Source organism: Hakea prostrata, chromosome 1, assembly GCF_041222555.1.
Source record: "Hakea prostrata isolate BN-2017 chromosome 1, UWA_Hpros_2, whole genome shotgun sequence".
Taxonomy (NCBI): Eukaryota; Viridiplantae; Streptophyta; class Magnoliopsida; order Proteales; family Proteaceae; genus Hakea; species Hakea prostrata.
The window spans coordinates 37,969,479-38,041,567 of NC_142600.1; the positions used below are offsets into that span (position 1 = coordinate 37,969,479).

Below are 72,089 nucleotides of genomic sequence, written 5' to 3' on the forward strand. Positions count from 1 at the left end.
TATGGTATATTATTCGGAAATGTTCTGTTATGCTTCATAGGTTAAGTTTCTAGTCCAAGTGTTCTATTATTCACTTCTAAGAGTAGAGGAGTCATTTCAGATCAATGACTCAGGAATGTTCAGTTATTGTCTTTTGTGGTTAGGATTTCCTCGAACCTTGGGCTCTGATACCAATCTGTCACATCCTCCCAGCCGGTACCCTATCTGAAATACCCGAGAGTGTGATCCACAGCCCGAAGATCAGGTATCAAGTAATCAACCTCCCACATAAACAATAACATAATCATGAACAATAAATAATAAAAGTGCGGAAGATAAACCATAGATCCAAATAAGAAAAAGATGAATCATATATAAATCAGAGTACTAGATATAATCAGAGTGTCTAAATCAGATAAGTAAAGTGAGGCGAAATCCCACTCTACAACCAGCGGAAAAGTAGTTCTAAAAGAAAATAAGCAAGATAGAATCTAATCCCAATAGCAGGTACAATAGGTAACTAAATTGTTCTCAATCTTATAGACAACATCCCTATAAGTATAAATCTCATAAACAGCACAAGGGCGCTTCCACTCTATGGTCGGACTAAGCATCGTACGGAGCATAACCACTCGCGGGATCTTCAGTGTAATTGTTGTAACCGCAATCACCTTCCTGGAGATATGCCTCTTCTCCTTGCGCTTCTTCATACGGGCCGTCATGATATTCGAGAACTCGTAGAATAGTCTAACAAACATTGTACAATAAAGGAATGAGTTTCAAAGAAACTCAGTAAGGCAGTTAAATCCATAATAACATAAATGGCAGGATTTCAGAACAAACATAAATGCAATATGGTATGAAACAAATAATGAATGTATGAATCTAACTCTACATATGCTGGTCTCTATTGGCAGACATGCTTTAAGTCATAGCACCGTACTTCTTTAGGAAGGTCTCAATCTCTCATAATTAGTTGGTAATGGGTCCAGCATCCCTCGGGACATTCCATGGCTGGGGGTATAGGTCACCACTCTCTCACATCACCATTGGTCTAAGTACCGGCGCATGTCAGGGTAAAGCCTAGCCAAATGCAAGTCTTCTACTTAGTTACATCAAGTCAGATCCAGATACGTCCATTCCTCGTCCCTGACGATCCTTTCCGGTATCCTTCACACTAGAGTCCTCATAGTCCCTAACTACGGACTCATCAACCCTATTGGTCATCCACATATGGTAAACGGGAAGCTCTCACGTCCTCTCACGGGTTGGTTACCGGTCTTAAGCGCCCGTGAGCCCAAGTCTATCCATATGCAACCCTACCAATAAATGGCCCCCACAATGTGATTCCTGTCCTCTCACGGGTTGGTTACCGGTCTTGAGCGCCCATGAATCCCCATTGCTACCACGGGTCGTTCGGTCTCAATACCCCTCCGAATAGGGTCTGACATAACGGGACATCCTAGCCAAACACTACTAGACAGTCCTAAATATGTCATCCAACAGTTTAGGAAGGTGTCCAGAGGGCATCTCTGGAAACATCCCATAATATTCCCGTAGTAGTCCAAGGACAGAAGTGTCAAAAGGACACCTCTCCTTTCCAAACCATACTTAAGCATACACAAGCATCAATTCATAACATCACATATATGGTAACTTCATATATGGAAAGAAATCAATAATTACAATCAATTTGTATATAACTGGTAAGTAAATCATACATGAGTCAATTCAATATAAATAAGTAATGTTACTGATATCAAGACAGTACCACAGTAGTATAACATTATAAGAATCTAATTAAAGAACTAACTTAACAAGATTCAAATATAGAAACTAAGATATGCAATTTATGTTGTTAAAGAAGTAACCATCCTTACCTTTTATAACTTGCAAAGGAATCCTAAGAAATCAAGTAAGATCTTGACAAACTTGAGAAGAAGGTCCTAAACAAGTGTATACAACATATTAGGAAAGATCCCTAACAGAAAAGATATCAAAACATCCAAAACAGACCAATTCTGGAGTTGCTGTACTCATTGGTCGAGTGGATTGGTCGACTGGTCCAGTCGACCAATCAGTCAACCAATGCAGACAGTAGCCTATAAAATCAGAGTTTTAAGATATAAAATCCGAATTTGGTGGTTCAAAAGGGTACTAATCAAGGGGTAAACTACATTAGTAGTATCCTAACATATAGGGGATCTCAAAACACTAATCAAATCAAGTCATCAAGATACAAATTAGGAAACAAAAAGTTACCATAATTAGATCAATCATGGTTCTTGAAGATTCGAGATAGAAATCAAAGACAAGAACAATAGGAGAATGAATCATTGATTCAGGTAAAGGTATCATGAAAGGTGTAAAACCCAGCCCTAACCTTGACCCGGAAACCTTGTTATTTGTAGGTCCAGTGACCCGAAGTAAAGTAAGAAGTCAGCTTTGGGCCATCCCAGTGGAGGACTTGGTGTCTGGCTTTGAATCCATTAGAGTTGATGATGAAGTTCTATTTATGGAAACTGAATCTTGATGAAGATCGGATTAGTTGATGGACTTGGAGTGCTCTCTATCATGGTTTGAAGGCATTTCTACCTATTAGGTAAGTCACTTGATATGTGTGTAAAACCCCTTTAGGATTGGATTTGATATGTGTCTTCAATTCCCTGTTTTGGAATTGCTATCTGCATTGGTCGACTGATTGGTCGATTGGACCAGTCGACCAATCCACTCGACCAATGAGTGCTGTCTTTGGCAATTAGGTCTTGCTTGCTCTATTTAAGTCCAATCTCGAGTCTACTTCGTATTTTCTGCCTCCAAACTCTTTGGAACGAACCAAAGACCTCTGCAAGTCATCTCCCTTGCATCCTTGGTGATTTTCTTGACGGATCTTCGTCAAAACTCTTCCTTTTGCATCAAAGGTATGTCTACACTCTCTTCTTCTCCTCCATCTCTGTTTTTCTTTCCTTTTTGAGTTGAGACAGTAGAGGAGATGCTGCATTCTCTGTTGCAAACATCTCTGGACTTGTCTCTCATGATCTTCCTAAGGATTAATGGCTAATGCAATGATCTTAACCATGATCATTGCAAGCTTTTGAAGGAATCATGATCAAATCATGATCTTGTCTTTGTTTATCTTTTGATTTGAATTCTGATCTCCTTAGATCTACTATATTGATCATGTTAGTAGTCAATTGCTGTGTTTTCTTTTCATGATCCATGATCTATCAATCTCTAGTTGTTTCTCTTCTACCATACCATGTTTTCTTTATGAATCATGATAATTACATATATGGTAGGTTTTGTTTCCTTATTTAGATTTATGCTCTTAGGTCTATTTTCTTGAAGATCTAAGTATGCTTTTCATGATACCTTTACCTGAAGCAATGATTCATTCTCCTATTGTTCTTGCCTTTGATTTCTATCTTGAATTCTACAAGAACATGATTGATCTAATTATGGTAACTTTTTGTTTCCTAATTTGTATCTTGATGACTTGATTTGATTAGTGTTTTGAGATCCCCTATATGTTAGGATACTACTAATGTAGTTTACCCCTTGATTAGTACCCTTTTGAACCACCAAATTCGGATTTTATATCTCAAAACTCTGATTTTATAGGCTATCGTCTCGCATTGGTCGATTGATTGGTCGATGGACCAGTCGACCAATCCACTCGACCAATGAGTACAAACAACTCGGAATTGGTCTGTTTTGGATGTTTTGGTATCTTTTCTGTTAGGGATCTTTCCTAATATGTTGTATACACTTGTTTAGGACCTTCTTCTCAAGTTTGTCAAGATCTTACTTGATTTCTTAGGATTCCTTTGCGAGTTATAAAAGGTAAGGATGGTTACTTCTTTAACAACATGAATTGTAAATCTTAGTTTCTATATTTGAATCTTGTTAAGTTATTTCTTTAATTAGATTCTTATAATGTTATACTACTGTGGTACTGTCTTGATATCAGTAGCATTACTTATTTATATTGAATTGACTCATGTATGATTTACTTACCAGTTATATACAAATTGATTGTAGTTATTGATTTCTTTCCATATATGAAGTTACCATATATGTGATGATATGAATTGATGCATGTGTATGCTTAAGTATGGTTTGGAAAGGAGAGGTGTCCTTTTGACACTTCTGTCCTTGGACTACTATGGGAATATTATGGGATGTTTTCGAAGATGCCCTCTGGACACCTTCCTAAACTGTTGGATGACATATCTAGGATTGTCTAGTAGTGTTTGGCTAGGATGTCCCGTTATGTCAGACCCTAATCGGAGGGGTATTGAGACCGAACGACCCGTGGTAGCAATGGGGATTCATGGGCGCTCAAGACTGGTAACCAACCCGTGAGAGGACAGGAATCACATTGTGGGGGCCATTTATTGGTAGGGTTGCATATGGATAGACTTGGGCTCACGGGCGCTCAAGACCGGTAACCAACCCGTGAGGGGACGTGAGAGCTTCCCGTTTACCATATGTGGATGACCAGTAGGGTTGATGAGTCCGTAGTCAGGGACTATGAGGACTCTAGTGTGAAGGATACCGGAAAGGATCGTTAGGGACGAGGAATGGACGTATCTGGATCTGACTTGATGTAACTAAGTAGAAGACTTGCATTTGGCTAGGCTTTACCCTGACATGCGCCGGTACTTAGACCAATGGTGATGTGAGAGAGTGGTGACCTATACCCCCAGCCATGGAATGTCCCGAGGGATGCCGGACCCATTACCAACTGATGATGAGTGATTGAGACCTTCCTAAAGAAGTACGGTGCTATGACTTAAAGCATGTCTGCCAATAGAGACCAGCATATGTAGAGTTAAATTCATACATTCATTGTTTGTCTCATACCATATTGCATTTATGTTTGTTCTGAAATCCTACCATTTATGTTATTATGGATTTAACTGCCTTACTGAGTTTCTTTGAAACTCATTCCTTTATTGTACAATGTTTGTTAGACTATTCTACAGTCTTGAATATCATGACGGCCCCTATGAAGAAGCGCAAGGAGAAGAGGCATATCTCCAGGAAGGTGATTGCGGTTACAACAATTACACTGAAGATCCCGCGAGTGGTTATGCTCCGTATGATGCTTAGTCCGACCATAGAGTGGAAGCGCCCTTGTGCTGTTTATGAGATCTATACTTATAGGGATGTTGTCTATAAAGTTGAGAACAATTTAGTTACCTATTGTACCCTGCTATTGGGATTAGATTCTGTCTTGCTTATTCTCTTTAAGAACTACTTTTCCGCTGGTTGTAGAGTGGGATTTCGCCTCACTTTACTTATCTGATTTAGACACTCTGATTTTATCTAGTACTCTGATTTATATATGATTCATTCTTTCCTTATTTGGATCTATGGTTTATCTTCCGCACTTTTATTATTATTGTTCATGATTATGTTATTGTTTATGTGGGAGGTTGATTACTCGATACCTGATCTTCGGGCTGTGGATCACACTCTCGGGTATGCCAGATAGGGTACCGGCTGGGAGGATGTGACAAAAGGCATACTTAGATCTTCAAGAAAATAGACCTAAGAACATAAATCTAAATATGGAAACAAAACCTAGCATATATGTAACTATCATGATTCATGAAGAAAACATGGTATGGTAGAAGAGAAACAACTAGAGATTGATAGATCATGGATCATGAAAAGAAAACACAGCAATTGACTACTAACATGATCAATATAGTAGATCTAAGGAGATCATAATTTAAATCAAAAGATAAACAAAGACTAGATCATGGTTTGATCATGATTCCTTCAAAAGCTTGCAATGATAATGGTTAAGATCATTGCATTAGCCATTAATCCTTAGGAAGATCATGAGAGACAAGTCCAGAGATGTTTGCAACAGAGAATGCAGCATCTCCTCTACTGTCTCAACTCAAAAAGGAAAGAAAAACAGAGGTGGAGAAGAAGAAGAGAGTGTAGACATACCTTTGATGCAAAAGGAAGAGTTTTGACGAAGATCCGTCAAGAAAAACACCAAGGATGCAAGGGAGATGACTTGCAGAGGTCTTTGGTTCGTTCCAAAGAGTTTGGAGGCAGAAAATACGAAGTAGACTCGAGATTGGACTTAAATAGAGCAAGCAAGACCTAATTGCCAAAGACAGCACCCATTGGTCGAGTGGATTGGTCGACTGGTCCAGTCGACCAATCAGTCGACCAATCAGTTCAGCAACTCCTAAACAGGGAATTGAAGACCCAGATCAAATCCAATCCTAAATGGGTTTTGCACACATATCAAGTGACTTACCTAATAGGTAGAAATGCCTTCAAACCATGATAGAGAGCACTCCAAGTCCATCAACTAATCCGATCTTCATCAAGATTCAGTTTCCATAAATAGAACCTCATCATCAACTCTCATGGATTCAAAGCCAGACACCAAGTCCTCCACTGGGATGGCCCAAAGCTGACTTCTTACTTTACTTCGGGTCACTGGACCTACAAATAACAAGGTTTCCGAGTCAAGGTTAGGGCTGGGTTTTACACCCCTTACTTGGATACACTGTTAGTGAGAAACTGCACCTAGAAGGGGGGAACCGTAGTTGAAGTATGTGATGCACTTCTGATCTCATTCTGAAGGTATTTATCTAATCTAGACTTGTTGATTTACTTGTAGGAGAAAACCCAACTCAATTTGGATCAGTCTTGCCTTCCAATTCCCTGTCTGAAGTTGCTGTTTAGGCTTGGTCGACCAGTCAGTCGATCAGCAGATTAATAAATCAGAAAATCACAAATTTCTTGATTTTTTTAAGCCTACTTTTTGGGACCTCGTGAATAGAACCCTATTCTAATCATTGGGACTCTAGAGAACGAGGAGTGAGCTTCCCTAGGGCATTCCTTGAAGTTGGTGAAGGATCTTGGTCTCAATTATTGCCTTCCATCTCCATTGTTTCCTCAAGGTATGATTTCTCTCTCTCATTCTCTATTCTACTCATTCCTCTACTCTTTCTTGCTATTGAGACCATGGCTAAAGTGCTACAACCTTGCAAACACTTGGTCATGTGTTTCCCCTTTCATTTCCATTGTTTTTCTTTCATTCTTGCTATGCTATGCTTCCAATACAATCAATAGCATTGCATTTCTATGATTCTTGTCATTCCAACTTGTCTTATTGATCTAAACTGATGTGTAGATGTATGCTAGGTCTGATTTACTATTGGTTTATGATTCTCATTTAGTTCTTATCACTTCCTTAGCTGATTTCCCATCATTCCTTGCCATTGCAACAAATTCCATTTTAATTCTTGATGTTTAGCATATAGAACATAGCGTTTCAATTTGGGTATTCCTAATTGGACCATTGGATCATGATAATATTCATTGTATAGTTTTCTTATACTGCTATAATCAATCCCTCCAAGTTTCGGATTGATCCGAGCCCCGGAAGATCGGTTTCGGGCCAAATTCACATTTCAGCCCGTTGCTGTTCATCTTGGTTGACTGCTTGGTCGACTAAGTCAGTTGACCAGTCAGTTGACCAAATGAAGACAGCAACTCAACACTTGCTCGTTTCACTCTGTTTGATCTCCGATTTGATTGTTTCCTTCTCTAATGTTGCATATATGTTGTCTGGGGTTCAAGCACTAAGTTGGGGACTGTTCTAAGTGGTACTTGCTATATTTCCCGATTCGATTAAGGTAAGGACGGTTATACCCATATGACATGAACTATGTGTTTATTTCAATGATGATTCACAACTTGATATGCTTAGCTTATCAATTGTATTTGGACATCATATGACTACTGTAGTTGTCTTTTAACAGTAGTAACATGTTTAATTACTCTTGTATATCATGCCTATTTAATTATTGTTATTTACGTATACACTTGAATCAAGCGATGTTATGATATGACTTTCAATATGATGATGTATCATGTATGTGTGATATGATGAACTGAGAATGTGATTTGATAAGTATAATTTGGGATTGAGGAATGTCCTACTGACATTTCTCTCCTTGGACATCGGAGGGAATAGTATGGGATGTTCTCCGAAGGTGTCCATCGATGCTTTCCCGAATTATTGGATGACATACATAGGACTTGTCTAGATGTATGGCTAGGATGTCTTTGTCATATCAGACCCGAATCGGAAGGGTATTGAGACTGAATGACCTGTGGTAGTAGTATGGTTTGATGGGCACTCAAGATCAGTAACCAACCCATGAGAGGACATAGATCATATTACAGATACTTGAAAGGGGCCATTGTTGTTAGGGTTGCAAATAGTCAGACTTGGGTTCACGGGCGCTTGAAGATCGGTGAGTCATATTCGTGAGAGGACATGAGAGCTTCTCATCTACTATTTGTGGATGACCAATGGGGTTGAGGAGTCTGGTGAGTAATATCCGTGACTCTAGTGTGAAGGATACCGGAAAGGATCGCCCAGGGCGAGGAATGGACGTATCTGGATCTGACATGATATGACTAAGTAGATGAATTGCATTGGGCTAGGCTTTACTGTGACATGCACCAATACTTATACCAATGGTGATGTGAGAGAGTGGTGACCGAAACCCCAGCCATGGATTTGTCCGAGAGGGATGCAGGACCCAAGTCCCACCGGCAAGGTTTAAAGTATCAATATCGAGTATCATATCGGTTAGGTGATTTTAAGAGACGTATGGTCCTGTATTGAGTATTGTATCGTTTTAGCTAATGTATCTTATTGTAATTTAATGGAGAGACGTATCGAGATGCATTGTATCGGTTGGGTCAAATATGGATACGTATCGGCTAGTATCGTATGGTATCGAGGGATACTTTAAACCTTGCCCATCAGAGAACCCAAGGTACCTGGATGGTTGAGGGAAGAGTGATTTGAGACCTACCCAAGGAAGTATGGTGCTATGACTTAAAGCATGTCTACCATAGAGACTAGCATATGTAGAGTTAGAATCATATATGCATCATCTGTCTCATATCATTCGCATCATGTTATGACTTGTATCATATGGTTTATGTATTATGGATTAACTGCCTTGCTGAGTTCCTTTGAACTCATTCATTTTTGTGCAATTATTTTGTTAGACTATCCTACAGGTTTTGAAGTGACCAATGGCACGTCCTTTGAAGCACCCTATGATGAGTCATACTACCCTCAGGGTAGTGGCTACTATGAAGATCATTGTGAGGGTACCGAAGAGGACTATGCTATGCACCAGGATTAGCTCGACATTGGTGCTGGAGCAGCTGTGCTGGACTTCAGATTTCTATAGTTATGAGGACGTACTTTATGTGACTGAGGAAACATTTATTTAACGTTATATTTTGAATTCTTCTTTTAGACCGGATCTGTAACTTAACTTTCTTTGATATACTCCTTAGATGTTGATTTTGTAACTTAACTTGAATTATCTACTTTTCGTTGCCATGTGAGGAAGTGACTTCTGATCACTCGCTCTCCCTTTTGAATTATATCTATACACTTGGTATCATCTTTATTCTGCACTCTGATTATCTGTTTTATCTTATTCATGATTCTTTATTATATGCTTTTACCTTGATTATTATTGTTCATGATTGTGTTATCGCGTATGTGGGAGGCATGGTTGCTCGATACTTGATCTTCGGGAGTGTGGATCACATACCTGGGTATGCCCGATGGGGTACCGGTTGGGTGGATGTGACACATACTACTACCCTTTCGGTAGGGGAATTGAAGCCGGATGACCCGTGACGACGGTGATGTGACTCTTTTTCATCCTACAGCGGTAACCAGTCCGTGCGGAGACTCAATGGTCCACTGTTGGTCATAAAATGGTAGGGTTGCATATGTTAGGGTTGGGCTCATGGACGTCCAAGGAATGGACCGGGTGTCGTGAGGAGTCATGAGAGCATTCCACCCCAACAATATGTGGATGACCATAGGGTTATGGAATGGAGTCCAATAGCAGTAGCCAGTCCGTGAGGGTTCTCATTCCTAGGTTGTAAAGGATACTGAACCGAGTTGATTGGTGCCATAGGGGATGTATCTGGACTTCATGTAGTATGTTACCATTATGACCTGCATTGGATTAGAAACCCCGACATGCGCCAGTACTCATGCCAATGGTCGTGGTGAGAGAGTGTTGACTTAACCCTAGCCATGGTCTGAGAGCCAGATGTGGACCTACCCTTTTACCCAGGATCCCTAGGTAGCCAGTCCTTGCCGGATCAGAGTGACTAGATCTACCAAGAGGAGGGCTGGTGTATATCTTAAAGCATATCAACTGTTAGAGACTTGCATAGTTAGATCTTAGCAGTATTCATACTTTGCACTTCATACATATCATATATTCATTTATGATGGTTTGACATATGGATGAGAATTATTGTTGTTCTTACTGAGTTTGTCAGAATTCATTCCTTTATTCTTCTATGTTATATTAGCCCTGTATAGATGGAGGATATGCGTTGGAAGATGGATTGGTTTCCCATGAAGGAGCCTTCTTGTATGAAGAGGATGTGGCACCGACAATGAGAAATGGAGATAGCCTGTGCGGGAGCTTCTGCGAGTGCATGGAGTGCGCTTATAGAACCCATTGATGGGTGGAGGAGACAGGTTGCCAGGCAGTTTGCCCATCGTATGGAGAAGAATTGGAGAACCCCTCACCTTGATAAACTTGAGTCTAAGTTTTTAGCTTTTTAGAAAGAAACCGGAAAGAAACTTATTTAAACATTTTGAATTGCTTCCGCTGAACTCATATTCTTTTTGATCATTAATCCTTTCCTTGATTATTTTATTGAAGTATTTGGACTCCTATAATTCTTTTACTTAATTATTGAACTTATTCTTGCTCATGTTTATCTTTACTTGCAGTTATTATTATTGATGGGTAAGACCATGGATCCTGTGACGGATCACTCCCACGAGTTGTCGGGCAGGTAACCTAGACCAGGGGGTGGGGTGTGACAGAGGTGGTATCAGAGCCATGGTTTTACAAAGTCAATAATAGTTAATACAAGTGTTAGATGGGCAATCTGAGTCATAGATCCAGAAGTGACTCAAAAGAACTAGAGCGAATAATAGGAAAATCTTTCGTTAGAAACAAACTAAGAAAGTAAGTGAATTTTCTTTTGCATAATTTACTATAAGCCAAGTGAAACATATTCTCACATTATAATTATCAAGGAAGTGCATAAGAAACAATAATAAAAATGCAACAAGCATAACTGTACTTCATTAATAAGAAAAAGCTTTACAAAATTCGGAGCGTGGTCTACGCTTTACAAAAAGATAGGGAATGAACATGTGCTGAATAAAAAACTACAATAAACACGTCTAAACCCCAAAGTCAGTCTGCACTGAATAAAAAAGGATAAAAAAAACCTAGGTGGTGGTGGTGGTGCTAGCCTCATTTGGCGAAGAATGTCAAAGCACTCTGCTATCTGGCCCCTCATCTCTGCTTGACCCTGCTCGAACTGGTCCATCCGAGTGAACAGACCCCTAGCCCAAGGTGGTGCGACCTCCGAAGTATCCTGAGTCTCGAATGTGCCCCATGTCTTGAACTGAGATGGTGGTGGTGAGTCTTCATGAACAACATCATCAGCCTCTACATCCATGTCCTCCGACTCGGCTGGAATCTTTGGTGAATTTGGTCCGCCCAGTAAGTGCATCTGAGCGACCAATCTGTAACCGATTGTACCGTCGTGACCGATCGGAATAGCCTCCTCTCCCTTGAAGTCGATCCCGAAGTGCTCGAAGATCCGAGTCAGTAGTCTCCCGTATCCAAGGTTTGCTCTCCTTGGATGTGTCACTCGATAGATCAGAAACAAGTCAAGAAGGAAGGACATCAAGCCCCCAATCCTCAATTATCACCTGGTCCCCAATTATCAAGTTGGCACTCGAGGATACCATTCTGATAGGGACTTAAGTTTTGTATCAGTGTCACTCGATAGATCATGGCATTCTGAATGATGCATGCCAAGTCTATCTGATAGTGAGTGTACACTGAGAAAGTCATTAGGGCCTGCATGAGGGAAATCTCACTCTGATGTCTTGCCTTAGGCAGCAGGTTCTGTGCAATGATCCGTGAGATGATCCGGCATGAGGGAAGCAACTCAGTCACTAACTTTACCCCGTTGCACTCCCCTATGCAAATGCCTAAGTAAATGAGAGCTCTCTCCTCCTAGAAGATGACATCATCAAACTCTGCCCCCGGCTCGAACCATCTCCTATTGCTGTGGACGTATGGAATGTCGAGGATGTGAGCCAGCTCCTCAGTGGTGAAGCGAATGTCTGTGGTCTTCACCCGACTCTCTATGACGAGCCTAGTATCATGATCTCCCACTGGCTCATCATGGAAGGTCAGGTTGTTGTAGAATAACCTGATAAGTTTCGGATAGGCAGATTCATTCAAGGATAGTGTACCTCGCCAACCTACCGCCGCGAACCTGTCCTCAATCTGGAAATGCTCTAGCTCCGAAGTCACCACAAGTCAAACTAACTCGATCTGACAATGACTGAAGTGGCCAAAGTACAACTCCTGTGCCTCTGGAGACCTAAAATAGTCTGGGTGTACTGGGTCATGTGAGTCACCCCGACCATGACCTCGGCTGCGATTAGGTACTCTCCTACCTCCGCAAGCAGCCATCTAGTGTGAAAATCTATTTTTGGGTGAAAAAGAAAGCGAAATGAGAGTTAGGACATGTCTAGGAATTACCTGCAAGTGTAAAAATGCATAGTGAACAGTAGATCTATGCCTAGACATGTTTTGGGAAATAAAAGGAATGTTTTGCACCAAAGAAAACCTAGAAATAGAAGCACATTGTAGTTTCTCACATGCAAACCATAGAAAAGAAGGGTTTTGTGAGAAGATTACCTGAGTAGCGTGTAAAGATCGCGTGGGAAGTAGATTCGAAGCCAACGGAGTCTCCAAAATGAGTTCTTTACCCTAAGAACGAAATCCCCAGAGGCCAAATGCTGTTTTGAGAAGTGTAGAAGTGAAATGGGACCCAAAAACCGTATATGAAGCGTTTCTGTCGCGTGAGACTTAGGGCGGTCGCTTGTGGCAATCGATTGACCCAAGCGACCGGCCCAGTTTCTGTTGCCCAGAATTTCTGTTTTTGGCCCTGTTTTGATTCTTTTTGGACTTTGTGCTAATGTTGCCTCTGTTTATGGGTGATAGCCTTGTTGTGGTGCTTGTTTGGTTTAAAGAATCTTTTTCAGATTTGATTTTACAGTTGTTGCTAATTTCTTGAGTTCTTTTTGCAGAATGGTTCAGTTAAGGAATCGCGCTATAATTAATGGTCAAGAAGGTGAAACTGGTGGTGATGATCAGACTTGTACTGAGATTCCTACCGGAAGCAAGGGTATTGAAATCCCGAGAATTGAAATCCCTCCTCCTGGTGGAAACCCTACTCCTCCAAATCCACCGCAAGTAGTCTCTATATAGGATGTGATGAACATTCTAGGAAACATGTTGCATTAACAACAGAACCAGTTCACTACTATGATGCAAGGTTTCGTGACTACTCAGCAGAATGCCCAAGTAGCTCTTAATCCTCTTGGAGCTGGTACTTCTGCGGCTGGTGCTTTTGTGGACGGTTTTGTCCCTGGTCCTCATGCGAGATTGATGGAGCATTTCTTGAAGCTCTAGATCCCTGCTTTCACTAGTATTTCGTCGAATACATTGTTCCCTAACAAGTGGATCCGAGAGATGGAAAAAGATTTTCACAACCTCCGTTGCAATGAAGCTCAGAAGATTTTGTGTGTAGAATAGAGACTGCAGCATGAAGCTGATGCGTGGTGGAATGCGACCAGACCTATTTTGGAAGCTTTGCGCCCAGTTCTTACTTGGGGAATTCTCAAGGAAGCCTTCTGCAAGAATTACTTTCCTAAGTCTGTGAGAGATGCTAAGGAAGCTGAGTTCATGGCACTCACACAGGGACCTAGTACTATTCTGGAGTACCAAAAGAAGTTTGAAGAATTATTCTTCTTTGCCCCTGTAGCATCTAAGGGTGATCATGAAAAGGCAAAGAAATTCTTCAAAGGTTTGAGGCCATCTTTGAAGACTTATTTGGCGATTCATCCGATTGTGGACTATGATGAGATGGTTCAGAATGCGAAGAAAGTGGAGGATAATGAGAGAGAGAATTATCAGCTCCAGCGTTGTGTTGCGAACTGGAACCATTTGGTGGACCGTAACCAGAGATTCTCTAGGCCTACTCCTTATTCTGCTCCTTCATTTCACCCTAGAGGTGCTAGTCCTAGTTTTAGCTCTGCCTCGAGCTACGGTTCTAGCAGTGGACCGGTGCGTCCTGTTGCAGGTAGTCATGGTACTGGACCGATTTATGCTAACCCCCGTCTAGTGGTGAATAACCAGAGACCTGTATTTCCTTCTTCAGCAGTTCTTGTTGGTAGTAGGGATTTGACTTGCTTTAATTGTGGGAAGGCGGGTTATTATTCCCGTAACTGCACTCAAAAGCCGAATCCTCAGATGTCAGCTTTGAAGTCTGCCTCGAATGTTCCTTCCGGGAAAGTGTTCTGTGTTGTGGGTTCAAAATCTGAAATAGATCATGATGTTGTGACAGGTATTATTCTGGTATCATCTACCTCTGCTTTTGTATTATTTGATACTGGTGCATCTCAAGTTTGGTCTGTTTTGATCCGTTTCACTTCTGATCTTCGAGGATTTGTTCCTAATGCTTAAATTATGTTTGTTTGGGGTTTATTTGCTAACCTTGGATCTGTCCTCATTCTTTTCTCCGGAAATCTTCGAATTTAATTAAGGTGAGGACGGTTGCTCCCTAATAACCTAAAATGCATGTTTACTTATATTTGCTTCGGATTGCATGATCATACTACTGTTCTTATAATTTTCTTATAATTATATTGTTGTTGTAAGTACTATAACTATAGTAGGACTTGCTCATGCAATTCAATTATTATTTTGATCATGTATTGATGGTTATTTCCCTATGTATTGATTTGTCAATTGTGCTTATGAATGACTGATTTGGAATGTGATTGCTTAAGTGTAATTGGGGAATGGGGAATGTCCTTTTGACATTTCTATCTTTGGACATCAGTGGATGTGGTATGAGACATTTCCTATGGTGCCCCTTGACCCTTTCCTTGATTATTGGTTGACATACCTAGGGCTTGTCTAGTAGTGTTTGGCTAGGATTACCCTGTTATATCAGACTCGATTCAAAAGAGAATTGAGATCGAGTAATCGATGGCAGCAATGGGGATTTGTGGGCGCTTAAGGCCGGTAACCAACCCGTGAGAGGACATGAATCACAATGTGGGGGCCATTCATTGGTAGGGTTGCAGTAGTAGACTTGGGCTCATGGTCGCTCAAGATTGGTAACCAATCCGTGAAAGGACATGAGAGCTTCTTGTTTACTACTTGTGGATGACCAATAGAGTTGATGAGTCCGTAGTCCGAGTTGGTTGTAGCCATAGGATACGCTGACTCTAGTGGGAAGGATACCGGAAAAGATTGCGAGAGGCAAGGAGTTTAAGTATCTAACCCTAACTTGATATAACTAAGTAGAAGACTTGCATTGGGCTAAGTTTAACCTTGACATGCGCCAATACTCAAACCAATGGTGATGTGAGAGAACACTGACCTAAACCCCATCCATGGAATGTCTGAGAGGGATGCAGAACCCAAGTACCATCGGAGAACCCAAGATACCAAGATGGTTGAGGGAGAGTGATTGATACCTACCCAGAGGAGTATGGTGCTATAACTTAAAGCATGTCTGCCATTAGAGACCAGCATACATAGAGTTATAATCATACTTGCATGCCTATTTCATATCATATTGCATCCTTTATTTTGTTATCATGCTATATGTGTTATTGTGGAATAAACTGCCTTGCTGAGTTCTTTTGAACCCACTCCTTTTTGCAACAACTTTGTTAGATCTATCTACAGGTATAGATGACTATGAGGGCCAATACTATGAGGTCAAAGCGGATGACTCATATGGTACCTAAAGTACTAGCTACTGTTACTACGACTGTGAAGATTACTAGTACGAAGCTGGAGCTTATCAAGATTAGCCCGACTCTAGTGCTTGTGTGTCGGTGATGGGACATAGAGGCTTTTACTTATGGATACATTATTTATAGATTTGAAGAGACATTTGTTTAGATTTAGTTTACTTCTTTTCTTTCCATTTTGGGAATCGGTTGTAATCTTAGTTTAGTTTTTGATCTACTTTTCCATTGTTGTTGTAGAGTGGTTTTCCGCTACACTCTACATTGATTTATTCTATTGGTATCTTTTTCCACACTCTTATTATATTGTAAATTCTCTTTAAATCTTATCTTGGTTATAATAGTTAAACATTGACTTAGTTTGATTTCCTCGAACTGATCTTTGGGGTTGTGGATCACACACTCGGGTATGCCAAATAAAGTACCGGCTGGGTGGATGTGACACTTAGTCTTACTTTTTATTTAGTTGTAATACTTTATAGTTACTTTAGGGCTTTGATCTACTCTTCCGCATTTGACCTATAGAGTTATTTTCCGCTATACTCTATAGTTACTTTCTCCTATTAGTATCATTTTATTCCACATTTTGATTATACTTTGAGATTTATTTTGAGATTTTTGTTTGATTTGTTTCTTAATATACTTTCACATTGGTTATCCTTTGCTCTTGATTATATTATTGTGCAATGTGGGTATATGATCACTGTAAACTTGACCATGTGATTGTGGATAACACATCCGGATATTGCGGTTAAGGTATTGGTTGGGGTGATATGACAATTGTGTAGCCTTTGGGCTTTGTACCATGGTATCACATGACAAAACAACTGATGGATCCACCGAAGCATAGTACTTCGTATTGAGTATTGATATGATACATGTGGTGCCAACACAAGTATACTTATTTGTATATTAGTGTTTTATAATAATATTTATCACTTTGTTATCCTTGTGCATATTTATGTTGAGTTTAATTGTTTAAAATGATGTTATAGAATCTCAAGTTTTCCAGAGTGCTTGTTGGAATCAAATTAGGTAGACACCAAGTTTCAGCCCAAAATGACTAAAAATACCTCCCAAAATAGGGGGTGAAAATCTACCGAAATTTTCGGCCACCCCCAGTAGCGAGCTTGCGTTCCTTGAGGAAGAATAAATATTTTGGAATACTGTCACTAAAGCATGGATCACAATACAAAAACATAATAAAAAAAATAGTTCTATATTCGCTAGAAGGAGGGCAAAAAAAATAGTTCTATATTCGCTAGAAGGAGGGCTTGAACCTCCGACCTTGTGGTTAACAGCCACACGCTCTAACCAACTGAGCTATTCCAGCTGAATACTTCTTATATTTTCTGATTATGTAAAGAATGGAGAATATCACCATAACGTTTAGTTCCAATATTTAAATCTCTTAGTCAGATTATTGGAATCAAGGAAAATGTCTTTAACTAGTAAATACTTGAGAACATAACTTTTTCCTACTAGATGTTCTAAGAAGGATTTTCAATTTCTTATAAACAAAATCTCTTCTCAGTTCTCAATTAACCGCTTGGAAGACTAATGCTCTCTCTTTTGTATGATGGCAGGTTTAGGTAAAATTTGTGCTTGCTTCCATCCCTACTCTTTACAAGGGATGTTTTGATATCCCTAAAATCTCTTTAGAATTTATTGCATGTCAGCTGTAGAGAGGTTCGTTGGATAATAAGTCCGCTCATAGGTAAAATTAGTCTTATTTAAGCCTATTATCTTTGGGGTTCTCGTGTTTTTTTTTTTTTTTTTTTTTTTTTTTTTTTTGGTACAAAGGGACTTTATTAAGCCAGGGGATAGCGATATTAATATGCCTTAGCGAGAGTCGAACCTATGACCTCTTCACTAAAAGGGGTTGGTTTCAACCACTAAAATAGCTCTCCATTAGCGGATTGTCGTGTTTAGGAATGCCAAAACACCTAATAATGCCTTCATTCTTAAACAATCTTTGACTAAATGATTCATCTTCCAGGTCAGCCAGAGTCATCAAGGGAAAGTAGTTTCTCTAGTCATCTCCTTTCAGGGGCAGACCCACTAAGGGGCCGAGGGGGCCATGGGCCCCCCCCGGATTTTTAAATATTTTTAATAATTCCCTTCTTATTTCACTTTTTGTAATAATTTTCTTCATTTTTTTCAGTGTTTTTCTCTTCTCACATGTGAAATGTCACTATTTGGCCCCCCCCTCAATTTTGAGAATAATTTTGAAAGGTAAAATAATGGGTATAATTGTCATCCCTAGTTAAAAACTAACTCCTCAATCCCTATTTATTCTCCCCTCTCTTCTCTCTCACATCTTTTTTTCCTATTTATTCTCTTCTCTTTCTATAATCGTGGGTTAAAGAAATTTTTTGAAAAAAAAATCTTATTAGAAATTCAAAATGCCATTCCTAATTAGAAACTAACTCCTCCTCAATCCTTATTTATTCTCTCATTTCTCTCATTTCTTTTCTTTTCTTTCTATTTATTCTCTTCCGTTTATTTTTTCCTATTTATTCTTCTTCAACTTTCTATAAGCGTGGGTTAAGGAAAATTTGGGGAAAAAATCTTCTTCACAATATATTGTTTATATTTTTTTCATTTTTTTTTTTTGTTTTTCTTTATTAGATTTTGTATTTTTGTTTCTTTATTTCTTTTGTTATTTTTGCTATTTGACTATATATTGTATCTCTTACCTAAAAAAAAATAGTTTGCATTTGACTTTTTAGGGTTGAAAGTCTTTTTTTTGTTTTTTTTTTATACTTTAATTTACCTATATATTGTTGAAAAAAATTATTATTATCAATAATTTACCTATTTTTGTCAAATATGTGTGGGCCCCACAAAATATGTGGGCATATTCTTTAATATAATAAAATAATTCATAGGTGGAAGCCCCAATGGGTCTTATAAAGGCCCACACAATATGTGGCGAAAAAGCATTTGTTCTTCCCTAATCTAGACTTTCGTTCTTTGGCCCCCCACAATATTCAATCCTGGGTCCGCCCCTGTCTCCTTTTGACCCAAGGACAATTAACAAAAGTAATAGTTCAATAGTATGAGGGAGTCAAGGCGAAATTTTTTAAGAGAGTAAGTAAGAATAATTAGAGATCAAGCTAGTATAAAGGAGAGAGAGAAAAATTTTCTCTAACAATCAGTAAATAAGATGGGAGTTGCAAATTTGAACTAACAGACTAGTTATACTTGAGGTTCTTACCTCCATATGAATTTAAAAAGATAAAGCAAATAGACATGAAAAACTAAAGATGTATAGGTTGCGAACTACTACAATTCACCAAATGATAGGTTACTAAACAAATTTGGCAATTCATATCAGAGAGTCATTTCATGAAAATCAAAATACACATGTAGTGTGGAAGTAGATATTTAATAAGAACTCACGTACAAACGGAAACATATAATTTAGCCACGATTTTCATAAACTACCAATTAAGAAGGGAAAAAAATGCCATATAACCTATCCCAAAACATAGTAGAGGCTAAGTAAGTCAATACTAAAGTCCAAAGAAACGAAGTAATGGGTAAGGGAATTCAAAATCCAAACCGAAGGAATATAAACAGTGTTAATATAGTAGTTGATCATATTCACATCAAATTCAGAAATTGATTGGATTCATATGGCATAAAGCTATACAAATGGTTCTCAATACATATGTGTGGAAATTTTTTTACATACATATCAGTGACATGAAGAACCAAATATAGAAAACTCAAAACATGGGCAGACACAAAATTCGTTTTATATAGGGTAAATATCACTTACCTCCTGTCTTAGCTGGACAAATAGCACTTACACCCCCTCTTAGTTGGATAATATCACTTACCTCCCCTCTTACCTAGCAAATATATCAAACACCTCCCTTTTATTGACTTTCTCAGTTAAATTTAACTTTTACCGTTAAATATTTTTCTAAAATCCCAAACTACCCTTGGCTAAAAATATTTTTTATTTTAAACCCTAAATTACTGTAATCACTCTAACAATTAAAATACTAAATTACCCTTGGTAACACAAATTTGATGAAACAATTAAAAAAACACGTACTACTATCAAGTAAATTAAAAATGCAATTAAAAAAAAAAGTATGTTGATAAAATTAAACATGTACTACTATTTTGGGTTTTTTTTAATTGTTTGATATATATATATATATATATATATATATATATATATATATATATATATATATATATATATATTAAAAAAGGTATGTTGGGTTTTAGTAATTAAAGATAATTTGGGTTTTAATTATGTTGTTTTGGTTTTTTAACAATTATTTTAATTGAGGTTAATTTAGTATTTTAACTGTTAGGTTGATTACGATAATTTAGGGTTTAAAATAAAAAATATTATTAGCCAAGGGTAGTTTGGGGTTTTAGAAAAATATTTAACAGTAAAAATTAAATTTAACTGAGAAAGTCAATAGAGTGGAGGTGTTTGATATATTTGTTAGGTAAGATGGGAGGTAAGTGATATTATCCAACTAAGAGGGGGTGTAAGTGCTATTTGTCCAGCTAAGAGGGGAGGTAAGTGATATTTATCCTTTTATATATTACTATATGAGACTAAAGAAAGGCCAACCAAAAAAAGAGATTAAACAAAGGCCAAGTTATAATGGTGGGTCTTGCACAATGGTCGGTGGACCACAATTATAGCTTGAGGTCACACTATGAAAACAACCTCTCAACAAAAATTGTTATGATAAGACTTTCATTTTTGAACTTATATTGTTGGTAAATCTATATTTATTCTACAAATAGATGGGAGAAAGATTCTTACCTAGATTCGTTTTTCCCAATATAGAAAAATCGCCGCAGAAGTAGATTTGAATCCACGTCCTCATTCTCCACGAAATCGTCACCAGTAAATTTTCACAATCACACAGAAATGGAATAGAATCCACAACCCAAATGCCATGTGGATGAATAGTATAAGATCGAGATCCAAAACAAGGAGGAGAAGGTCCTCGAAAGCTTCCTCCTTTCTGTGTTTCTTGGAAAGAGAGAGCGAGAGCGAGAGCCGTTTTTCCAAAAACTCACGAATGCCGTAATGCAATTGTTTTTAGTGATGCGGCGGTTACCTAAATATAACCCTATATTTTGTAACCACCCAAAAGTGAGTTTCCAATTTTTCCCTTGGGCATATTTAATTTAATAAATGCCAACATCTCCCACTTGCACAAGGGCAAGTGTTAATCTATCTGTCACAGTGTGTCCCAGATATACACATTCAATCTCTCTATCACAGTGTGTCCCAGACACATATGTATATCCCATATATACATATTTTGATTTCTCTACTATGTATCCTAGATACATAGACTACTTGTGTCCCATACACCAACGTCCACGAGTCATACTGGCAAATGGGTCATGCAACTGGTGATATACCTGCACTTGTGAGCCCCAAACTAGAAACCTTCCAAAAAGGCCAGAATGGTAGCATCACTCAAAGAAACACATCATATAAGCATTAGAATACCACAATGTCCTAGGTTTATTCAAACTCACCAGACAAAAGGTATCTCGATCCCTCTGAGAGATCACTTTCTCATCCTTAATATATTCACTACTGTAACAAATACAACTGGCGCCAGCAAACACTTTTAGGGTGCAATTGAATCAAACCTTTCATTTCGCCCCAAACCATCACTACACTTGGGATTGACTCCTTTTTCAGTAATGCCCCTTTAGGTCGAATCAATCATGACCATAGGTAACACCTCAAAGTAGCCGCATCAACCCTTCATTTAATGATGTCGTCAAAAGTCACTAAGGACACTAATGGACCATAAGGTCCAGGACTCACACAATGAGAAAGGAGCAGGGATCCATCCTCTCATTTCCAATGATCGCTAAGCACACATAGTATGATATACGTGCTATGGTGGAGCATTCTATACACAATAGAATGTATGTCTCTCCCAATACCATATAGGTCATAGTGTAGTCGCACCTCTTGCACTTAACCCGAGTTTCTTTATTGTTGCTAGCCCAGTGCCACATAAAGTACTCGCATCTGGCTATTATAGGCAACATGAATAGTAGGAACATTCATGTCGATTCTCTTCACAATAGAGAAACTCATCTTGATTCCAAATCAAGGCGACAACATGATTATGAATCGACCTACACAATTCGTCTCATCTCTGCTCGCCTCCAAAGCACCAAAGGCGAATGCTCATTTGAGTGAGTCATTCTCATGCTTATTGAGATATCAAGTTTTATACTAGAAGACCACAGTCACATAGAAAGTGGAAAAATAAATGTTGGAATGAACTCATATTACTCAATAATAAGAAAGTTTCAGTACAAAAATAAGTCACAATCTACGCAAACCCAAGGACTTTACATGAGAAATAAAAACATCATTGGCTCTAGGTTTGGTAAGATGGTCAACTACCATCTGACTAGTAGATATGTGCTTAAGTACAACTTTCTTCCTTGCTATAATGTCTTTAACAAAATGATATCAGTTGTATATGTTTGGTCTTTCCATGATACTTGGGGTCCTTGACATAACTAAAAGCCACTGTACTATCACAGAAGACAAGGGCAGGCTCTTTGGATGTCAACACAAATCCAGTATATTGTCGAAACCTCCTCAACCAAACAGCCTTCTGTACCACAACTGAGCATGCCACATACTCTACTTACATGGTAGAGAGTGATATACAAGTCTGCTTCTTGCTACACGACGAAATGACCCTGCCATTCAACAAGAAAGCATATCCAAAGGTTTATTTGCGCTTATCAATGTCTCCAGCCCAATCGGCATCTCTATATCCAACCAATCGCAAATCCAATCCTTGGTAACACAGCATGTAGTTATTCGTTCCTCTGAGATATCTCAACATCCTTTTGACTGCTTTCCAGTGCTCTATGCCTGAGTTTGAGTGGTACTAACTAACCAAACCCACTACATAACAAATATCCGGCCCAATACACATCATAGCATGGAATATGGATCTCTTTCCATCTTGGTTTTCTCTTCTGGAGTCTTAAGACCCATGTCAAGGCTCAAATGCAAACCCTTCTCCACTGGAGTATTCATTGGTTTGCAGTTGTGCATCTAGTATCTGTTCAAGACATTGTCAATATAGGTCTCTTGAGATAAACCTAATAATCTCTTTTGCCTATTTCTAACAATCTTGACACCAAGCACATAGCTTGCTTTACCTATGTCCTTCATAACAAATACGGAGGACAACCATTTCTTAATGGTTTCCAATAGCTCCTTGTTATTGCTAGCCATGAGTATGTCATCTACATACATGTCAAAATGACATAATTACTATCATATCTCTTTTAAACACAGTGGTCTTCCTCAAGCATGAAAAAGCCATTTTCCACCATAGCTTGGTGGAAGTACACATTCCACTCTCTAGATGCTTGCTTTAAGCCAGATATGGACTACTTGAGCTTGCACACTTCAGGCTCTAGTTCTTTAGCTTCAAACCTTAAGGTTGGTCCATATAGATCTCTTCCTCACATTCTCCATTGAGAAAATCAGTCTTTACATCCATCTGGTAAAGCTCCAAGTCCATCTAAGTAACAATGGCTAATATAAGGTGGATGGATGCAAACCTGACCATTGGGGATAAAGTTTCCTCATAATCAATGCCCTCTCTTTGGGTGTAGCCCTTAGCTACTAAACGAGCATTGAATCTCTCAATAAATCCATCCGCCTTTCTCTTGATTTTGAGAACCTACTTGTTCCCAATTGCCTTTCGGCCTGGCAGTAAGTCAACCAAGTCCCAGACATGGTTAACTCTCATCGACTCTAACTCTTCCTCTATTGCTTTCAACCATTCCTTTGAACTTGTTCCTGCAAGAGCTTCCTGCATGCTCTTTGGTTCATGCTCATCGACTGGAGTCATCATAGTCCCCTCACAATCAATCTATTTAGGAGTTACCATGTAGGCTACATCCTCTATGTCGACGAGGAACTAGCCCGCGCTCACTACAGCATAAGTGCATGTTAGATTGCTCACCCTCTGAGGAAGCTATATGTGAAATCTCACCTAACCCTAACCTTGCTGCTATGCCAGATCCTGAAAGGTTAGCAAGAACTCCTCATACCAGAATGATGGAGAGTTTTCTGAAATTGCAAATTTTGACTTTTATTGGAGCGACAGAAGATACTCTATTCCCTAATAAGTGGCTGAGGGAATTAGAGAAAGCCTTTCGAAACTTGCAGTGCTTTGAAGTGCGAAGCTCCCAGCACGAAGTTGATGCATGGTGGAACTTGACCCGTCCTATCCTTAAAGACTTGTATGCTGACAGTATCTCTTGGAAAATATTTTAGGAAGCTTTTTGCAATATTTCCCTGAGTCTGTGAGGGATGCGAAAGAGTCGGAATTCATGGCTTTTATGCTAGGTCCCCTTTTTGTACTTGAGTATCAACAAAAATTTGAAGAATTGTTTTTCTTTGCTAAAAAATCCTTGAAGGCAGATAGAACTAAACGAAGAAGTTCTTCAAAGGACTTAGACCCTCCATCAAGGCATATCTCACCATCTTACCAATTTAGAGCTATGCTCAGATAGTGCAAAATTCGAAGAAAGTTGAAGAAGCTGAGAGAGAGAATGTTCGTCATCTAAAATCCCTGCCGAGTAGAAGTTTCGGTTATGTTGAAAGGACTGACTGGAAGTTCACCAGACCTGCACCATATCCCACCTTGACTTTTCATCCCCGGACTATGGGACAAGGTGTTGGGAATGCAAACCTCGGGCTGATCGATGCAAACCCAAGGCCAGTGACCCACAAACTTCTAGCGCTTGTGCAACCTTTATGACAGAGAGAGCTTGTCCATTACTTTTTCCAATAAACAGGACATCCTGCCCGTCTATGCCCTAATAAATCAGGTCGTCAAGCTACTTTAGTTGTGAAGCCAATTCAAGCCCCTCCTACCGGTAAAGTGTATAGCTTAGTTGGGAGCGAGTTAGACCTGAATCAAAATGTTGTGACCGGTACGTTACTCTTAGCTTTATTCCCTGTTGTTAATCTATTCCTTACCCATGCATTGCATACATACCATATGCATTGTTTTGATTTATTCTCTGCCGTATGAGTTTGCCTAGTTTCATTGGGAAGAAGTTTTGGGACAGAAGTTTACCCCCAAAGGAAATATTTTGGGAGAAGGAAGTCAAGATGAAAGTGAAGTATCCCCATCTCTTTAGAAGCCAAGTACTATCCCAATTTTGAGGACAAAATTATTTTAAGGGGGGAGGAATGTAAAATCCAGCCCAAGCCCTAACCTAGACACCCTGTCTGTTTTGGGTGAAGAAGAACTTGTTTGTTGTTTGATCTTGAAGTTGGACCTTGAGTGCAGTATTGATAAGGCGCAAATGGGCCTGTGTACACATGGATCAATAAGAGAAATGGATCTAATGTGATTCGTGTCCATTTGGATCGAGCAATTGCAAACACCGAATGGAGATTGAAGTTTGAAGACACTGTTGCTTTTGTTAAACCAACATTTGCTTCAGACCATAATCCAATTGTTGTGGACACAGAGGGAGGTCTCACAAAAGGGCATAGACCTTTTCGCTTCGAGGCTGCTTGGTTAAGAAGCGACCAATGTAAGAATGTGATTCAAGAGTCTTGGTCTAAACTAGTGGAGGGTACTGTAGATGAGATATTATTCGAAAAACTGTGTAGATGTCAAGGGGGTTTAAGAAAGTGGAATAAAGAAAAATTTGGCCACATCCAAACACAAATTGCTGTCTTAAAGAATCGTTTACTTGTGTTGCAAAGTAGACCCACTTCTGAAGAAAATCTAAAATTAGAAGCGGCGTTCCAAAATCAATTAGAGGAGCAACTTGAAAGGGAAGATATTTTATGGATACAAAAGTCTAGAATAAATTGGATCAAAGAAGGGGACTGCAGCTCATCTTTTTTTCATACTTCTACACTCCAAAGGAGGCAAAAAAATCGGATCTTGAAACTCAAGTTGAGCAATGGGGAATGGACCAAGACTGTTGAAGAGGTATATATGGACCTTGGGCAACACTTTGAGAAGGCCCTGGACCTCGAAGGGGTTAGCTATGAAGCTTTGGACAAGATCCTACAGCAGGTAGAGTGCATTATTCCTAATGATTTAAATTCTAAACTATGCACTGTTCCTACCCAAGAAGAGGTCCACAAAGCTTTAGCAAATATGGGTCCATTAAAGAGCCCAGGGCTGGATGGGTACCCCCCCCTTATTTTATCAACAGTTCTGGTGCATTACTAAAGATAACATTTACAATTTTCATTGTTGAATTCTTTGAGCATGGTAAGTTGAACCAAGACCTCAACCGCACCTTCATATGTCTTATCCCTAAGACTGTAAACCCTGACAAGGCTGAGAACTTTAGACCCATATGCCTATGTGGTGTGGTGGTGAAAATTCTCACCAAGATAATGGCAGAAAGGTTGAAGGAACTATTGCCCGGTATTATTGCCCCCAACCAATCAACATTTGTCCCAAACAGACTAATCTCAGACAACATATTCATTGCTCATGAGATGTTCCACTACATAAACACATAAAGAACAAGAAGAAGGGAAAGGCTATGTTCTTAGCCTTAAAATTAGATATGAAGAAAGCCTATGATAGATTGGAATAGCCTTTTATTAAGGCGGTCTTGCTCAAGATGGGTTTGCAGAGAGATGGGTATCCCTTGTTATGGAATGTATTTGCTCGGTATCTTACACACTTCTGGTAAATGGCATAGAGAAAAATTCTTTCACACCCACCAGAGGAATTAGACAAGGCAACCCCCTATCTCCTTTCCTCTTCATTATATGCTCCTAGGTACTCTCGACTGTTATAGGGAATGCTGAAACAGAAGGTCTTGTAAAGGGGATAAGCATTAAAGGAAGAGCCCCACCCATCTCCCACCTCTTATTTGCTGATGATTGTCTACTTTTCTCTCGTGTTAAACGTGATTAGGTGAGTGAGTTGAAGAATTGCTTAGATCTGTATTGCAATGCAAGTGGTCAGGAGATAAATCTGAAAAAGTCATCAATGAATTTTAGCCCCAACACTCACAGAAGATTCAAGACATGGTTCTCTAGAGTGCTTAAAATACCCTACAATTCGGGGCCCTCAAAATATCTTGGACTCCCGTCGGAGATTGGAGTGTCAAAAAAGGATGTATTTAAAAGCCTCTCTACTTGTGGTAGAATCAAGGGGTGGAAAAATTACCTGCTCTCTACTGAAGGAAAGGTGACTTTAATCAAATGAGTGGCTACCTCTTTGTCCACATATGCAGCCTCTCACTTCTCTCTTCCAAACAGTCATCATGATGCAGTTTGAAAAGCTATGAGCAATTTTATCTGGGGACAGAAGGAAGATGAGAATAAAATTCATTGGATCTATTGGGCTAGAATGTGCAAATCCAAAGAGAATGGTGGGCTAGGTCTAAGGGACCCTATACTTCACAACAGGGCCTTACTATGTAAAGTTGCATGGAGATTGAAGAGAGAACCAAACTTATTGTGGGCCCAAACTATGAAGGCAATATATTTCCCTCAAAGTGGATTGTTAGAAGCAAGAAGTGGCCATAACCCATCATGGGCTTGGCATAGTATCATGGTGGGATTGAAGGTCTTGAAAGATGGGCTTATGTGGAAATTAGGTTCCGAAGATCAAATTGATCCATGGGAAAGTAATTGGATTAGAGGTAAAGTGAACTTTAAGATATTAGGTTCAAAGCCCATAAACTGCCCAATTTCTCATGTGGTCCAACTTGTGAACCAACATTCTAGATCTTGGAATGTGGAATTAATAAAACAATGGTTCAGCCCAAGTGATACTGAGGCTATACTCAAGGAAAGAATTCCCATTATGCCTAGTTAGGACAAACAAATTTGGGGTGGAGCTAGCAATGGCATTTTTTCCACTAAGAGTGCCTATAATCTTTTACTCAATCAAAGAGATCATGCTATGCAAGGTCTGCCCACGTCTTCAAGAAAAAAGGATTGGGAGATGATTTCAAAGAGAGTTTGGAAAAGAATTTGGTCATGCAAAATGCTCCCTAAAATTTTTTATGGAGGGTTAGTGCCGAAAGTGTGGCAACTGGGAGTGGCCTTGCTCACCAAGGAATACAAATTGATCCACTTTGTAGAAGATGTGGCAAAGAGATTGAAACGTCGGCCCATTTGTTATTCAAATGCCCCTATGCAGAAGCAGTTTGGTTTGGAAGCGGATTGAAGTTCATGATTCCCCAAGACCAATTGGTTTCTCTCCCAGAAGTTATTAAACAATGGGAGAAAATCAACTTCCCATCTAGGGAGATTGGGAGGAAATACTTTAGCCATTTTGCCTTTGTTTGTTGGGGTCTTTGGCTAGCCCGCAATGCAGTCACATTTAGAGACAAAGGCCCAAGCCCAAAAGAAACAGTGATGAAGGCCCAAAGTGCTCATGCTGAATTTTGGAATGTGACTCAAACACTAATGGCGCCCATCTCGTTTATTCCGGTGACTGGGGGCAATAATCATGAAATTCATCCAACTCTCTCAGCGGGCAATATATGGGAATCCCATATTTGGTGTGATGCGGCCCTCCCCCTTGATGATGTGAATGGTGGCGTGGGATTTATAACTTTTGACAGAGGCTTGAAGATTCTGGGAGCTATCTCTTCCCCAGTCCTTTCTAAGGATAGTCTTGAAGCGAAGGCCTTGGCTATCCTACATGCAGCTCAGTGGGCAGTAAGTGAAGGGTTGGTGAATATTGTTTTCAAGTCTGACTGTGCTACCTTGATAAAATGTCTAGACCACTCAGCAGATTGTAGATTTGTGGAAGTGTAGTCTATCATTTCGGATATTTTGTTTGTAACTCAAAGCTTTTCTACTTGCTCTTTCAAGTATGTCTCTAGGGAGATGAATTCTATTGCTCACTCTCTAGCCAAGAAGGCCATGTCTCTTCAAGGCAAGACAGTCTGGCCATCTTCCTCTCCTTGGCTTATTGATCTTTGTACTCAGTTTGCCTCGGCTTCTGTCTTTGAATGAAAGACTGATTACCAAAAAAAAATATAAATTTTCATTAGTTAACTGAAAATAATTTTCTTTCTTTCCCAATCAATGATAGGACAAAGAACCCAAAAAACAAAAAATCAATGAATATGACACCGCATTGCCGATATCTGGAAATAGCCAACGTAGTCTTATTCTTAATGCTGCTGTATGTACAAAATCATGACTCTAAACATTACTCTTCATATTTTGGCTTCAATCTAGTGTTCCTCAATCCTCACATTGTTATATTACAATGTGTGAGCTTGCTTGCGATTACTAGTGATCCTTTTCTACTCAAGGTTGACGACTTCTACTGTGTCAACAGGAGGTTCAAAAAAGAAAACTAAGGAGCTCAAAACCATGAGGAAGATTATGAATACAAAAACGGACTTGCAAGGATTGGCATATTGTCTAACAAGTGCGATTCCCTCTTCCTGGCCACCCTTTGAAGATGCATCATCCAGCTGGAGGGTTGGGCATGCGAAAAAGCCATACGCAATACCAGCACAAGTTGCGCCAAAATGTGTCCTGAATAAAGAATGATTCGGAGATAGCATTTATGATTAACCAATTGAAATCACTTCCTATCCTTCAAATATGCAATTTGAGTATCTCACATCTCAAAGTCATAAACATTTTTCTCTTTACCAAAAAAAGAATTCTCTTCGATTTCAAACTGAAAGGAGCAGAAAACTAACCAGTCATCAATTGGCCCAAAATTGCTCAACACAAAGCTAAGTGCCACTGCAATTACAGCTTTCTGAAACAGACTTTCTGTGACCTCCTTTGCATTGGCTTCTTTATTTTGAATCTGGTAGATCATCCAGGCCCCAATCATAGCGAAGGCAGGATCCTGATAAGATGCAACAACATTATCTGATAAAGCTAGAAACAATCGCCAATTGTGTTCTGTAAAGAAAATAACCTTCAACCCACTACCACAGGAAGCAGAAACCCCTCCCCAGCTCTTTCACTTATGAGCTAATTCCATGCTGCTCATGAAAGAGCCTATGAAAAAAGAGTAATTGGGGTCTACGCATTTTAGTGAAGGATAGGTTTGCATGGAAGCACATAATTCATGAACAAGAAGGTTGAAAGCACTTGCTTGGGGACAAATTCTTGAATTTCAGGTGACCATGTAATCACTTGGATCCAAGTTAGTGCACACTGGTTGAAAATATGAAGTAGATTTTCTTTCCAAATATGTACTCACTTGCTGCTTGGAATTATCTGAAAACAAGCAGTTTTGGTGGGGGGTGAATATCTGAACAAGCATGCTACTCATAGGTATACAGCAAATTCTTGAATTTCAGAGATCCAAGTTAGCGTGCATTGATTAAAAGTAATCCACCCAACCCCCACCCCAAAAAAATAAAAATAAAAAAGCACACACGCACAAAAGAAAGTTGCATATTATTTTCTGCTTAGAATAATCTGAAGAAGCATGGTATACATCTATACATACTACAATTGACGTTTTATTCTATAATCTAAACAATTAAACCAGTCTGTGATATAAAAAGTTATGAAGAACTGACCCATGAAGTGCAATTTCAATATAATGTGAACCATCATCAGAATACAAGACTAGATTATAGAAATCTTTGGGACTAACAAGTGTTTGACTGTACATTGTAAGATTCAATCCGAATCCGAATCCCAATCTTCAGCTCAAATTTGGGTGACCTCAAGGATGTGAACATAAATTTAAAGGCGTCGTTACATCTACTTCATACATGATGTGCCCTAGAAGATTAGGATTGCCTATTAAACAATGTCACATATTTGTTGAAGCCTTTTGGTGCAAGACTTAAGGACATCAGTTGAAGCTAAATGTCAATTGGCGCTCCTTAGGTAATCCTGGGAGATCTAGTGTAGGAGGTACTTTTAGAAATAATTTGGGGAATGTAATATTTTCTTTCAAAGAATTATGGGTCGCAAAACAAATGATGGAGCTCAGATAGTAGGTCATGTTACAAGCTTTTATAAAGCTAGAGAATTGGGCTCTCAAAGCTTATGGATTTGAATCCAACTCCTCCATTGAGGTTATGCCTGTTAAGGACCAGGAGATCCCTTGCGTTGCCTAGCAGGATTTCTCTTCAATTATACATTGCTTCTACTACACCAACAAGAAACCTTGTCCCAACTAAATGGGGTCGGCTACATGGATTATGTCCTTCCAATCAGCTTTGTTTTAGGTCATGCTAGAGATAAGGTCTAAGGTATGCATATTCTTTCTCACCACTTCTCTTAAGGTTATCCTAGGTCTGCCTTAGCTCTTCTAATTCTTTCAATCTGGATTATATATATCACTTCTCTATACAGGGTCATTTACAAGCCTCTGCTGAACGTGGCCATGCCACCTCAAATGACTTGCTCATAGCTTACCAGTTCTAATATGATCATTCCTAATCTCATCCTACCTATTTTGCCACTCATGCATCTTAGCATCGTCATTTCTGCAACAGTGAGTTTATCTATATGATGTTTTTTAACAGCTTAACATTCTACACCATACATTGCTGCTATAACCTGAAAATTTCACATTGCTTCACAGAAACAGTCCAAGTGCAGACTTCTTGGCCAAGGATAGACTTCTGAATGAAAACTCTGCTATCAGGGTGGTTTTTGCAACTCTCATCAGGATGAATTACTGGTGGGTACACAACCAAAAGCTATATTTCTGTTTTCCTAGGACTCCCTCATTAGGTGTAGTGATTTGTTACCCTGCTGATGGAAATGCTGATGGTGAGGTTTCCAATCAGGCTCTGTGGTTTGTATTAGTCTGGTTTGGCCATTCTAAAATTCTTTGTTCATCTTTTCTTTTTCTCTAGTCAAATCGCACTATCTTTTTCCCAAAAATAAAAAACAAATGATAATAGTTGGAAGCATTTTCTTCTCCTGCAATGGTACCTATAAAATCTTTACTACAGCCAGACATCCAACAAATCCAGGAAGACTCACTGCTATTCTACGATTATATAATGTCCATAATAAAATTACCAAAAGAAACTAATGGCCATAATAAATACACACCATCTTATTGCAGCCTGTTAATTATAAAGAAGCAGAGCATATTAATACAATATCAAACTGACATAAGAATAATACAAAAATTCTTGCACAGCAAGTCAGCAAGTTGCAACCAAATTAAGATGGGGAAAAGAAAAACACATTGGGCAGTGTTGCTTACTGTTCCACCAACAGTTAACTCAGGAGTGTGAATGAAACTTGTCAAGTTTCCAGAAATTCCTCCAAGTATGTATATCAAGAAAAATGTGAAAGAGCCATATCCTCTGCAAACTTGAGGCCCAAAAGAAAGAAGCACCCAGCAACCAAGCCCAACATGGAGAAATCCAGAATGCTGCACAAAAAAAGAATATTTTTAGGGGAAAAACAATCTACATTACAAGACTGTAGTAGACATAAGAATTTAGCGTGTCTATAAAATGAACTGAGAATGATCAATTAATGACCCAAATAGCAAGATGCTCATGTTAGTATGCTAGTGCTGTGATCGGTACATCAAGTTTGTTAACCCCCCCCCCCCAAAAAAAAAAAAAGAAAAAAAAGAAAAAGGAATAATAATAATAGTAATATCAGTACGTCAAGAGAAATTATCTCGTAGCAAAGAAGACATGGCATGGTGAAGAGACTAACTTGACTTCATCGACACAAAGGAACTAGCATTCAAATGTAAAGCAAGAAACATGGTCAAATGCATTGAATGGTTAACGTTTGAAATTTTCAAATAATGACTAAAATATCACTGCCTTCTCCCTAAAACATTCCAAATCACATATAGATATCTTTCCCCCACCCATAGAGATTTGAATTAAAATCTCAGCTTCCAGGTCATGTACTGAATAATAAAATCTCTACTACAGGTTGATGGGCATTTCAAAAATATATAACGAAAGGTAAAAACAGGGATATTTTAAACCTTTTTGTACAACAGATTTCTATGATCCAAGCAGTCCTTCACAAGTAATGATACTTTTTAGAGAATCCTCCCCCAGGACATGGACAATAATACAACGCTCTTGGAGCTGCCATTGTAACTACTTTTTCTTCATATGCACTTCAAAGGATTTCCTGCAGAATCAATTATCCCTCAATTCCATGATGTACCTCCTAAATGTTAAATTATTACTCATGACAAGTGCCCACATCAATTACAGATAACCTTATATGAAGAGGAGGGTGTATTCACTCGCTCCTTCAGCTTCTTCTTTCTCCCAATTTTCCAGCCTGAACTTCTCATTGTTTACTCTTCCAGATTCTTCTTCTGTCCTATTTTCTATCCTGAAACACTTGTTCTTGCCATTTTTTGTTGAAAATGAAAATTTTCTTACTGATCTACGGGTCTAAACTCAATGGTCCTACAAGGAGTTCTTTTCTACATTTGAAAAGATATATAACTGTTTTGGTCCCTATTCCGTTAACTTCTCATGAATGATTATACCTGCAAGTGTGGATTTTTTTCATACATTATTCTTGATGAATGCCACATTGAGGAACTTGCAGTTTGATTAAGTAATTAAGAATTGTGGCCCATGATACATTTCAGGAACTAACAGGCTTCATCATGCAAAACAAAAGCTCAATTGATTAGGTGATGCTTGAATTTTCATTGGACATAAACAATTTCAGAACTCAAAAATGAATTTCTATTCAGAAAGGTAATGCCTTTTCTTATGAAGCAGACTGCATAGACCATAAGACTCAGTGGAGATTGAAATATTGAAGACCAAACATCAAATAACCATAAATCTAATCAACAATAACTCGATATCCACAAGAATCTAGGGAATCATCATAAATCTTGCAACTGAATATGTTAAAATAAGATAAACAGCCCAAAAAAAAAAGTTTAGACACAGAAACACGAACCCAGTCAATCCTGTACCAGAAACATAGGTGTCACAAGTCTCCACCACTCTCCAACCATAATTAACTGATTTATCTTTGCACCATATAGTAGAGGAAGTGACAAAAGCTCCACATCAGAATACCGGACAGGACTTGCTATCCCAAAAATAAAGACCGCAATATTTATAGAAGCCAATATACCTCTGAAACCAAGCAATATGAAGGCATTAGCCAGCGCAAAATTATTTGAATACTGAAAGAACCTATGAGACTAAATCATAATTTAACAGAGCTGCCATATAAACAAAGTACTTCTTTTAGTCTGAATATTATCCAGGAATTTGAGGAGCCACTAAAATTCTATTAACGCAAACTTAAAGAAATACGTGAGGAGGAGAGTGGGAACAAAGCCAGCCTTACCCAGCCAAGGCCACTCAGCTCACTCCAACAAAGTAGACCTTCCCCTCCTGACATAGTAATATAGGTTGGGAAAAATTAAAGAAAGGAAAATGGCTTACATCAAATATAGATCAGAGGTCTCATCATATGGCTGTAGTAGACCATGAGAATTCTGTAGACTACTCCAATCATCCTTCGTTTCCAACTGCATGTCAAGGTTCAGCTTCCTCTTTTCAGCTATTTCATCTTTTTCTGTGTCATGGTAGAGTACCCCTTTCAGATTTCTTTCAGTAGCTTGGCCATCACTACCAGATTTACTATTCTTTTGAATGTCCATGTCTGTAATGGACAAGAAATTAGAATGGTTTATAATAATGCTAAAGAAGAACCAGATAAATTAAGATTGTGGATGAAGAGATCTAATGCATCTATGTTGCATCACTGAAACAGTAGCCTTAGCCTGGTCCATTTATGTCTATAATTGGCTAGCCCAAAATACATTGCAACCTCACATCACTAAGAGAATTGGGTTTACAACTTAACATGACTAAATATATTTTTGGTGCTGATACCGTTGAGTAAATATTGACTTTGATTTTGTTGATCCCTTACAGAATTAAGGCATTCTAGTTACAGTCTTAGTTATTACAGAACATCTGTGAAAATTAAATTGGATTAAATTAGCAAAGGGTTCTTGAGCCCGAGCGGTTTCTATTGAATATTAGGACTAGACTCACCTTGGTAATCTATTTGGCATCGAATATTTTGCACTCTAGATTGTGTTGATCAATGGGAAAACCAACACATTTGGCAGCCTTTGAATTGTATATTGGAATCCAAAAAAATAAAATTCACCAAAACTCAACATCAACTAAGCCTTATCCAACTAAATGGGGTAGGCTAATGGGATGCTTGCCCTCCACTCAGCTCCATTCGAGATCATACCTGCATCAAGAGCTAGTCTATGCATGTCTTTCCTCATGACCTCTCCAAAGATCATTCTAGTTACTTTCGATTTTTTAGTTCCTTCAATCTGCCCCAAATCACTCCCTCCATGCTAGAGTATCCAAAGGCGTTTGTTGAACATGAACAAGCCACCACATGACTTTCTTGTGGCTTATCATGTACCAAAGCTACCCCAAACCAGCTCTAATATTATTATCCCTTACTTTATCCTTCCTAGTTTTAAATCGATCCACCAGCACCTTGATATACTAAATAATTAGTCACATTTATATCTACTATATGAACAATGGGTTCTCCACAGAGGCTCTTAGAGATGGCTGAACCTTTATCACACAGACAGAAGAGAAAATAGAACATTAATATGTCCATTTGAGAATCATTAAGGACAGATTTCATGTAGTTTACCAGCACAATGTTCATCTGGAAGCAGTCAAAATCTTCTCATTTGTGCCTATGCATGTGTATGCAGAGCAGACCTTGGAACTCAATTTCTTTTTTTATTGCAGGAAAACAATTAAAATGAAACAATATAAAACATAAGGAAAAGAAGCACTATAAAGTAATCAAATCTGGGTAGGAATTACAAGAGACACATCTAAAAGAACTTGGCTATCTAAAATTATACTTGTCAGCAAAAGATCTAAGATCTTTACCTCTGTTAAGCTTTCGGATATAAATATCAAGAGAGCCAAGTTTGTTTCTAGCATTGAATCGACCATCTTGCGCAATAGATTTCACCATTCTTTGGGGAAGCTTTGACAAAGGCTCCATCTTATTGTCTTGAACAACAGCTTCAAAATCACTCGAACACATGGAGTTGATTTTCTGTTGACTTCCTTCATGTTGAAGCTTGCTAAAATAGGAGTCCAAAATTTTCAGATGGCTCTCTCTGTTTCTTGATTCTGGTGCATTGGGGAACTCGTGCAAATTTTCAGTTTGTGAATCATTTTGAGTAGCAGAATTAGGATCACTTTTCATGTTATATGCCCTATGAAGAGAAGATGACTTAGCACAGGTCTGAAGTTGCATGACCCTCTGGATATGCACCATGTAAAACATATCATCTCCTAGTCTTGCCTTTGCTTTCGTACAGAAATAATTCACATGATACACACGCTTGTCTTCTCTTACTTCTCTGGAAGTAGATAGAACAAGATCTCTACAGAATATTTTAGACCCTAGTGTAACAACAGCCATATGTGTCTGAAAGTTAGAAAAAAATTGTATTAGTAATTACCATCCGTCCAATACTTACCGCAAGCTGTTGCTTCAAACCCATCTTTACTTACCAACAGTTCTTTTAGCTGCTTGATTGCCAACAGAGGAAAGCGCTAGAGAATGAAACTGTAAGTTCCTTTAAACTGCGTATGTGAAACCAAAATGTAAGGCTAATTAGAATCAGAAATTGTAAAACAAACCGTAGATGGGCTTTGCCTTTATCCAGACATGGTTGTCTGAAAAGCATGCCGAAATTACTGCATTTGGCATGAACAGGCATCCATCCATACAGCAAACAGATTAACTACAAGACTTTTTAAGGATGCTTTTAGTCTGATATTTATGTAAAGAGCCGCATTTCAGAATGAATACGAAGATGAGGATCACCTATAATAAGTAATGCTATATATATCAGATAGAATTTATTCTGGAACCAAATACATACCAATTCATAAGTTTCTTTAAAAGAAAAATTCGAAAGATTTTCAAATAAAATATACATGCATCCGAATTCGAAAAGAGTAAGGCTGAGAAGACCTACGTTTAAGGAAAGGAAGTTAAAAGCTGCAGAGGTTGTTTGAAAGGATTTCAGCTCACATCCCTCACCAAAACGTAGACAACGGAAGCAATGTTCTCCTTGACCAACAAGATTTGAGAGAATTACAAACACAGATAGTGTAAAGTTCCATCGTTAAGTTAATTGGTCTGAGAGATTTCAATTATAATGGCTGACTGGCCATGGATAGATCAACAACTGAGCAGACAAGAAATCCGACTGGTGCTGCCTTATCCACGCTGGCCCATTTGGCAATTGACACGTATGATACTCTCTGGTCCCACGAATGTTACAATAAATCGACAACTGAGGGCTTACGACGACAAATCAGGCCATATAGTGATACTTTCAGAATCTCCCAGGTCCCTGTTGCCCTACCACCCCACGCCAAGATCAAAGCTTTAGTGCTGGCCTACCTGGGACCTGGGGAGTTTCCATTTAAGAGTTAACTTACTGAAACCCATACTCCCAAATCACTCCATCTGGCCAAGCAGAGATGCAAATCACAAGGGGGTGGGGGTGGGGTTGTACTTATCGTCTGTTTCGAGTTCAGAGCTCTCGCTTTCGACGAAGGAGATGTGAACGTTTTCATTTGAGAGAACGGTGGTAAATATACACTTCATGGCCCAACGGGACAGCATGCTCATGGCGTCGCCTTTCCTTTTTTTTTTTTTTCTTTTTCCAATTTTTTTTATTATTTATTTAAAAAAAAAAAGAGCTTATGTTATTAGTATTAGCCATAATATCACCGTTAGATATTCACATTGATACATAGGCTTCTTACCATTTTTAGAATGTGTACGAGGAACAATGTGGTTGCAAGAGCAGATTGATGCAATGATGGATTCGATAACTTATGGAGGGAGCGATGACGCTCCTCTTGCAATAGAAGAGAATAAGCACGATTAATGTTAGGCAAGGGTTCTATTAAAAAGAGTTGACTTCAAATAGAAGAATAAGAATCATTGAGGCCCATTAAAAATTCAAGTACGTGATCTTGTTGGTGAAGATCAATGTGTTTTGACAAGAGACCACAAGTGCAGGGCGGGAACAAATTGTATGAGTCGACTTCGTTCAAAAAACCCTTGAGAATAGTATAATAAGATGCCAAAGAAGAGGTTCCTTGACGATGATTATAACTGCTAAGGCGGATCTCAAAAATTCGAGAAACATTTTTTTGTGAAAAACGATCACGAAGATCATCCCAAACCTCATGGGCAATAAAGATGTAGAGAATGCTATTAACAATATCAGGTGAGAGAGCATTTAGCAACCAAGGAGAGGATCATGCTGTTGCATCTTGTCCATGCTTGAAGCTCCAAAGAATCAGCGGCAGGTTTAGGCAAGGAGCCATCGACAAAGACAAGATTATGTTTGGCTTCAAGAGCCATCCGCATCGCACGATTCCAAGTGGGATAATTGTCGTCGTGTAAAAGCTGCTTGACGAGTATAGCACCAGGATTATCCGAATGATGTAGAAAATATGGAGAAGAACCATCAAAGTGGATGGAAACAACATCATTGGAAGCAACAACAGCTGTATCAAGAGCATTGAGAGATGGATCCGTCATTGTAAAGGTAGCGGAAAGAAAACAACAACGTAGGGATCATTCATTGCTCTTGAAAAAAAATTTGCTTCACTTGAAAAGGTTTGGATCCTCCTAAACTGATACCATGTAAAGAAGATTTTGTGTGGAAGTGATTTTGTATTACCTCTTCATGTGTATATATAATACAATCAAGTAAATAATAAAATAAATGTGGCATGTTGTACATAAGGAAAGAAATTATTTGCAAAGGTCATATTATCCAAAGATCACCAACGGTCATATTATGGCTAATACATTGCAAGGGTAATTTTCATCTGGACCCCCTGAAGTTTGATTTAGGTCACTTTTAATCCAAAGAAGATGATATTTTGCATCTGCCTCCCCCTGAGGTTTTAAAAAAAGTCAATGTAAGGACAAATCAATTTTTTATGACCAAAGTGCCCTTGTATATATTTAAATTTTTATTTTTATGATAATTATAACTTTTTCTTTTTAACAATCAAGGGGTTTATTAGATACTAAATTTACAAAATCAAACCCTTGGGTGAAACCAGATGGAAGCCCAAGAATCCTCACTCAAACTCATCAAAGGTGTTGAATCTGTTGATATCTTTATGTGATTGCAATAGTGTAGATCAATTAAACAAGCCACCAAAAAGAGCCAAAACCATTACTTTGGACGCTGGTGGCAGTAATTTTGCTGGAATCTGAAAAATGCTTGAGATAATGATTAAAACCCAGATCAAGTTTCTCATAAGCAAAGGGATTCCAAATTGCAGATCACGTTTCTCATAAGCAAAGGGATTCCAAATTGCAGCATTAGAGAAAACCCACCTGGGTTTTACTTCTCGGTTGAACACTAGATAAAACCCACCTGGGTTTTGTTGCAGAGTAGCCAAGAAAAAGAAACAAAAGACGATTTGCAAAGATAAGATGAAAATGGAAGCTTTTGTGTGAGAATGAGAGTGAGAGAATAAGGAGAAGAGAGAGCGATTTGTAGGTAAAAGCAAGAGAAATTAATGAGGATAGGCAATTCTTGTCCTGCACCGTATTTCTCCTCTTTTCTCCTCTGTTTTTCTTTTAAGCTTTCTAACCATTGAAACTTACCATTCATTGCTACCAGTGGTCGTCGGGAATTCAAGGTAAACCAGAAAAGATATGAAACGAGAGGGAACCAAACCTCCAGTGAAGACTCTTAGTCTGCCGATGAGTTTGAGTGAAGACTCTTGGGCTTCCACCTGGTTTCACCCAAGGGTTTGATTCTATAAATTTAGATTTTAAGAAACCCCTTAATTGTAAAAAGAGAAGTTCTAATTGCAAGCATACCTTAGTTTTTTATTAGGTCGGATTGAAATTTATATTTGTGATGCTAATCGATGGCCTACCTGTAGGATTACAAAACAAATTAAATATATACAAGGGCACTTTGGTCATAAAAAATTGATCTGTCCTTACATTGACTTTTTTGTAAACCTCAGGGGAGGCAGATGCAAAATATCATCTTCTTTGGGTTAAAAGTGACTTAAGTCAAACCTCAGGGGGTCCAGATAAAAATTACCCTACATTGCAATGTTTGGGGTCCTTATTATATTCCTTCTATATGTGGTCCTAAATATTTTTTGACTATTGTGGATGACTATTCTCACTATACTTGGGTTTTTTCTAATGAACTTCAAATTTGACACTTGGTCATTTGCATGATTTTTTTTGCAATGGTCAAAATTCAATTCAATTTTCATATTAAAAAAAAAATTCACTGATAATACTTGTGAATTTTTTAATCACTCCACCACTTCATTTTTTTTTCCAACCATGGAGTTATCCATGAACATAGTTGTAAAATTCGGCCTTATCCTAACTCTGACTCGGCCCGAATTTTGTACTGTTGTAGGTCCAAAGACCTAGAGTAGAGGTAGAAGAGACTTGTGGACCCTCATAGTTGAAGATTCGGTGCTTATCCAAAGCCTATGGACATTGACAGTGTTGCCCCTTACTTGAGCACATTGTCAGTGTTTAGTGAGAATCTGCGCATCGAAGAAGATTGAATTAGTTGAAGCACCTAATGAACTCCCGTGTTCAATCCGAAGGTATTTCTTGAAACTAGACTTGTTGATTGACTTGTAGGAGAAAACCCAACTCAATTCGGATTAGTCTGGCCTTCCAAATCCACACTCTAAGGTTGCTGTTAGCCTTGGTCGACTGACCAGTCGACCAGCAATTGTTAACTTCGAAAAATAACAAAAATCTTGACCATGACCCTACCTTTTTGGAACTCGTGAATGAAGGTCTACCCTAATCATTGGCACTCCAGAGAATGAGGAGTGACATTCCCTAGGCCATCTCTTGGTGTTTGTGAAGAATATTGACTCTAATCATTGGCATTCCATCTCAATCATTGTTTCAAGGTATGGATTCTTTTCTTCTCCTTCTAATCTACTCAATCTCCTATTAATTTCTACTCTTGGGACCATGGCTAAAGTGCTGCAACCTTGCAAACACTTGGCCATGAGCTCCCCATTTCATTTCCATTAACCTCACTTCATTCTTGCCATGATATACTTCCATTATGATTACTTACATTGCAACTCCATGATTTCTTTCATTTCAACGTATTCTTTGATTCACACTGATGTGTAGATGTGTGTTAGGTCTGAATTACTATTGATTCATGATTCTAATTTAGTTCTTATCATTCCTTTAGTTGATTTCCCATCATTCCTTGCAATTACAATCAATTCCAATTCAATTCTTGATGTCTTACATATGGAACATAGGGTTTCGATTTGTGTATTCATATTTGGACCGTTGGATCATGATGAAATTTAGTGTGTAGTGTCCTCATATTGCCATGATCATTCCCTCCAAGTTTCATATCGATTGGAGCACCGAAAAATCAGTTTCGGGCCAATTCTCCATTTCTGCCCGTTACTGTTTGCTCTGGTCGACTGCTTGGTCGACTGACAGTCGACCAGCCAATCGACCAAGATATGACAGCAACTCTGTCCTTGGCCTATTTACTTCGTTTGACCTCCGATTCGATTGTTTTCTTCTCTAATGTTGCTTATGTGTTGTCTAGGGTACAAACACTAACTTTTGGGCTATTCTTGGTAATATTTCCGACTTGATTAAGGTAAGGATGGTTGTTACCCTAAGTACACTGATTATGCGAATCTACTGCTACTTTGGAAACTTAGTAGATATACTTCATTAGTGTATTCCTTAGCCATGTATGACCGTTGTATGCATTTTATATCAGTAATACTATGTCACATGTCATTCGGAATATCGTGCTTAATTATTCTTTATGATTACATATATGACTGGTCATGTTATATTATGTCTTGGTTTATATGATGAATTATTGATCATATATGATATGATGAGATTGAGCATGTGAATGACTAAGTATGACTTGGGATTGGGAAGTGTCCTACCGACACTTCTGTCCTTGGACATCAGAGGGAATAGTATGGGATGTTCTCCGAAGGTGTCCACCGACGCTTTCCCGGATCATTGGATGACATACATAGGATTGTCTAGATGTATGGCTAGGACTATCCTTGTTGTATCAGACCCGAATCAGAAGGGTATTGAGACCGAACAACCCGTGGTAATATTGTGATTTGATGGACGCTCAAGACCGGTAACCACCCCGTGAGAGGACATAGATCATGTTATGGATACCCGTTAAGGGCCATTTATTGGTAGGGTTGCAAATAGCTAGACTTGGGCTCACGGGCAGCCCGAGACCAGGAGTCATATCCGTGAGGGGACGTGAGAGCTTCCCGTCTGCTACTTGTGGATGACCAATAGGGTTGATGAGTCCGTAGTCCGAGTTGGTTGTAGCCATAGGATACGCTAACTCTAGTGTGAAGGATACGGAACCGAGTTGGTCGGTGCCATAGGGGAAGTATCCTGATCTGACTTGATACGACTGAGTAGATGACTTGCAATGGGCTAGGCTTTGCCGTGACATGCGCCAATACTTATACCAATGGTGATGTGAGAGAGTGGTGACCTAATTCCCAACCATGGTTTCTGGTGAGGACTTTACCCAATTACCCCGGCAGACCCAAGATATCATGTATGATTGAGGGGGAGTGACAGATGACCTAAAGAAGTATGGTGCTATGGCTTAAAGCATGTCTACCTTAGAGACTAGCATACTCAGAGTTAGAATCATATTGCATTATTGTTTCATATCATCTTGCATCATATCATGACTTGTATCATATGATTTGTGTATTGTGGAATGACTCGCCTTGCTGAGTTCTTTTGGAACTCATTCCTTTTGTGCAATTGTTTTTGTTAGACTTATCTGCAAGTACTGAAGACATTGATGGCTCCTACTACGAGGCAGAGCAGGATCCCTCATACTACGGTGAAGGTGCCGAGGGTGATTACCCTCCGTACCAGGATTAGCTCGACCTTGTTATGGGAGAGGCCATGCTTGGTTTCTTTTGTGTATACATAAGATGGAGGAGACCCTAGCTTAGGCCCTTTTCTGTCATTCTGGAACTTGGACATGTTATGTTATCGTTTATGGATTTACTCTTTGATACTGGGTTTGTAACTTAACTTAATTAACCACTTTCCGCTGCTACTGAGGGAGTGACTTCTGATCGCTCTCTCTCTCTTTTGAGATTACCTTTATATATACTTGATACCTAATGAATTTTCGCACTCTGATTTGGTTATCTATTTCTTATCCATTTTCATCTAGTTATTACTTGCTTAAAACATTGATTATATTGTTCATGATTATGTTATCGTGTATGTGGGAGGCATGGCCGCTCGATCCTTGATCCTCGGGCTGTGGATCACATTCCCGGGTATGCTAGATAGGGTACCGGCTGGGTGGATGTGACAATAGTTGTGTTGACACCCCACAACAAAATGGTGTTGTTGAACGCAAACACCGACACCTACTCAATGTTGGTCGGGCCATTTTATTTCAGGCCAATCTTCCACAAGATTTTTGGGGTGATTGCATTCTTACGGCCACACACATTATTAATACGTTGCCTACCAAACTATTAAAAGAGAAAACTCCTTTTGAACTTCTTTTTAATAGAATCCCCACCTATGCTTATCTTTGTACTTTTGGTTGTTTGTGTTATGGACACAACCATTCCACCATCAAGCACAAATTTGACCCCTATGCTTCTCCAGGAATTTTCATTGGGTACCCTTTTGCTCAAAAAAGTTATAAATTTTTTTATCTCACTTCTCACAAGGTTTACACAAGTAGGGACGTTGTTTTTATTGAACATATTTTTCCTTACCACCTAAAGACTTCCCCTTCATCTATTAACCTTACCCTCCCTGTTCTAGTTCCTGATTTTGAATCCTCCTCCATCCTAACCAACCCAGTTTTCCATCTCTGCCACTGGACCGCCAACCCCACCATGTCACATCCACCCAGCCAATACCCCATCTGGAATACCCGGGAATGTGATCCACAGTCCAAGGATCAAGATTCATAGGTCCATGCCTCCCACATACACAATGACATAATCATGAACAATAATAATCAAGGTAAAAACAACTAATACTAAGTATCATGAATAAGGTAAGATTAAATAAATCAGAGTGCGGAAAACAAATAATATCAAAGTGTGAACATAATCATAAAGGTGAGAGAAGGTGTGATAACCACCCTCTCAGAGCAGCGGAAAAGAAGTGTGATAAAGTTAATTACATGTCCAAGTATCTAAAAGATAAGTCCAAACAAGTTAATTACAGGTCCAAATACTCCATAAATACACCAGGGAAATGGGGCACTAAGCTAGGGTTTCTTCTACTCTAATAATAGTCTCCTCAATAGTACGGATGAAGAAAACCTAGCTCTGCCGCTCCCGCAAAACTGTGGGGCTAACCCTGGTGCGAATAGTAATCCTCCTCGGCACCAACACTCAGATCTTCACAGATGCCACTACCCGAAGGGTAGTATGCGAAATCATAGTCCGTCTCGAAGGGGGTGCCATCATAATCTTCGGTACCTGTAGGATAATCTAAAAACATTTGTACAAAAGGAATGAGTTCAAAGAACTCGGCAAGGTAGTTATTCCATAATTAGAAATCATACACATACAGAACATAACATAATGCAATGTGATATGGAACATATGATGCAAATATGATTCTAACTCTATAAATGCTAGTCTCTAGGGTAGACATGCTTTAAGTCATAGCACCATACTTCTCCAGGTTGTCAGTCACTCCCCCTCAATCATACAAGATATCTTGGGTCTGCCAGGGGAATATCGGTAAAGTCATCTCAAAAACCATGGTAAGGGGATCGGTCACCGCTTTCTCACATCACCATTTGGTATAAGTATTGGCGCATGTCACATTAAAGCCTAGCCCAATGCAAGTCATCTACTCAGTCGGTCAAGTCAAATCCAGATACGTCCATTCCTCGCCCCCGGCGATCCTTTCCGGTATCCTTCACACTAGAGTCGGCGTAATCCCGGATTACGGACTCATCAACCCTATTGGTCATCCACAAATAGTAAACGGGAACCTCTCACGTCCTCTCACGGGTTGGTTACCGATCTTGAGAGCCCGTGAGCCCAGGTCTAGCTATTTGCAACCCTACCAATAAATGGCCCCTCTCGGGTATCTGTAGCATGGTTTATGTCCCCTACCGGATTGGTTACCGGCCTAGAGCGCCCATCCAACCATACACTACCACTGGTCGTTTGGTCTCAATGCTCTTCCGATTCGGGTCTGACACGAAAAGGATAAACCTAGCCACCCAACTAGACAGTCCTATGTATGTCATCCAATAACCCGGGAGCGTATCGATAGGCACCATCGGAGAACATCCCATACTACTCCCTCCGATGCCTAAGGACAGAAGTGTCAATAGGACACTCCCCAATCCCAAGTTATATGTAGGCAATCACATATTCAAGTTCATCATCTTTCATGCATCCAATACATCTTATCATAAAAGTTAAATCATGATATTGAAATGAATCATCCTAGACATAATTAAGCAAGAATAGTAATGTAACATGACAAGAGTATAAAGATTTCAATACTACTATTCTAACACATATATAACAGTCTTATAAAGATTAAAAGTAATCAAGAGATTCTATTCATAAATAAGAACATAAATCATAAGTTGATGATCTATATGTTTATGGAGATAACCATCCTTACCTTGGGTTGAATTGATGATGAATTGAGAATACCAAGAAATAGTCCAAAAGAATTGTTAAGACGCTAAACAAACATCAATAATAAGTTAGAGAAGAAATTGGGAAGTTTCGGATGCTAATTGGATCAAAACTGGCCAAGGTTGCTGTCAGCAACAACTTTGGTCGATGGTCCTTGGTCGATGGTATCGACCAAAAGGATCGACCAAAATTCTCTTAGGGACAGAATAGTGGATTTTGGGGGTTTTCATCCGAAATTGGTTTTCCGATGTTCGGATCAATCTGAAACTTGGAGGAATGCTTAACAACAGTAGTAGGACACTATAAGTCAAGAAATTTACTCAATCCAATGGTTCAAACAAAAAGCCCCAAATTGAGCTAACAAGTTCAAGTGACAAACATCATGGCATGAGTTGGAATTGATTGCATTGACATGGAAATGGCATGCAATAGCTAGGGGAACTAATATAAATTCGATTGGAATCATATAGTAGTGATAAACATGAACATAGCATACCCTACAACTCAGTTTGGTACAAAATGGCATGATGATAATAGAAAAATTAGGGAATACATATGCTAGGCATGAGATGGAGGCATAGCATCAATGGATGGCTAAGGAGATCATAGGTTAATCATGTGTAGACACTTGGAGTGGTGGTTGCAAGGTTGCAGCACCATCTCCAATGTCTCATCAGCAAGATAGGAATAGAAAAGAATAGAAAATGGTAGGATAGAGAGTGGAATGGTGATTCATACCTTGGTGTGGAAGATGTAGACAAGAATCAATGATAAACAATGAGTTTTTGGTGAAGTGCCCTTCACATTAGCCAAGGAGTTGCTTTGGGAAGCTCCCCCCACGTTTTCAGGTGAGAAAATGATTGCAATAGGGCTCAAGGCTCGAGGTTATTATAAATAGAATGGGAATATTCCATGGAATCATTAACTTGGCAGATTGGAAAACTTTGGTCGATGGTCATTGGCCGATGGTATTGACCAAAAGGATGGACCAAAATGTTTCTCAGCAGAAAAACAGGTTTAGTTCAGCAACTTCAAGTAGGGTTTTGAAAGGCTATACAAGGTCAATTTGAGTGAGGTTTTCTTCTACAATTCAATCAAGAAGTCTAGTTTCGGGAAAGACCTTCGGATTGTGCACAGGAGGTCATTAGGTATACCAACTCAATTAATCTTCTCCGATGCGCAGACTTTCCTTAAACACCGACAAAGCATTTAAGCAAGGGGTATCATTGTCAATGTCCATGGGCTCGGTCTCCGAATCATGATCATCAATCAGAATGGTCCATAAGTCTCTTCTACCACCGCTTCGGGTCTTCGGACCTAAATACAACAGTGGATCCAGGCTAGGGTCAGGGTCAGAATAGGGCTGGATATTACACACCACACAATCCTTCCCCACCTCCAGAAGTGTTGTTGCCACGTCGCTCCACTTGGTTGCATCATACCCCCTCCCATTTGAAGGACTACATATGCTCGGCTACTCACGCCACATCATCTTCTTCGGATGCCGATAAATTCCTTCCTCTTGATTCTTCTATATCTTATAAAAAGGTCTCACCTTCTCATCTTAAGTTTACCAGGTCTCTTTCCTCCTCTAAAGAACCCACTAGCTTTGCCAAAGCAATGTTGTCACCTGACTGGAAAGATGCTATGCAGTCAGGGATTAAGGCTCTTGAAACCAATAATACTTGGTCACTTGTTCCTTTGCCGCCTTAAAAGAAAGCCATTGGTTGTAAATGGGTCTACAAAATTAAACGACACTCTGATGGTTCTATTGAACGGTACAAAGCAAGTTTGGTGGCCAAGGGGTACATCCAAACTGAAGGTGTTGATTTTCAAGAGACTTTTGCTCCTGTGGCCAAACTAGTTATTGTCTGCATCTTGCTTGCTCTTGCCTCAATTAACAATTGGTCACTTCACCAACTTGACGTCCATAACACGTTCTTACATGGCGATCTTGATGAAGAAGTATAGATGACTCTACCTCCTGATTATCATCGTAAGGGGGAGAATGTTGTTTGATGCCTCCACAAATCTCTATATGGTTTAAAGCAGGCTACTCGTAATTGGTTCGCCAAATTTTCTACTGCCTTAATGAGTGTGGGCTTCATTCAGTCAACTACAGATTATTCCCTTTTTTCTAAGTGCCACGACAATTCAACCATCTTTGTATTAGTATATGTGAATGACATCCTTATTGCTAGTTCTGATGCTTTGGCGATTTCCACCTTAAAGGGTTTCCTTCACCAACAATTTCATATCAAAGATCTTGGGCCCATGAAATATTTTCTTGGTCTTGAACTGGCTCGCTCACAAAAAGGTATTTTCCTCAATCAACGAAAATACACTTTGGATATATTATCAGATGTCGGCCTCACCAGTGCTCACCCAACTTCATTTCCAATGGAACAAAATCTCAAGCTTACGAACTCCAATGGTGATATCCTTCCTAAACCTACGTCTTATAGTCGTTTGATTGGACGATTGATTTATCTCACCATCACTCTTCCGGATATTGTGCACACTGTCAACATTCTTAGCCATTTTATGCACCAATCTCGCAAACCACATATGGATGCTGCATCTTGCCTTTTCTGATACCTTCATAGCTCACCTGGCCAGGGTATTTTACTTCCAGCTAATAGCACCTTATCACTTTGTGCTTTTTGCAACTCTGATTGGGCAAGTTGTCCCATTACTCGCCGCTCCACCACTGGTTACTGTATTTTTCTTGGTTCTAGCCCTATCTCTTGGAAGACCAAGAAACAACATACAGTTTCTAGATCCTATGCTGAGGCGGAATATCAAGCCATTGCAATGGCCACTTGTGAGCTAATTTGGTTAATTTTGCTCCTTCAAGATTTTGGTGTTCATTTGAAGCAACCAATCCCTCTTTTCTGTGATAATCAAGCGGCCATCCACATTGCCGCCATTCCTGTGTTTCACGAGCGCACCAAACATATTGAAATTGATTGTCATGTCATCCATGATAAAATACGCTCTAGCCTCATCCGGCACCGTCCACACTTCTAGTTCTACCCAAATTGCTGACATTTTCACCAAATCCCTTGGCAAGATTATTTTCTATTCCTCAAGGACAAGTTGGGAGTTCTTGATATTCACTCTCCAACTTGAGGGGGAGTATTAGCCATAATATGACCGTTGCAAATAATTTCTTTCCTTATGTATAGCATGCAACATTTGTTTTATTCTTTACTTGATTGTATTATATATACACATGAAGAGGTAATATAAAATCACTTCCACACAAAATCTTCTTGACAATTAGGATTCAAAAGTCCAATTACATCCAACTTGAAGCATAACCTTTGAACAAGGAATTCCTATGGTCGTTGTGCACAGTACTGCGCTTCTTATGTTAAATAAAAGGCTGAAATTAAAAGTTAGGTAAATATACTTACCTCTCTTAGATGACTAAATGGCACTTGGACCCCTCTTAATTGAATAATATCACTTACCTTGCATCGTAGTTAGTAAAGTTATCAAGCACCTCTCTTTTGTTAATTTTTTATGTTAAGTTATAGTTATGTCATTAAATATTTTTTTAAAACCCAAAATTATTCTTAATTAAAATTATATTTTAACTTAAATTTTTAATTATACAACTATAGCTGTAAAATTCTAAATTATCCTTGTGATACGGGAAAATCATGATCGAACTAGGTCCACCCTTGTCCAATCCTTGACCCCGATCGGGAACGGCTCGACTATCTCAGGTTTGAATGAACTGGGTTAAAGGATAGCGTGTTAAGGAAGGAACCTTGCATGTCCAAAAGGCAAACATGCGCCCAGGAAACTCGAGATAAATAATCCACCAAGGGGTGGTTATTAACACTCATAGAAGTGGATGATCGTGCAAGACGAGGTAACTACCACGCCCGCAGCAAAAGTATAAAACCCAGCCCTAACCTTGACCCGGAAACCTTGTTATTTGTAGGTCCGATGACCCGAAGTAAAGTAAGAAGTCGGCTTTGGGCCATCCCAGTGGTGGACTTGGTGTCTGGCTTTGAATCCATGAAAGTTGATGATGAAGTTCTATTTATGGAAACTGAATCTTGATGAAGATCGGATTAGTTGATGGACTTGGAGTGCTCTCTATTTTGGTTTGAAGGCATTTCTACCTATTAGGTAAGTCACTTGACATGTGTGCAAAACCCCTTTAGGATTGGATTTGATATGGGCCTTCAATTCCCTGTTTTGGATTTGTTGTCAGCATTGGTCGACTGGGCCAGTCGACCAATCCACTCGACCAATGAGTGCTGTCTTTGGCAATTAGGTTTTTCTTGCTCTATTTAAGTCCAATCTCGAGTCCACTTCGTATTTGCTGCCTCCAAACTCTTTGGAACGAACCAAAGACCTCTGCAAGTCATCTCCCTTGCATCCTTGGTGATTTTCTTGACGGATCTTCGTCGAAACTCTTCCTTTTGCATCAAAAGGTATGTCTACACTCTCTTCTTCTCCTCTATCTCTTATTTTCTTTCCTTTTTGAGTTGAGACAGTAGAGGAGATGCTGCATTCTCTGTTGCAAACATCTCTGGACTTGTCTCTCATGATCATCCTAAGGATTAGAGGCTAGAACAATGATCTTAACCATGATCATTGCAAGCTTTTGAAGGAATCATGATCAAACCATGATCTAATCTTTGTTAAACTTCTGATTTGAATTCTGATCTCCTTGGATCTTCTATATTGATCATGTTAGTAGTTAATTGCTGTGTTTTCTTTTCATGATCCATGATCTATCAATCTCTAGTTGTTCTCTTCTACCATACTATGTGTTCTTCATGAATCATGGTAGTTACATATATGGTAGGTTTTGTTTCCTTATTTAGATTTATGCTTTTAAGCCTATTTCCTTGAAGATCTAAGTATGTTTTCATGATATCTTTACCTGAAGCAATGATCCATCCTCCTATTGTTCTTGTCTTTGATTTCTATTTCGAATTCATCAAGATCCATGGTTGATCTAATTATGGTAACTTTTTTTTTCCTAATTTGGATCTTGATGTCTTGTTTGGATTAATGTTTTGAGGTCCCCTATATGTTAGAATACTACTGATGTAGTTTACCCCTTGATTAGTACCCTTTTGAACCACCAAATTCGGATTTCATATCTTAAAACTCTGTTTTTTTTTTAGGCTCTCATTGCATCGCATTGGTCGATTGATTGGTCGTTGGACCGATCGACCAATCCACTCGACCAATGAGTACAGCAACTCCAGAATTGGTCTGTGTTGGATGTTTTGGTATCTTTTCTGTTAGGGATCTTTCCTAATATGTTGTATACACTTGTTTAGAACCTTCTTCTCAAGTTTGCCAAGATCTTACTTGATTTCTTAGGATTCCTTTACGAGTTATAAAAGGTAAGGATGGTTATTTCCTTAATTACATAGATAGCATGAATCTAGTTTCTATATTTGAATATCATTGACATGTTTCCTTAATTATATTCTTACAACGATATACTACTGTTGCATAACTTTGATTACAGTAGCATTACTTATTCATATTGAATTGATTTATGTATGATTTACTTACCAATTATATACAAGTGATTGTAATTATTGATTTCTTTCCATATATGAAGTTACCATATATGTGATGATATGAATTGATGCATGTGTATGCTTAAGTATGGTTTGGAAAGGAGAGGTGTCCTTTTGACACTTCTGTCCTTGGACTACTACGGGAATATTATGGGATGTTTCCGGAGATGCCCTCTGGACACCTTCCTAAACTGTTGGATGACATATCTAGGATTGTCTAGTAGTGTTTGCTAGGATGTCCTGTTATGTCAGACCCTAATCGGAGGGGTATTGAGACCGAACGACCCGTGGTAGCAATGGGGATTCATGGGCGCTCAAGACCGGTAACCAACCCGTGAGAGGACAGGAATCACATTGTGGGGGCCATTTATTGGTAGGGTTGCATATGGTTAGACTTGGGCTCACGGGCGCTTAAGACCGGTAACCAACCCGTGAGAGGACGTGAGAGCTTCCCGTTTACCATATGTGGATGATCAATAGGGTTGATGAGTCCGTAGTCGGGGACTATGAGGACTCTAGTGTGAAGGATACCGGAAAGGATCGTCAGGGACGAGGAATGGACGTATCTGGATCTGACTTGATGTAACTAAGTAGAAGACTTGCATTTGGCTAGGTTTTACCCTGACATGCGCCGGTACTTAGACCAATGGTGATGTGAGAGAGTGGTGACTTAACCCCCAGCCATGGAATGTCCCGAGGGATGCCGGACCCATTACCAACTGATGATGAGCGATTGAGACCTTCCTAAAGAAGTACGGTGCTATGACTTAAAGCATGTCTGCCAATAGAGACCAGCATACATAGAGTTAGATTCATTCATTCATTGCTTGTCTCATATCATATTGCATTTATGTTTGTTCGAAATCCTGCCATTTATGATATTATGGATTTAACTGCCTTACTGAGTTTCTCTGAAACTCATTCCTTTATTGTACAATGTTTGTTAGACTATCCTGCAGGTACTGAGTACTATGACGGTTCCTATGAAGAAGCGCAAGGCGAAGAGGCATATCTCCGGGGAAGGTGATTGCGGTTACCACAATTACCAATGAAGATCCCGCGAGTGGTTATGCTCCGTACGATGCTTAGTCCGACCATTGAGTGGAAGCGTCCTTGTGCCATTTATGAGATTTACACTTATAAGGATGTTGTCTATAAAGTGGAGAACAATTTAGTTACCCAATGTACTTGCTACTGGGATTAGATTTTGTCTAGTTTATTATCTTTTAGAGCTACTTTTCCGCTGGTTGTGAAGTGGGATTTTTGCCTCACTTTACTTATCTGTTGACACTCTGATTTTATCTAGTATTCTGATTCATTTATGATTCATTCTTTCCTTATTGGATCTATGGTTTATCTTCCGCACTTTTATTATGATTGTTCATGATTATGTTATTGCTTATGTGGGAGGTTGATTACTCGATACCTGATCTTCGGGCTGTGGATCACACTCTCGGGTATGCCAGATAGGGTACCGGCTGGGAGGACGTGACAAAAAGGTCGTGTGATTAAGGGAAGTTATCAACTACTCCACGAAAGAGGTCTAATCGTAAAGATCTGACGGCTACCAAGAGAAGGCTAGAACGAATCCAATGGACGAGATTAGAAGGTAAAAACTACATAAACTACAACCTATGAACAAAGGAGGTAACTGAATCGTATTCCCAATAATCATATTCAAATTTCTGCTCTACAACTAGTCAGAGCTTTGTGATCAGTTCCTTAACTGGCTTAGCCTTCGGAGGTGGCCTCCCGACCCCCACGGTAGGGTCACATCGACATTGTTTTGCCGGGTTATTCATCAGCGATCTAAGGGCTGAGCGGATTATGGAGGCATCATTTGGCGTCGTCTGTGGGAATCGCTTTAGAAAGTCATGGCTACCAGATCAACAGTAGCAGCTGCGACGGCTCAATGAGAACCGAGCATTCGTCCTTCAGATGGGAATAATCCAGAAGACATCCCTGAAGGAAGTCGTGCTCAAGGGGTTCACGAAGATGGAGGATTAGCTGGTAACGAACGCATGGACCCTCCAAATCCTCTTCAACAACAATTGGATCAAATGCAGCTCCGATTTCTAGAGATGCACCAAACGCTTCGTACGTTGGTCAGGCAAGTGGTGGCTCCTCAAGCTCTTGATCAGGAGAAGGCTAGAAAATGTGCAGGAGAAGTAGAGATGCTTGTACCTTCGGCACGAGGGCATTCCCAGCATGGAGATAGACAACCAGCTGAAGGCCAAAATTATGGCCAGAACTTTCAAAAGAATCCACGAGGGCAATCCAAAGTGTAACATCCAGCCCAAACCTAGCCCGGACACCCTATTTATTTTGGGATAAAGAAAGACTTGTTCAATGTTAGACCTTAAAAGTTGGACCAATTTCAATATTATTATCTTTGAAAACCTTAGGAAGCCATGTCAGACCTTTCCCTTAGGGTAGATCTGTAATGTATGGCCTTATCCTAACCTTGACCCGGCCCGGGACCTGTTATGTTTGTAGGTCCGAAAACCCAAAGTGGGGGGAAATGAGACTTGTGGACCCTTTTGGTTGATGATTTGGTGTCGGAACCCAAGCCTGTGAACATTGATGATGATGCCCCTCACTTGAGAGCATTGTCAGTGTTAGTTTTGAATTTGCACACCGAAGAGGGGTGAATTAGTTGAAATACCAAATGAACTCTTGTGCTCAATACGAATATATTTCCTGAAACTATACTTCTTTATGGACTTTTAGGAGAAAACCCCACTCCATTTGACCCCATATAGCCCTCCAAATCCCTGTCTGAAGTTGCTGAGTTGTGTCTGGCAAATCCTGCTTGCGCATCAAAGAAGGTGAGCTTAGTTGGTGGACCTAATGACCTCACATGCTTGATCCAAAGGTATTTCTGGAAACTAGACTTCTTGATTGAATTTTAGGAGAAAACCTCACTCAATTTGACCTTGTATAGCCCTCCGAATCCCTGTTCGAAGTTGCTGAACTATTTCTGTATTTTCTGCTGAAACCTATTACCTGTTTTGGTCGATGCCATCAACCAAGGACCATCGACCAAAGTTGCCCAGAATCGAGAAAAAGATGATTTTTGGATATTCCTTCATCTATTTAAGTGAAAACTCGAACCTAGAACGATATTTCACTCATTTCAACACCTGAGAACGTGGGAAGGCTCCTCTTAGGCTCCTCCTTAGCTTGGGTGATGATCTTCTACAAAAAATCATTGTCTCTCTTCTCTAATCTCTTCTCCAAGGTATGTAATCTCTCAATCTCTCTCTAATCTACTTCTACCTCATCTTGTTCTTGCTACTGAGTTCGTGAAGAAGGTGCTGCAACCTTGCAACCACCTCTTCTACAAGCTCTTTTGCTTTGATTAAACCTCTCTTCACCCTTTCCATGCTATGATTCTCATACATGATGTTCTTGCTTTCTTATTCTTATTTTTCTCTTCTTTACAACATGAATTCATCTCTTAATCTGATTTTCTCTTTCAATTAGTTCTGATTATATGTTAGTATGTATCTCTAATCTACTGCCCATCATTCCCTTAATTGAATTCCTAAGTTCTTTTGCAATTGCAATCGATTTCATTGATGAACATGATTCATGCAAGTTTGAACCTAAGGTTTCAAATTGGGGGTTTTCAATTTGACCATTGGATCATGTTGATTCTTATTGCTTCATAGTCTCCTATTCCTAACCTATTCCCCAACTAATTCTCTAGCTTCCCTTTCAATTACATCAATTTCTCATGAATGCTAGGATTCTTGTCTTTAGAACATAGGACCTCAATTTGGGGGTTTTCATTTGGACCATTGGATTGTGATAATACTTGCTAGGTAGTGTTCTTACATTGTTATTAATCATCCCTCCAAGTTTCAGATCGATCCGAACCCCGGAAGACCCATTTTGGACCAAAATCCCCAAAATCCACTATTCTGTCCCGAAGACAATTTTGGTCGATCATTTTGGTCGATACCATCGACCAAGACCATCGACCAAACTTGTTGCTGACAGCAACCTTGCTCCATTTTGATCCGTTTGACATCCGATCTTCCCGACTTCTTCTCTAACTTATTATTGATGTTTGTTTAGGGTCTTAACAATTCTTTTGGACTAATTCTTGGTATTCTCAATTCATCATCAACTCAACCTAAGGTAAGGATGGTTATCTCCATAAACATATAGATCATCAACTTATGATTTATGTTCTTATTTATGAAGAGAATCTCTTGATTTCTTTTAATCGTTATAAGACTGTGATATATGTGTTAGAACAGTAGTATTGAAATCTTTATACTCTTGTCATGTTACATTACTATTCTTGTTTACTTATGTCTATGATGATTCATTTCAATATCATGATTTAACTTGTATTATGAAGATGTATTGGATGCATGAGAAGTGATGAACTTGAATATGTGATTGCCTACGTATAACTTGGGATTGGGGAGTGTCCTATTGACGCTTCTGTCCTTGGGCACCGGAGGGAATAGTATGGGATGTTCTCTGAAGGTGCCTATCGACTCTTTCCCGGGTTATTGGATGACATACATAGGACTGTCTAGTGGTTTGGCTAGGATGTCCCTGTCGTATCAGACCCGAATCGGAAGGGCATTGAGACCGAACGACCCGTGGTAGCAGTGGGGATTTGTGGGCACTCAAGACCGGTAACCAACCCGTGAGAGGTCATAAATCTCATTGTGGGAACCATTTATTGGTAGGGTTGCAAATGGATAGACTTGGGCTCACGGGCGCTCAAGACCGGTAACCAACCCGTGAGAGGACGTGAGAGCTTCCCGTTTACTATTTGTGGATGACCAATAGGGTTGATGAGTCCGTAATCCGGGATTACACTGACTCTAGTGATAAGGATACCGGAAAGGATCGCCGAAGGCGAGGAATGGACGTATCTAGATCTGAGTTGATATGACTGAGTAGATGACTTGCATTGGGCTAGGCTTTATTGTGACATGCACCAATACTTATACCAAATGGTGATGTGAGAGAGTGGTGACTAAATCCCCAACCATGGTTTTTTTGAGGACCTTACCGATATTCCCCGAGCATTCCCAAGATATGGAACGGGAGAGTGACAGACGACCCAGAGAAGTATGGTGCTATGACTTAAAGCATGTCTACCTTAGAGACCAGCATTCATAGAGTTAGAACCATACTTGCATCATGTGTTCCATATCATATTGCATCATGTTATGGTTTGTATCATATGGTTTATATTTTATGGAATGACTACCTTGCTGAGTTCTTTCGAACTCACTCCTTTTTGCAACATATTTTGTTAGACTTTCCTGCAGGTACTACCGCTGTTGACTATGGCAGTCAACCCTCTGGAGGCCGAGTTGAAGACTTGTATCATACTGGTGGCGATGAACCAGTTGATAAAGACGAGTAGACCGAGATCAGGACTTGTTTGTAGCAGTTCAGTTTTATATTTGTGTGTTAGGGATGGGATGTCGCCTCATTCCCTTTTTAACCTTTTATTTGAATTGTCGGGACTATAGCTTAGTTGTTTCACTTGTTATTTGGTGAATCGGTTGTAACCTTTACTTTTAGTCGTCTCATCTTCCGCTATTATTATAGGATGGGTTTCCTCCCTCCTTTTCACACTTGATTGTTTATACTAATGAAATCCTTTCCGCACTCTGATGTTATTTGTGAATCCTTCTGAGGTACTTTCTCGACTTTTATTATTAAATTATTTGGATACAAGGAATTGTTCTTGCTTTCGATTATATTATTGTGCTAAGTGACTATGATCGTTCCTAAACTTGATCGGCGGGACTGTAATTCACTCCCCGGGTAATCCAGATAGGGTATCCCCTTGGTGGATTTAGGGCTGGATGTGACACAAAGAATTAAGAACTGGTGAACTACCCATAAGGGATGATCGGGTTTGTGAAATTTAAAAGTAACCGCAAGTGCACGGTATCGTGTAGCTAACGGGTCGATCTCAAGGAGATATGCCACTTAGAATTCAACTTCTTAATAGTAATGCGAGAGTGGAATGATTCAATTTTTGTTAACTAATTAACTAAACTATACAATTCTAATCTATATATATCTAATGTAATCGAATTGAAACGAAAAATAAATTAAACACAATCAATCCAAAAATAAAAGATAGGAAAAAAAATGCAAACAATAAAAATAAAAGGAAAAGGGAAGTGATCCGAGTGTCAGCTCTGGATCGAGGGAAGGGGAGTATAATAATGATGACTTTGACCATGGACCCTTTGCCATAGTTTACAGTCCACCGATCGGGGGAACGGATATTAAAGAAGAAAAAAAAACAATGCAGAAAGTAAATAACATAAAGTAAATAACAAAGCAATAAACAAAGCAATAAAAGGAAAAGGAAGCCTAAACCAAAAAGAGGCACGACTGTAGGCATCTCTGATCAAGGATCCAGGGGAAGGGAGAACAATAAACAGTGCTGAAAGGAAATTGCAGAAAGTAAATAACTGAAAGTAAATTGCAGAAAGTAAATGAAAACCTTAACCAAAGAGAGGCACGACTGTAGGCATCTCTGATCAAGGATCCAGGGGAAGGGAGAAAAATAAATAATGTTGAAAGTAAATCCTAAATTAAGAATATGGAGGGGTAGATAGAAGCGGAAATGGAGGGAGGAGAGAAGATTAATAAAGAAGGTTACTTACTTGCGAATTGAACAAACGATTCGAATCTCAACCAACCCTAACAACTAGATCTAGATCTAGAATGATCTAAATCTGAAATTGCTAGACCCAGAGAAAAACGAATCTAAAAACTTGAACTTGAATTGCATTACATAAAAAAAATTAAACCTAAACATTCAATCTAGAAATTAAAATCTCACAAATGCAAGCAAAGAAAACTAAAGAAAACCTAAATAAATTGAAGAGAAAAGAAAGAATGCTTATACTAAGCTCTAGAACACGTTCTCCTTTGATGGAGTATGCTCTCCTTTTATAGAGTTTACATGAGATATGAAGCACGGCTGAATTTGAATAAAACTCAGGGTTTCTATCTGACTTAGCCAATTAGGGTTTTGACGTACTAATCGCGCCACTTAGAGAAATCAGATGCATAATTCCACTGTTGGATTTGAGGTTTAAGTAGTCATGAAGCTCTCCTCCAAAAAGAAGCACGATCGGACATCGGATGACCGTTCGATGAAGGGTTTGATCGAAACTGGACAGAGGCATTCAAAAACGGGATTTTTCCTCTTTTTCTTTCTGAATATAATTCTTTTTCCTCTTTTTCTTTCTTTAATTAAATCCAAGATAGGAAATAAGATATTGAGGTATGCAAAGACTCTTTTCCATTTGGACTCTCTCAATAATATCTCTGTAGATTTGATTTAAAATCTGAGCCGTAGATCAAATTTGCCTTCTTTATCTCTTCAATATTTCGGAGTTGGCCCATAATCACACATCTCTAGCCCATCATGCTCCAGATCTGGCCCATTTTTCGCATTTGAGAATTTGAATGGACTTCTTGACGTGTAAAATAGCATGATTCAAGCCCAAAACTCCAAATATTTGCTTAAATCTTGAAAAGTCCTAAAATCTGCAAAAAAAAAACAACATAAAACCCAAGGTAACTCCACTCTAAGTGTATAAAATGCATGCTTTATGCCCTAAGATTTCACACATAAATGTGCTCATCAATCGGTGTGATCTGCATGGTCGGCAACAAACGAGCCGAACTGGAACAGTAACGAGATTAGGCAGAGGAGTTCGCACTGATTCGCCAACCTCTAGATTCGGGGCAAGAAAGCATTCGGACCTGTGGTGGATGATAGGTGCACATTGGTCGAGAGCTTGCTGATATAAATCAGAGGCTGGGGCAATTGTCCCGAGGGAGGATGACCGATGATATCTATTTGGTCATCAGAAAAACTCTGTTTGTTGAAGCTATAGTCGGATTTGAATTTCCACACAATTTTTTACTCCCAACTTTCTCCTCGTTCGACGGTTCGAGAGATCCCATCGCCCATATCAGCTACTACTAGTAGTGTGAAATCCAGCCCAAACCTAGCCAAGACACCCTATCTATTTTGGGTGAAGAAATGTTAGTTTAATGTTACACCTTGAAGTTGGACCTTGATTTCAGTGTTCTATCTCCTTCTTCTCTCTTTTCTTCTTCTTACTATTCTATCTTGATGTTTTGATTGTGTAGAAGGTGTTACACTACTGTAACTACCTATTCTCTAATCTCCTTATGTCTTAGAGTGAACCCCCAATCACTCTATGCATTCCTTGAAACCACATGGTGAATCTCCTCAATTCTTCATTTATTTTGATTGAGTTTTGGACAGCATGATCATTCTACTGTAGCTTCTTTTCTAATTAATGTTTAACATGTTTGATCTTAGCCTTTACTGCTATTCTAATGTATTTCATCTATTCAAATCAATTCCCCTTTCTTTCTAGCCATTATAGCCTTCTATGTTGACCATTGATATAAGCATTCTAGTAAGTTTCTATTTTTGATTCCTCTCATTATAGGATTAGTATTCTTTTGATTTTCTATTTAGTTATTCTTGCCTCTAATATGTTCTTGATATTCCATTAGAGTGAAGCCTTGTTCTCTCTAATTCTTCCCTTGAATCCATGGTGAGTTTGCTATGAGAACCATGTTGTTTCCAATTTAGAAACTCATGTTTTCAATTTATAAAGTACTGATTTTTGGACCATGGATGATGTCCAATTTAAGCTAGATAGTCTTAGTATGTTTGTGTGAAGTTCCCTTTCGAACTTCAGATCAATCGGACTTCAAACGAAGAAGTTATGACCAAAACAGTGCATTTATGTACCTTGATGTCTCCATTGGTCGACTGATTGGTCGATTGGGGCCAGTAGACCAATCAATTGACCAATGAGATCTGTTTTGCGGATTTAGGTCTTTTCTTGCTCTATTTAAGTCCAATCTCGGGATTACTTCGTCTCCTCTGCCTCCTAAGCCTCTGGAATGAGTCAGAGCTCCATTCCAATCAATTTCCTTGCATCCTTGGTTGATTTCTCGCAAGAACTCAAGTAATCTTCTTCCTCTTGCATCAAAGGTATGTCTACACTCTCTTCTTCTTCTCCATCTCTAATTTTCTTTCCTTTTTGGGCTGAGATAGTAGAGAAGATGCTGCATTCTCTGTTGCAAGCATCCCTCTACTTGTCTCTCATGATTTCCTAAGGATTAATGGCTAATGCAATGATCTTAATCATGATCATTGCAAGCTTTTGAAGGAATCATGATCTAAATCATGATCTTGTCTTCGTTCATCTTTTGATTCAAATTCTGATCTTTTTAGATTTGTTTTATTGATCATATTAGTAGTCAATCGCTATGTTTTCTTTACAAGAGTTGTAACCTATCAATCTCTAGTTCTTTCTTCTTCATCATACCATGCTTTCTTCGAAAACCATGACTGATACATTAATGGTAAGTTTTGTTTCCTTATTCGTGTCTTTAGATTTTTGATCAACAATAGTGTTAGGTTCGTGCCTTAGCACTAGAATACTATCATGATGATTCCTTTCTTGTTTGGTGGCGATTCGAATCACAAAATTCGGATTTCGGACCTGAAATCCATGTTTTTGTCTGTCACTGACCCTGTTGGTCGAATGATTGGTCGACTGGGTCAGTAGACCAATCAATCGACCAATGAGGACAGCAACCTCATATTTGGTCTATTTTGGATGATTTGATTTCTTTCCTTTTAGGTGTCTTTCCTAATATGTTATAAATACTTGTTTATGATTTTCTTTCCAAGTTTAGACAAGATCTTACTTGATTCCCCCAAGATCCTCTGCGAGTTATATAAGGTAAGGATGGTTATTTCCTTAATTACATAGATTGCATGATCTAGTTTCTATATTTGAATCTCTTTGATTTATTTCCTTAAATAGATTCTTACACTGATATACTACTGATGCAACTACCTTGATTACAGTAGCATTACTTGTTTATGCTAATTAATTCATGTATGATTTACTTACCAATTATATACAAGATGGATGTTGTTATTGATTTCTTTCCATATAAGAAGTTACCATATATGTAATATGATGGATTTATGTTTGTGCATGATTAAGTATGGTTTGGAAAGGAGAGGTGTCCTTTTGACACTTCTGTCATTGGACAACTACGGGAATATTATGGGATGTTTCCGGAGATGCCCTTTGGACACCTTCCTAAACTGTTGGATGACATATTTAGGGCTGTCTAGTAGTGTTTGGCTAGGATGTCCTGTTATGTCAGACCCTAATCGGAGGGGTATTGAGACCGAACGACCCGTGGTAGCAATGTGGATTCATGGGCACTCAAGACCGGTAACCAACCCATGAGAGGACAGGAATCACATTGTGGGGGCCATTTATTGGTAGGGTTGCATATGGATAGACTTGGGCTCATGGGTGCTCAAGACCGGTAACCAACCCGTGAGGGGACGTGAGAGCTTCCCGTTTACCATATGTGGATAACCAATAGGGTTGATGAGTCCGTAGTCAGGGACTATGAGGACTCTAGTGTGAAGGATACCAGAAAGGATCGCCAGGGGCGAGGAATGGACGTATCTAGATCTGACTTGATATAACTAAGTAGAAGACTTGCATTGGCTAGGCTTTACCCTGACATGTGCCAGTACTTAGACCAATGGTGATGTGAGAGAGTGGTGACCTATACCCCCAACCATGGAATGTCCCAAGGGATGCTGGACCCACTACCAAACGGCGTTGTGTGATGAGACCTTCCCAAAGAAGTATGGTGCTATGACTTAAAGCATGTCTTCCAATAAAGACTAGCATACCTAGAGTTAGATTCATACATTCATTGTTTGTCTCATACCATATTGCGTTCATGTTTTGCTTTGAAATCCTGCTATTTATGTTATTATGGATTTAACTGCCTTATTGGGTTTCTTTCGAAACTCACTCCTTTTGTACCATATCTTTTGTTAGACTTCTCTACAGGTTCGGATTTCTATGACAGTACGTATGAAGAAGCGCAAGGTGAAGAAGATGAAGAAGAGCCAACTGAAGATGTGGATTAGATTTCTCTTGTTTCTTCTAGACTTATCTTTTACTTTACTTGTATTAGGTTAGAGCTTTACTTAGATTTTGATCTACCTTCCGCATATGTCACGTCCTCCCAGCCGGTACCCTATCTGGCATACCCGAGAGTGTGATCCACAGCCCGAAGATCAGGTATCGAGTAATCAACCTCCCACATAAACAATAACATAATCATGAACAATCATAATAAAAGTGCGGAAGATAAACCATAGATCCAATAAGGAAAGAATGAATCATAAATGAATCAGGATACTAGATAAAATCAGAGTGTCAAACAGATAAGTAAAGTGAGGCAAAAATCCCACTCTACAACCAGCGCAAAAGTAGCTCTAAAAGATAATAAACTAGACAAAATCTAATCCCAATAGCAAGTACATTGGGTAACTAAATTGTTCTCCACTTTATAGACAACATCCTTATAAGTGTAAATCTCATTAATGGCACAAGGACGCTTCCACTCAATGTTCGGACTAAGCATCGTACGGAGCATAACCACTCGCGGGATCTTCAGTGTAATTGTGGTAACCGCAATCACCTTCCTGGAGATATGCCTCTTCGCCTTGCGCTTCTTCATAGGAACCGTCATAGTACTCAGTACCTGCAGGATAGTCTAACAAACATTGTACAATAAAGGAATGAGTTTCAGAGAAACTCAGTAAGGCAGTTAAATCCATAATATCATAAATGGCAGGATTTCAGAACAAACATAAATGCAATATGATATGAGACAAGCAATGAATGAATGAATCTAACTCTATGTATGCTGGTCTCTATTGGCAGACATGCTTTAAGTCATAGCACCGTACTTCTTTAGGAAGGTCTCAATCGCTCATCATCAGTTGGTAATGGGTCCGGCATCCCTCGGGACATTCCATGGCTGGGGGTTAAGTCACCACTCTCCCACATCACCATTGGTCTAAGTACCGGCGCATGTCAGGGTAAAACCTAGCCAAATGCAAGTCTTCTACTTAGTTACATCAAGTCAGATCCAGATACGTCCATTCCTCGTCCCCGACGATCCTTTCCGGTATCCTTCACACTAGAGTCCTCATAGTCCCTGACTACGGACTCATCAACCCTATTGATCATCCACATATGGTAAACGGGAAGCTCTCACGTCCTCTCACGGGTTGGTTACCGGTCTTAAGCGCCCGTGAGCCCAAGTCTAACCATATGCAACCCTACCAATAAATGGCCCCCACAATGTGATTCCTGCCTCCTCTCACGGGTTGGTTACCGGTCTTGAGCGCCCATGAATCCCCATTGCTACCACGGGTCGTTCGGTCTCAATACCCCTCCGATTAGGGTCTGACATAACAGGACACCTAGCCAAACACTACTAGACAATCCTAGATATGTCATCCAACAGTTTAGGAAGGTGTCCAGAGGGCATCTCCGGAAACATCCCATAATATTCCCGTAGTAGTCCAAGGACAGAAGTGTCAAAAGGACACCTCTCCTTTCCAAACCATACTTAAGCATACACATGCATCAATTCATATCATCACATATATGGTAACTTCAAATATGGAAAGAAATCAATAATTACAATCACTTGTATATAATTGGTAAGTAAATCATACATAAATCAATTCAATATGAATAAGTAATGCTACTGTAATCAAAGTTATGCAACAGTAGTATATCGTTGTAAGAATATAATTAAGGAAACATGTCAATGATATTCAAATATAGAAACTAGATTCATGCTATCTATGTAATTAAGGAAATAACCATCCTTACCTTTTATAACTCGCAAAGGAATCCTAAGAAATCAAGTAAGATCTTGGCAAACTTGAGAAGAAGGTCCTAAACAAGTATATACAACATATTAGGAAAGATCCCTAACAGAAAAGATACCAAAACATCCAACACGGACCAATTGGAGTTGCTTTGTACTCATTGGTCGAGTGGATTGGTCGATTGGTCCAGTCGACCAATGCAGACAGTAGCCTAAAAAAACAGAGTTTTAAGATATGAAATCCGAATTTGGTGGTTCAAAAGGGTACTAATCAAGGGGTAAACTACATCAGTAGTATTCTAACATATAGGGGACCTCAAAACATTAATCCAAACAAGACATCAGGATCCAAATTAGGAAACAAAAAGTTACCATAATTAGATCAACCATGGATCTTGATGAATTCGAAATAGAAATCAAAGACAAGTACAATAGGAGGATGGATCATTGCTTCAGGTAAAGGTATCATGAAAACATACTTAGATCTTCAAGGAAATAGGCTTAAAAACATAAATCTAAATAAGGAAACAAAACCTACCATATATGTAACTACCATGATTCATGAAGAACACATAGTATGGTAGAAGAGAACAACTAGAGATTGATAGATCATGGATCATGAAAAGAAAACACAGTAATTGGCTACTAACATGATCAATATAGAAGATCCAAGGAGATCAGAATTCAAATCAGAAGTTTAACAAGATTAGATCATGGTTTGATCATGATTCCTTCAAAAGCTTGCAATGATCATGGTTAAGATCATTGTTCTAGCCTCTAATCCTTAGGATGATCATGAGAGACAAGTCCAGAGATGTTTGCAACAGAGAATGCAGCATCTCCTCTACTGTCTCAACTCAAAAGGAAAGAAAAACAGAGATGGAGGAGAAGAAGAGAGTGTAGACATACCTTTGATGCAAAAGGAAGAGTTTCGACGAAGATCCGTCAAGAGAATCACCAAGGATGCAAGGGAGATGACTTGCAGAGGTCTTTGGTTCGTTCCAAAGAGTTTGGAGGCAGCAAATACGAAGTGGACTCGAGATTGGACTTAAATAGAGCAAGAAAAACCTAATTGCCAAAGACAGTACTCATTGGTCAAGTGGATTGGTCGACTGGTCCAGTCGACCAATCAATCGACCAATGCCGACAAAGAATCCAAAACAGGGAATTGAAGACCCAGATCAAATCCAATCCTAAAGGGGTTTTGCACACATGTCAAGTGACTTACCTAATAGGTAGAAATGCCTTCAAACCAAGATAGAAAGCACTCCAAGTCCATCAACTAATCCGATCTTCATCAAGATTCAGTTTCCATAAATAGAACTTCATCATCAACTTTCATGGATTCAAAGCCAGACACCAAGTCCACCACTGGGATGGCCCAAAGCTGACTTCTTACTTTACTTCGGGTCATCGGACCTACAAATAACAAGGTTTCCGGGTCAAGGTTAGGGCTGGGTTTTACAGCATATGTTGTGGAGTATATTTCCACTACTCTATAGTTGTCTTTTGATTTGGTATCTTGTTAATTCACACTTTGATATCCTTAGTGATCCTTCTGAGATCTTTTCTTGAATTTTATGATTAACTTATTAGAATACAATGATTTGTTTTTGCTTTTGATTATGTTATTGTGCTAAATGGATATGATCGTTCCTAAACTTGATCTTTGGGCTGTGGATCACTTCCCCGGGTAATCCAGATAGGGTACCGGCTGGGGATATGTGACAAGTAGACTATGGTAGTAGCTGACTAGCTGGTAACTCTGATGAAATTCTTTGTAGAGTGTTCGGTTCCTCCTTGATTGGGGCAGCGCAGAAATGGTTTTCAGATCTTCCTTCGAGAAGAATTATTGATTTTGAAGAGTTGGCCCAAAAGTTTATTGGTCGTTTCCAAAGTGTGATTCAGATCAAGAAGATGGAGGAAACATTATTCACTATCAAGCAGAGGAAGAACGAGTCAATTCGGGAATACCTGAAGATTCAACAAGGTCACTATGGAGATCGAGAATTTGGATGAGTAGGTAGCTAAAACTGCTTTATTCATTGGACTCACAAACTGGAGGCTTCTGGAGTTATTACTTCCAGACATGCCTACTACTTACTCCGAGTTGGTGCAAAGGTATCAAAAGCAGGCAGAAGTGACCGAGATCCTTGATGCATGCCAGGGGGAAACAAAAACCTCCTACAAAGAGTAGAGGGCTGCTGAAAAAAATCAGAAGCCAAAGCAGTCCAATCATGATCGGGCAAGGAGACCTCGTTCGGCATGGAGGCAACATTCTCCCGATCGAAGTGAGTATACACCGTTGAATGCTCCACGGCCGGAAATTTTGATGCAGATCAAAAATCAAGATATTCTGAAGTGGCCACCAAAGATGATAACCAAGCTAGGAGAGTGGAACATGGAGAAGCATTTCCGTTTTCACAAAGATTACGGGCATTATACCAATGAGTGCAGACACCTGAAGGCTGATATTGAGAGATTAATATCTCAAGGGCATCTCTCCAGCTTTGTCAAAGGGCAACAGGCCGAATCAAGAGCAGCTGTCGAGAAAAGGGAACGATGGGGAAGCAGAGATCGCCGAGTTGAGGTTCCCAAATCAAAGAAGGAAAAAGAAGTGATCGATGATAGCTGATCTCCTATTCTTACAATATTTGGAGGACCTAAACCGGAGTACTCAGAAAGCTAAAGGCTAAGTCTAAGTTCGTTGGGACTGGAGAGACGCAAAAATGGAAAAGGCCAAACGGCGAAAGTTCTATTACTTTCGATGATGAAGACGAAAGAGGTGTATGTTCACCTCATGATGATGCAATAGTAATCAAGGTAGAAATCGGGCGCTGAGAGGTGCATAAAGTAATGGTTGATACAGGATCTTCGGCAGATCTTTTGTCTTATGAAGCTTATCAAAGATTGAAGGTTGAGGAGGACTTAATGAAGCCGTCGTCCACACATTTGTATGGGTTTGCTGGTTCATCAGCTATAGTCGAAGGATCGGTTCAACTGGACCTTTTGGTTGGAAATTTCCCCAAGGAAACTACAATTTGGGTAAATTTCCTAGTTGTTCGGGATCTTCCGACATACAATGTCATTCTCGGCGGCCGTCCTTGACAAAGCTAGGTGTTGTAGTCTCAACGAAGCATATGAAGATCAAATTCCCAACTATAAGGTCAAGTATCTTCTAATCAAAGAATCTCTTGACAATGCTATGTGGCGTATCTGAAGAATAAAGACGATCCAAAAAAGGCCACGACATTGCCAATTGAAATACGCGACGATCGGAACGAAGATGAGATGCAAAGGTCCAAACCAGTGGAGAAGCTGGAACGAATCCAACTGGATCCCGAGGATGAAAAAAGAACAACTCATATTGGATCCGAACAATTGGAGGAATTCAAGTCAGAATTGAAGAATTTCCTTTCGGAGAATAAAGATGTATTTGCGTGGTCTGCTGAAGACATGTCAAGGATAGATCGAAAAGTGGCAGAACACAGGCTTTGATAGACCCGAAGGCCAAACCTATAATTTAGAGGAGAAGGAACTTTTCAATGGAGAAGCACAAAGCTATTAGAGGCAAAGTTGAGAAGTTAAAAAATTCAGGGTTCATTGAACCTATTGAATGCCTGACTTGGCTGACCAACATGGTAATAGTCAAGAAGGCAAATGGAAAATGGAGGATGTGTACTGATTACACAGACCTCAACAAATCTTGCCCAAAGGATTGCTATCCCTTGCCCCGAATAGATCTCTTAATAGATGCCACAACAAGGATATGAAACTCGAGTTTCATGGATGCCTATTTAGGGTATAACCAGATCCTCATAAATCGAGAAGATGAAAAGTTCACGGCTTTCATGACTGATCGTGAAAGTTTTTACTACAAAGTTATGCCATTCGGTTTGAAGAATGCTGGAGCTACTTACTAGAGAGCAGTGAACAAGATCTTCAAAGATCTGATTGGGAAGAACATGGAGGCTTATGTGGATGATATGTTAGTGAAAAGCATGGCATGTTTGGGACATATCGCTGATCTAACAGAGGTATTTTCAGTGCTACGAAAATACCAGATGAAAATGAATCCAGAGAAATGTGCATTCGGCGTATCCTCGGGAAAATTCTTGGGATTTATGGTTTCTCAAAGGGGAATAGAGGCTAATCCAGCCAAAATACAAGCTTTGATCAACATGGAGCCTCCGAGGACCATTCGAGATGTGCAATGCTTAAAAGGAAGAGTGGCTGCGCTGAATCGTTTTACATCACAGTTGGGAGAGAAGTGTCTCCCTTTCTTTAAAGCTTTGAAGGATTTAAGGGGGTGTAAGGAAGCACGATGGACTGACAAATGCCTAAAGGCATTCGAAAATTTGAAGGACATGCTCGGCAGACCACCTCTCTTATCCCGATCAAAGAAAGGTGAAACTTTGCAAGTTTACTTAGCCACATCTCACTCTGCCATAAGTGCAGTGCTCGTTCGGGAGAAGGAAAGAAAGCAATGGCTGATTTATTACATCAGCCATGTACTCCTAGATGCAGAAACATGATACTCACAAATTGAGAAGCAGGCGCTAGCACTCATGGTGGCAGCCAGAAAGTTAAGGCCTTATTTCCAAGCACATCCAATAGAGGTATTAACTACTTTCCCTTTGAAAAAGATTCTTCATAAGCTTGATTTATCTAGAAGAATGGTGGATTGGTTGAGTTTCAAGTAAACTTTAAACCTCGTATGGCAATAAAAGCCCAAGCATTGGCGGACTTCGTCGTGGAAACCACAACTCCATTAGAGGATGAAGTCGAAACAAGTATCCTAACTATGTGGGAAGTTTATGTGGATGGATCAAGTAACAATCATAGAGCTGGAGCATGAGTCCTACTCAAAAACCCAGCAAGCTTTATAATTCACTATGCCTTGAGGTTTGCGTTCGAAGCAAGCAACAACAAAGCGGAATACGAAGCCTTTATAGCAGGACTCCGTTTGGCTAAAGCTCTAACAATAGCTAATGTAACTGTTTTTAGTGACTCACAACTTATTGTCAATCAAGTGCAAGGAGAGTACAGTATCCAGGAACCCCGATTGCAGAAATATCAGGAGATCGTACAAGCATTACGGAAGGAATTCAAAGATCTGAAAGTATGTCAATTCTCGAGAAAGGAAAACACAAAGGTGGATGAACTCTCAAAATTGGCTAACGCCAAAGAAAAGACACTTGAACTGCCAGTTTACATTGAAGAGTTAGCGTTCCCGAGCAATCAAGTGTAGGAGGTTTTGTATATCAAAACTGAACGTTGCTGAATGGACCCGATTGTGGAGTATATTCGGGACGGTAAGTTGCCCGAGGATGCAAAAGAAGCCAGGATGATCCATGTATGAGCATCAAGATTCACAATGCAGAATGGAAGATTATACAGAAGATCTTATTTTGGACCACTCCTCAGGTGTTTGGGGCTTGAAGGATCAAAAATTGCTTTAGCAAAGGTTCATGAAGGAATTTGCAAGGTGCATATGGGCGGTCGGGCCTTGGCACACAAAATTTGGAGGCTCAGGTAATACTGGCCAAAAATTCAAGAGGCTCCCATGGAATATGTTTGTCGTTGCAACAACTGTCAAATTCATGCTATAGTATCAAAGAAGCCCACAGAAATCCTGACTTCAATTTTGGATCCCATCCCTTTTGCGATGTGGGGAATTGATATTATGAAAAACTTAACCAGAGCATTTGGCGGTCAGGAATATCTCATTGTAGCAATCGACTAATTCACCAAGTGGGTAGAAGCAAACCCTCTGGCGATGATAACTGAGAAGAAGGTGGAAAAGTTCATATTGGAGTCTATTATTCATTGGTTTGGGATCCCAAAAATCCTTGTCACCAATCACAAAATGCAATTTGAAAATCCACAATTCGAGCAGTTCTACAACACCTACTTGATCGAGCACCGAATGTCATCAGTAGCATATCCTCAGAGCAATGGACAAGTGGAGGTAACGGATCAAACATTGTTAGATGGAATGAAAAAAAGGCTCGAGTCCAACAAGGCTCTATGGGTCGAAGAATTACCAAATGTTCTTTGGGCTTACCGAACCACGGTTCGAACACCTACCAAAGAAACTCCATTCAAATTAGCATATGGGTCTGAAGCGCTGAATCCAGTAGAGATAATGGGGGGAACTCTTTGAGAAAGAGAATTCGAAGAGAAGGCAAACAAATAGGGATTGTTGGACAGCCTTGAGTTGTTGGATGAAGTTTTGACAAGAGCTGTTGCCCGAACTCAACACTAGCAGCTAAGGATAGCATCACACTATAACTCCCGAGTAAAACATCAACAATTCCGATTGGGAGATTTAGTTCTAAAGAACACTTTGGCATCAGACCCGTGCCACCAAAAGAAGATGGATCCTTTATGGGAAGGTCCATACATGATAGTTAAGCCGTTAGGTTCGGGAGCATACAAGTTAAAGCATGTAGCAACTGAACGTGAACTTGATCGGTCATGGAATGCAAGACATTTGAAGAAATATTATTCTTAGGGATTCAACATTTTCAGTTATGATGTAGAAAAGTTACAATTATTCAATGCAATTTCCAATTTCGAGCACCAGATCCTTTGATTGGGGGCAATATATCAATATATGAATGGTGTTTGTTTTAAATCAAAAGGCTTCGGTTTAAAACCCGAATGAGACCTTCGAACACCTAGGAAAAATTCTAAGGAATTTATTAGATAAAAGGCTTCGGTTTAAAACCCGAAAGAGACCTTCGAACGCCTAGGAAAAATTTTAAGGAACTTATTAGGTAAAAGGCTTCAGTTTAAAACCCGAATGAGACCTTCGAACACCTAAAAAAAATTCTTAAGGAATTTATTAGGTAAAAGGCTTCAGTTTAGAACCCAAATGAGACCTTCAAACACCAAAAACTAAAGGAATTAAAAGCTACTTCTTCATTTCTTTAGTGACCAGAAGGGGTCAACCTTTACAAAATTAAAAATACTCCTTTTAAAGGATACATATGAAACAACGATTATCAAGACCAGCTTCTTCATTCGGTCAAAACGGTAAATTCTGGGTATCATCATCGATGATTGCGAAGAGTTCCATAAGCTACCACTTGCTAAAGGTAAAAAGAACGAAGAATGCGAGGAACCAAAAATTCTAGATGTCTTTCATTCTTAGTGATTGCGAATAGTTCCGTAAGCCGCCACCTACTTAAGGTAAGAAGAATGAAGAATGGGAGGAACGGCAAATTCTATGTTTTATCCATACCCTTCATCTGGCGAATAAGCCTCATCCTTGGGGACTATGAAGAGTTCCGTAAGCTCCAGCCAACTAAAGGCTAGAAGAACGAAGAACGTGAGGAACAACGAACTCTAGACCTCGTCCTTCATAACCTTTTCAACCGATGAGGAAGCCCAATCCCTAGCAATGTTGACATTCAGGACGGACCTTTCCTGAACCACTTCCTCAATCAGAGACAAAGGAGGAGAATCATCAAGATAGAGCTTTAGATCTGGATCGGGAACAGCTGGTCCACCAAGTCTTTAGCCCAATCGGGAAAGGGAAGTTCCAATTTTTCAAATACTTCGAGATGACAATGTTTCTGATGAGGAACCGTGTCAAATTTGGATCTCTCTTTAGAATCGACTTCCAAATCTCGTTTTGACCATCTCGGTAAGCCTGAGTATTGAAGATATTCAACAAGTCATAGAAAGGCTTACTGTTCAAGTATTTGAAGATACAGGCCCTCCAAGTTTCGACAGGAAGATGTTCGGGTTTAGAAGGAACTGCTTGATTTTGGAGTTTAGTAATCTTCGCTCCGGATTCCTTCAGTTCCCTCGAAAGCCTCCCAATTTGACGTTCGAAACCATGGATACTCCCCTTAGCAACATCCAAATCCATGGAAAGGCGCTCGATCTCGGTGTTCTTCACTTTGGCTTCTTCCCAGAGCCTATCCCAAAGGCGATGAATCTCAGTATCCTTTGCTTTGGCTTCCTCCCTGAAGCCGGGAAAGATC

The 72,089-nt window shown here is 39.4% G+C and overlaps 1 protein-coding gene and 1 non-coding gene across 5 annotated transcripts; both read right to left on the reverse strand.

The window, feature by feature from the left end:
• Window positions 1-17,211: 17,211 nt before the first annotated feature.
• Window positions 17,212-17,285, reverse strand: TRNAN-GUU (transfer RNA asparagine (anticodon GUU)). The gene has a single exon. It is a non-coding gene; the product is annotated as a tRNA-Asn (tRNA).
• Window positions 17,286-29,071: 11,786 nt separating this feature from the next.
• LOC149028912 (Rhomboid-related intramembrane serine protease family protein) lies at window positions 29,072-37,161 on the reverse strand. 4 transcript variants are annotated; one of them, XM_089139342.1, is made up of 8 exons: window positions 36,976-37,161; window positions 36,506-36,577; window positions 35,870-36,419; window positions 34,370-34,589; window positions 33,889-34,054; window positions 32,173-32,343; window positions 29,678-29,832; window positions 29,072-29,507 (listed from the first exon to the last, which is right to left on the reverse strand). In XM_089139342.1, the coding sequence occupies exons 3-8, from the start codon at window positions 36,411-36,413 to the stop codon at window positions 29,270-29,272; spliced, it is 1,494 nt and encodes a 497-aa protein (XP_088995468.1). In that variant the 5' UTR covers window positions 36,414-36,419; window positions 36,506-36,577; window positions 36,976-37,161; the 3' UTR covers window positions 29,072-29,269. The 4 variants fall into 4 exon arrangements, with proteins under 4 accessions (XP_088995468.1, XP_088995474.1, XP_088995460.1 ...); XM_089139348.1 differs by having other exon boundaries at window positions 34,370-34,502; window positions 36,972-37,161; XM_089139334.1 differs by having other exon boundaries at window positions 36,972-37,161.
• Window positions 37,162-72,089: the final 34,928 nt, after the last annotated feature.

Excerpts from the sequence above, each read along its gene's own strand:
- LOC149028912 (XM_089139342.1), bottom strand. The coding sequence starts at position 36,413 with ATGGCTGTTGTTACACTAGGGTCTAAAATATTCTGTAGAGATCTTGTT. Across the intron at positions 34,590-35,869 it reads TATCCGAAAGCTTAACAGAG|ACATGGACATTCAAAAGAAT; the intron begins GTAAAGATCTTA and ends TGTCCATTACAG. Across the intron at positions 29,833-32,172 it reads AGTTAACTGTTGGTGGAACA|GATCCTGCCTTCGCTATGAT; the intron begins GTAAGCAACACT and ends GCATCTTATCAG.